Source organism: Morus notabilis, unplaced genomic scaffold (genome assembly GCF_000414095.1).
Source record: "Morus notabilis unplaced genomic scaffold, ASM41409v2 Scaffold1103, whole genome shotgun sequence".
In the NCBI taxonomy this organism is placed as follows: domain Eukaryota; kingdom Viridiplantae; phylum Streptophyta; class Magnoliopsida; order Rosales; family Moraceae; genus Morus; species Morus notabilis.
The window spans coordinates 1-52,087 of record NW_010366098.1 but is presented as its reverse complement, the minus strand read 5'-3'; the positions used below and the strand labels follow the sequence as shown (position 1 = coordinate 52,087).

General features: G+C 34.7%; 4 protein-coding genes across 11 annotated transcripts; 3 read left to right on the top strand and 1 right to left on the bottom strand.

The window, feature by feature from the left end:
* The first annotated feature begins 4,183 nt into the window (after positions 1–4,183).
* Positions 4,184–17,665, top strand: LOC21391091 (MADS-box protein SVP). 2 transcript variants are annotated; one of them, XM_024173048.1, is made up of 8 exons: positions 4,184–4,274; positions 4,444–4,649; positions 9,845–9,914; positions 10,826–10,890; positions 11,024–11,123; positions 11,248–11,289; positions 11,862–12,028; positions 17,435–17,665. In XM_024173048.1, the coding sequence occupies exons 2-8, from the start codon at positions 4,468–4,470 to the stop codon at positions 17,454–17,456; spliced, it is 648 nt and encodes a 215-aa protein (XP_024028816.1). In that variant the 5' UTR covers positions 4,184–4,274; positions 4,444–4,467; the 3' UTR covers positions 17,457–17,665. The 2 variants fall into 2 exon arrangements, with proteins under 2 accessions (XP_024028816.1, XP_024028815.1); XM_024173047.1 differs by lacking the exon at positions 4,184–4,274 and having other exon boundaries at positions 4,417–4,649.
* A 4,925-nt stretch (positions 17,666–22,590) lies between these two features.
* Positions 22,591–33,840, top strand: LOC21391089 (probable ubiquitin-like-specific protease 2B). Of its 3 annotated transcripts, none has more exons than XM_024173033.1 (16): positions 22,591–22,973; positions 23,512–23,837; positions 23,931–24,021; positions 24,120–24,169; positions 24,654–24,851; positions 24,946–25,021; positions 25,358–25,466; positions 26,048–26,107; positions 26,323–26,454; positions 26,841–27,041; positions 27,130–27,185; positions 27,266–27,359; positions 30,711–30,801; positions 31,318–31,437; positions 31,960–32,379; positions 32,770–33,840. In XM_024173033.1, exons 1-16 carry the CDS (start codon positions 22,823–22,825, stop codon positions 33,625–33,627), a joined length of 3,033 nt encoding a protein of 1,010 aa, XP_024028801.1. In that variant the 5' UTR covers positions 22,591–22,822; the 3' UTR covers positions 33,628–33,840. The 3 variants fall into 3 exon arrangements, with proteins under 3 accessions (XP_024028801.1, XP_010107677.2, XP_024028802.1); XM_010109375.2 differs by having other exon boundaries at positions 26,045–26,107; XM_024173034.1 differs by lacking the exon at positions 22,591–22,973 and having other exon boundaries at positions 23,761–23,837; positions 23,920–24,021; positions 26,045–26,107.
* A 529-nt stretch (positions 33,841–34,369) lies between these two features.
* On the top strand, positions 34,370–38,976 carry LOC21391087 (O-fucosyltransferase 31). The gene is made up of 10 exons (XM_024173049.1): positions 34,370–34,632; positions 34,738–34,800; positions 34,913–35,003; positions 35,138–35,208; positions 35,407–35,495; positions 35,612–35,815; positions 36,675–36,945; positions 37,662–37,889; positions 38,003–38,200; positions 38,338–38,976. Exons 1-10 carry the CDS (start codon positions 34,492–34,494, stop codon positions 38,545–38,547), a joined length of 1,566 nt encoding a protein of 521 aa, XP_024028817.1. The 5' UTR covers positions 34,370–34,491; the 3' UTR covers positions 38,548–38,976.
* A 177-nt stretch (positions 38,977–39,153) lies between these two features.
* On the bottom strand, positions 39,154–48,800 carry LOC21391085 (mechanosensitive ion channel protein 3, chloroplastic). 5 transcript variants are annotated; one of them, XM_024173042.1, is made up of 15 exons: positions 48,339–48,800; positions 47,610–47,774; positions 47,452–47,511; positions 47,028–47,185; positions 46,662–46,785; positions 46,470–46,567; positions 46,252–46,365; positions 45,910–45,970; positions 45,408–45,557; positions 44,841–44,951; positions 44,455–44,622; positions 44,247–44,360; positions 43,760–43,816; positions 39,990–40,331; positions 39,154–39,881 (listed from the first exon to the last, which is right to left on the bottom strand). In XM_024173042.1, the coding sequence occupies exons 2-15, from the start codon at positions 47,703–47,705 to the stop codon at positions 39,498–39,500; spliced, it is 2,037 nt and encodes a 678-aa protein (XP_024028810.1). In that variant the 5' UTR covers positions 47,706–47,774; positions 48,339–48,800; the 3' UTR covers positions 39,154–39,497. The 5 variants fall into 5 exon arrangements, with proteins under 5 accessions (XP_024028810.1, XP_024028806.1, XP_024028807.1 ...); XM_024173038.1 differs by having other exon boundaries at positions 39,157–40,331; XM_024173039.1 differs by having other exon boundaries at positions 39,157–40,331; positions 47,610–47,711.
* Between the last annotated feature and the right edge of the window lie 3,287 nt (positions 48,801–52,087).

Genomic DNA, 52,087 nt, shown 5'->3' with positions numbered 1-52,087 from the left:
TTATTATTATTATTATTATTGTTATTATTATTATTATTATTATAACAATAAAAAAAGTTTTGGGATTCTATAGTCACCATACTCTACTCTTCTCACTCTTTTTTTTTTAAGATAAAGACGGTGATTTCATTCGAACAAAACGAATATTTCACCTTTATATATAGTAAAAATATTGAGATTGATATGCAACCATAAAGAAAACAGTCAAATTATTGTTTTAACTAAAAAATATGTAGGATTTCACTGCCTACATATTTTAATTGGTGCGCACGTCATTCTAATTTTTGGCTCATTCAAAATACTCTCGGTTTGATCTAGTGTAGATTCTTTTGCATCGTATGATAATGAAGCCTTAGTTGATATCAATTTTGACAGATTCGTCTTTTATAAGCTTCACATATGATAAAATACCCTAAAAAAGAGCACGAAAAAACGTAAAAACAAAATACATGATCATAACCAGATCATCAAAAAATTCGAGTGTAACAAACTCATCACCATTATAAATTGAGATTTCACTAAATTGGGTTTCCTTATGTCATAATATAAAGATTAAAACTACTAAACATATATTCTAAAAAAAAAAAAAAAAAAAACTACGAAACATATCAAAAGAAAATTAAAAAAAAAAAGTATTACTACCAGCTAGGAAGAAGAGTGCCGGAGTTTGATATGAAAATTAAAAGAGAGAAAAGGAAAGGTTATATAAAGGCAACATCCCATTATGCCAAAAATCAAAATTAGCGATCTGAACGTAATGAACTAATTACACGTTATATATATGTTGACTGGATGATCAGTTCATAGTTGCTAATAGTTATCTATTTTTTCTTCACGTGATGTTATGAATAAAATATCATGGATCATACATTTTTTTGCTAGATATATGATTGGCGCAAATTTTTTTTTTTTCAGACACTCTCTTTTTCAATTTTGTGGTAGCTAGAAGATATATATCCGCTTTAAACATATTGTGTGGCAACTAACAATAGTGGACGTTTGGTTCATGGATTTAGAATCATGATTCAAAATAATTTTCAGTTTACGTGTGTTTTATGAGAGAAAATACTGCAGCGAACCACGAACCATGATTCGAATCATAGCACAAATTCACTAACTAAATGCTTATTAAAAGCATGTTTGATGAGAGGGAGAGCCCAACTATTATTTGGTGAGAGAGAGAGAAAAGGTGAAGGGGATTACTTCCGTTTGGACGTATCATTTTATAAATGAAAGTATTCATAGAATTCACCAACTAAAAATTGAAAAAAACTCCTTTATTTTTTTTTAAAAAATTTATATAAAATGATAAAAATGACAATATAGTAATTAAATAGATATACATTCTTCTATCCTACTAATTCTCCATCTCTCGTAATTTAAATGACATGAAAAATTACCCTAATTTTCTCTCTCTCACATTCTATCCACTTCGCTAGCTCTATCCATGCCTTCCAACAAACGGATCCTAAGAGAGTGGAGCAAAACGAAGACAAAAGTAGATAAGGCAATTGCCAATTGGGTATCCGTTAAGTGATGGCGGCAAAGATAGAATGTACGGAAAGCAATTTGTTCCCATAAAACAATTGCAACAATATTCATCGTATTTCCGGAAAAAGTATTGCATGAAAAAATAAATTATGCTAGAGATATTTCTTAACTTCTCCAGACAAACAACAAAAACAATTGTATATACATTCTATCTATTTATAAATTTGTTTTTAACACAATTGCATAGTAAATTACTCTCTAAACTTTTAATTTTAACAATCAATCTCTTAAATTTATAAAATTATTCCAATGTGTCTTGTTTCACTATATTTGCTCAAATTTTTTTATTAGGTTTAAATGATTAAAAGCAAGGAATTTAAATATTTGTGTTATATTTAAATTAGATGTCATTAAAATTTTTCATCGAATGTATTTTTTTCGACACTAATTAACATAATTATCGTTAAAAAAAATAGATAAAGACGGTGATTTCATTCGAACAAAACGAATATTTCACCTTTATATATAGTAAAAATATTGAGATTGATATGCAACCATAAAGAAAACAGTCAAATTATTGTTTTAACTAAAAAATATGTAGGATTTCACTGCCTACATATTTTAATTGGTGCGCACGTCATTCTAATTTTGGCTCATTCAAAATACTCTCGGTTTGATCTAGTTTGCATCGTATGATAATGAAGCCTTAGTTGATATCAATTTTGACAGATTCGTCTTTTATAAGCTTCACATATGATAAAATACCCTAAAAAAGAGCACGAAAAAACGTAAAAACAAAATACATGATCATAACCAGATCATCAAAAAATTCGAGTGTAACAAACTCATCACCATTATAAATTGAGATTCCACTAAATTGGGGTTCCTTATGTCATAATATAAAGATTAAAACTACTAAACATATATTCTCAAAAAAAAAAAAAAAAACTACGAAACATATCAAAAGAAAATTAAAAAAAAAAAGTATTACTACCAGCTAGGAAGAAGAGTGCCGGAGTTTGATATGAAAATTAAAAGAGAGAAAAGGAAAGGTTATATAAAGGCAACATCCCATTATGCCAAAAATCAAAATTAGCGATCTGAACGTAATGAACTAATTACACGTTATATATATGTTGACTGGATGATCAGTTCATAGTTGCTAATAGTTATCTATTTTTTCTTCACGTGATGTTATGAATAAAATATCATGGATCATACATTTTTTTGCTAGATATATGATTGGCACAAATTTTTTTTTTTCAGACACTCTCTCTCTCTTTTTCAATTTTGTGGTAGCTAGAAGATATATCGACTTTAAACATATTGTGTGGCAACTGACAATAGTGGACGTTTAGTTCATGGATTTAGAATCATTATTCAAAATAATTTTCAGTTTACGTGTGTTTTTTATGAGAAAAAATACTGTAACGAACCACGAACTATAATTCGAATCATGGCACGAATCCACTAACCAAATGTTTATTAAAAGTATGTTTGATGAGAGGGAGAGCCCAACTATTATTTGGTGAGAGGGAGAGAAAAAGTGAAGGGGGATTACTTCCGTTTGGACGTATCATTTTATAAATGAAAGTATTCATAGAATTCACCAATTAAAAATCGGAAAAAAACTCCTTTATTTTTTTTTTAAAATTTATATAAAATGATAAAAATGACAATATAGTAATTAAATAGATATACATTCTTCTATCCTACTAATTCTCCCTCTCTCGTAATTCAAATGACATCAAAAATTACCCTAATTTTCTCTCTCTCACATTCTATCCACTTCGCTAGCTCTATCCATGCCTTCCAACAAACGGATCCTAAGAGAGTGGAGCAAAACGAAGACAAAAGTAGATAAGGCAATTGCCAATTGGGTATCCGTTAAGTGATGGCGGCAAAGATAGAATGTACGGAAAGCAATTTGTTCCCATAAAACAATTGCAACAATATTCATCGTATTTCCGGAAAAAGTATTGCATGAAAAAATAAATTATGCTAGAGATATTTCTTAACTTCTCCAGACAAACAACAAAAACAATTGTATATACATTCTATCTATTTATAAATTTGTTTTTAACACAATTGCATAGTAAATTACTCTCTAAACTTTTAATTTTAACAATCAATCTCTTAAATTTATAAAATTATTCCAATGTGTCTTGTTTCACTATATTTGCTCAAATTTTTTTATTAGGTTTAAATGATTAAAAGCAAGGAATTTAAATATTTGTGTTATATTTAAATTAGATGTTATTAAAATTTTTCATCGAATGTATTTTTTTCGACACTAATTAACATAATTATCGTTAAAAAAATACATTATAATAATTTTATAAATTAAATGGATAACTTACTAAAATTAAAAATTTATAAAGTAAATTACCAAAACTATACAAATTCAGAAAATAAAAGTGTAAAATCCCTTTATAAATCTATAAATACAAATCGCTAGCCCTATCCATTCCTCCCAACAAACGGATCGTAAGAGAGTGGAGCCAAAAAAGACAAAAGTAGAATGATCTAATCTAAAAATCTAACAAAATAGAAAAACGCGAGAGATACTTGGATTAGATAACAAGGAAAGAAGAGTACTCATTTTTTTTTTCTTTTAATTTGAAAGAGTACTCTTTAGCTATAAAAGGGGAAGAACACTTTCCTTTCTCGAACACCAGACAATTAGGTCCACTCTTTAATTCCTTTCTTTAATTGGTGGCTTCTCTTCCCATAACCAGACCTAATACTGACAAGCTCCTGAACCACTTTCATCTCCAGAAAAGGTAAATAAAAAAAACCGGAAAAAGAGAAACCCTAAATTTTCTTTCTTTTTATTGTGTGCATGATCATGATTTTTTCTGGGTTTTCATCACTTAGATCTGATTTATCTTATCTGCCAGATTCTTCTCTAAATTTTGAACAAAACCCATTTTTTTCTCTCTTTTTCTTGAGTTTCTTGGGGGAAAAAAAAAAGATATGGCGAGAGAGAAGATAAAGATCAAGAAGATCGACAACGTGACGGCGAGGCAGGTGACATTCTCAAAGAGGAGACGAGGGCTTTTCAAGAAAGCTCAAGAGCTTTCTGTTCTCTGCGATGCTGAGGTTGCCCTTGTCGTCTTTTCTTCAACCGGCAAGCTCTTTGAGTACTCTAGCTCAAGGTATATATATAGATATAAATATATATACACACACACACACACACACATTTATATATAAATATAACTACTAATAAAGTTGTACTGCATTTCTCATCTCTATGTCTGTATCATTTTTTATTTATTTATTTATATATTTATACTTTAATTTGTTGGTGTGTTTGTCCCAATTACTTTGACTTTTCTTCGTAATATTATTGGGAACTAATATAATTGTGTGCGTAGGACTGATGTACTATGCTACATATTGGATCGGAGAGAATATAAAGAGTACCACTTTGAAATGATCTGTCATATGAGAGAAATAGGATCCTTTAAAGGGGAGTTTTATAGATTTTTATATATAGCGCAAAATAGTATTCCAGGGTTTTCCATGGGAGCAAGAAACCTAGCTAGTGTCTGTCACTGAATACACACACACACATATATGTATGTATAAGCACACAAACACACATGTTTTATACACACACACACACACACACATGTTTCTTATCACAAACACATGATTAAGGAAAACGAGCATTTCCTAATTATAAGTTTTGCAAGATTTCCTAACCAGATATATTTTTAATTTACGTATCTCTTTCTCTTTAGTTTCTTGAAGGATTGTATTTTCAACTCTCTTCGTCGGAATAGTTAGCATCCATATACGAATGTATTAATATATATACATGTGTGCCTGAATACATACGTATTTGTGTGCGGTGCAGCAGTTAGAAGAGATATTTATTATCTTTATCGACTGATCAGTAATGATTAATAACTTCCAGATCACCAGTACAATTAATTATTTGCTTTACAAATATCTCATAATCGTCCTTATAGACGTATTGGAATAATGACGGGTGATCGACTCAAATCTCAATTTTTATGTGTATTTATGTGATATGTGAGTTGTCATTTTTATATTAATAGGTATTTAAAACATTATCACGTCAATTAATAAAAAAGATTACATCTATCAATAAAATGATAATAACTCACATGACACATCAGTTGATACACAAAAAATAAGATTTGAGTTGGTGTTCCTAATATTTTTCTAGTACTGTCTTAATTGTTTGGTTTTTTTAGGAAGTTTTCATGATATATATACACACATATAGGCCTTATTTTTTTCACAAATCAAGTTTTTTTGCTATAATGTTTTCTTTTATAAAAATTTAAATACAACATTTTTATTATAATGTTTTTTTTCACATAAAAAAATTTTGAGTTGTAACTAGTTGTGAAAAAAAACACCCATAACGATCTGTTTGTCGCTAAGTCGTTCTTTTTGTCTCTTTGAGATTTCCTCCTCTTTCTCTAAAGAATATCTGGTATTCTGGTTATCATGTATTCTGCACCAAACACGTGCCATATATATTCAAACATTGTGTGTATAAGCATCATATACATAATACAACCGAACTAGTATGTCAATGGTTTAATGCCTTTATACTTAGTGTTTTTCAGCTATCTTTCCCCCCCCCAATAGATGCAGTACAATTGATTTTAGAAAAATAGAAACAAATCAGTCATTATTTTTTCAGTAAATGATGAGAGAAGATAACTGATATATTAACGTAGACTAAAACATCCCAATTAGATTTGCTCCTACTAGCCAACTCATCATCTATCAAACCCTCCACTCAAATTTTATTAAAAAAAAGAGAGAAAATTACAAAAATAAAGGATGGATCTCGCCTGCATGCAACAAGTAGGAAAAAAAAAAAAAACTTGACAAGGAGAAAAAAAAATCAACATTTATACCTCACAGGAGAACTTAGAAGGGTTGAGCAATAGATCAAGCCAAAATTATTACGTACCAAGCCAAAGTCCTACACATATATTGATCCTCCTTAATTAGAACTTTCCAACTAAAACCCAATGGGAAAAATCAAGGTAGAAAAAGGAATACTCAACCACCTACAATGTCTCTAGAGACCAAAGAAAGACAAAACTCAGTTAAACCATCAATTTGATCTAGTTAAGAACATGGAGGATTTTTCTATATGCACTCTTTCTTTCTATAGTTGATGCGCATAACTCTAAAAGGGAGACAAATTCAAGCTCCATATGAAATAAATCTCCAGCTCTTTCAAAATGCCATCCACCTACAGCGTAAGCTCTTCCAATTAATGCGACAACAAATATATTGTCAATGTCCATCTCTGTCCACCTTAAATCTTCCAGATTTGATACTTACAAAGCTTTAGATTTAACAAGAAAACGCATAAAAAAACACAAAAAACAATTTAAAAAATTAACTATTTGATACGAAAAATAAATGCAAAAAAAAAGAAGAAGACAAATCTTTTACAAGAGAATGAGATCCATTTAAGAGGACTCCTCGCTCACTGATGTGGATAGAGTGCCGAGGTACTAGAATCAGTGTTGTAGAGATTAGAATAAGGAAATTGTTTTAGATCGCGTTCATTTCATTAGTTCAAATCATAACTCAAGTTTTTATTATAGGATTTTCTCTCACAAAAATTCACATTTCAACTATTTCTACTACAGTGTTTCTCTGACATGAATTAATTTTTTAACTCAAGTTCTTAACTCGAACGAGCGAAACAAACGAGGTATTAATTTCTCCACCTTAAACTGAAATGCATTATAAAACATGTTATTAAATTTAATCAGGATCAAGACTTGCAAACTGATGAGCTAAGGCTCATGAAAGTTTCCTGATTTACATGAACAAGTGATCAATTTGTTTGCAGATTATAATAATAGCGTTTTTTTTTACACACACATATATAATATTTTGATAACCAGTTCATGATCATAACGTATCACTTCAAAAAAAATAAAAGGACTTTTAGTAGCAACATTTTCTTGTAATATCCTTAGTTAGAACATTTTTGTCCGACTACTTCTAGTCACAACTATGCGACTAATGTGCATTTAGTCACAAATTTGTATTGTGATTAAAACATTCAGTTACAGTTTTTTAGTCACTGAAACTTTTTAGTAATTTTTTTCCACGACTAAAAATCATATGACTAAATGTTTTAGTCTCACTAAAAGTTGTGACTAAATGCACATTAATCACAAGGTTGTGATTAAAAGTGATATTTAATAACACAAAAATGTTGTGACTAAAAGTTCATTTTTATTTTCGTAATGATAAAACGATAGGTTGTAAATGCTTAGAAAGTCATTAATCATGCGTCTAGGAAAAATATGCTTGATTGATAAGGCAATGTTTGGGTGTTCATCTATGTAACCTTTAGTAATGGTTCCCAAAAGTCCTTTGAGCATTTAAAATTAAGAAAAAGATAGAAGGAGTACTTGAATATTTAATTAACCAATTAAAGAAAAAAAGGAAACAAAATGAGTAGTTGATGGTCGCCATACAGTTTTAAAATGCAAGATAATGTTTATCAAACTGTAATGAAATATAACGGGCCATTTGGATTTGGAAATGAAAGAAAAAGAGCATGAATATAGGGATCATTTATTTACTTTCTAGTATTTACTCATTTATTAAGAAGTAGAATTAGAAACAATTCAATTCCCCTTCTAGTATATAAGAATCTTATCATAGTTAGTAAAATGTGATTGCGCATATATAATAAAATAATCATTGTGTTTAATGAGGGAATAAAACAGTAATGTCGGTATTTATTTCAGTTAGCTGGCAAATAATATGAAGTATGAGTTAGGATTCCCTTTTATTTCTAACACTAATCATATCATTCATATCTTTAAAAAAAAAATCATACAAGTAATAATTTTGTAAGTAAACATGGATGAAATGGTGAAACAATTCCTCCCTTTCTCTCCCTTATTCATATCAATTAGTAAACATGCAAAATATCCTAGTCAATCGTTTAAACCCATCATACTTATGGTGTGTTTCCCTTTCCCATATTCATGCATTGTTTATAATTTACAAAATAAGTTATCTATATAAATTAAATTGTTAGCCAAGAACTATGCGCTATTTATGCACGACGACTTTTTAGTAATTAAGGACCTGTTTGGTTCATAGGTTTAAACATAAATGTTTAAGTAGAAATTTAAATTCTATGAGAAAAAACACTATTAACAAAAACATTTAAATAGTAGTTCAAATTAATGAAACAAACGCGCGGTAAGTTATCAATGATTTATTCCGGAAATAATAGAATCAGTTACTTTACTTTCCTAATAACTAATTAAAAATAGAAAGGAAGTATGAAATAGCAAGCATACTTTCGTTTTCTTTTCTTTTAAGTTCTAATTCTTCTTTTTTTAATTTTTCCATTTTGCATTACACTCTTTTACAAGATTAGTTAATACGTATATTAATTAATCATGCTTGATAATACTATTTGGTTCATATAAAATAACTATTCTCAAAGTAAAGCAGGTTAAGGGTAATTAACCGTTCTTGAATGCGTAGGCGATATGTTTCACCATGCAGATATAACTCTAAGCATATAAGCAGATATATATTGTATGTGGATATTGATCTTATCAAGAATATTCTTGGCAAACAATTAAGAAAATCTAGGATACTTACTTCTAATGAAGCACTGCCTTAATCTAAAAAAATTTAGGTGAATACGATCATACTTTTTGTTTTTGGCCGAGACAGAAAAGGTTGTCACTAAGTGCATAAATTTTTGTAATGTAATCAGTTCTTAACGGCCTCTTGAGATCATTCATATCTTTCAAAACTATCTTATTTATACTTTTTTTAAAAAAAAAAAAAAAAGAAATTGTATAACACGTTGTATTTCCCAAATCTTAACTCAATTTACTCTATTACGTTGATATTTGCTCCTAAACTTTGATCATGTGAATAATATGAATCCCTGAGCCGTGATGAATGTGACAGCTAGGCTTTCTGTCGACAACTTTCCTAGAATATTCTACAATATTAGCATACATGTCCTAAATCGTATGCGTATTAATTATAAAAACTACACCTTCATGACCTTTCTACAACTTTATTGTCAACAGAGAGAAGTCATTACATTTTGTCATCGGAACCTAATTATGTATGTCATACAAAGAAAACCCGGTTAAATTCCCTAGTTTATGATTAGCTTGGAATACGTGCGTGTGTATATATACACATACATACATACACACACACATATACATATCTGAAACAAGATGATTGATTTGTTTTTACACTTTTACTTCATCGCCATATATATCCATGTACGCATATATAACTCATGTACTTTGATATTCCATGTATAATTGTCTCTGTGAAGTATGAGTGATCTTATTGAAAGGCGGAATATACAGCACAATAACCCGCAGCAATTGGACCTTGAATTGCAGGTAACTGATAGTTAATTTGTATATGAGCTTTATAAATGTTGAAATTAATTAATTAAATAAATGCATTTTGGTAGTGCCAAATACTTTACATATCACCTTTACTTGAGTTTATCTTAAAATTTAGTTTATCTTAAAATTTCGACTCAGCATTGTAATGTAACACCAATGTCTATATATGCACCTTATTATCGTTTTTCTTATATTTTCCATTGCCTACGCTGAGCAATATTAATTCTATGCTCGGGTGAGGTCCGTGTGTTCTTTTTCCCTTCTTGAGATTTTTCTCTTTGGGTTTAATTTTGCTCGAAAATGAGAGGCACGAATATTTATAAATTGTGAACGAAATTAAGAATTGTTTAAGGCTGAATCCGTGAACCAAACAACCCCTCAAAGCATTTAAGCTCTAACTTCTGGTTGTGAGTTGTCTCGTTGGTTTATGGTTTCTCTATCTTTTTCCTTATTGGATAGTTTTGTGTTTGTTTTCTTGCCTTGGGTTGGGTCTCTGTATTTCTTTTTCTTTCATTTTAATTTAATTTTGAGTATACGGCGCTTAGTGTGGGATAGAGGTTGGGTTGTAGCAGCTACCAACCTAGCTAGTTGATGTGCTAATTCTTCTTGATGCATTTTTTTTTTCAAAGTGGTACTAAACCCCGTTTTTTAATGCCATAAATATATCGAGCATCTGAAAAATTCTCCCGCTCAGCCAGTTATATATACCATTTGGGTTACTTACTAGTTAATTAATGTTTTTTCAAGCTTTGTGGGGTACTTACTAGTTAATTAATGTTTTTTCAAGCTTTGTGGGGTACTTACTAGTTAATTAATGTTTTTTCAAGCTTTGTGGGGCTTATAATAACACTTAACTATTATTACTTATTATAGTAACTAGTTTTCCTTTTTCTTCATCTTAGCTACATTATAATATGAATCGCTTCAGGTTGAGTAAGGAAGTTGAAGATAAGAGCCTCAAGCTAAGGTAATATTATATATATTTTAATGCGTTTATATATATATATATATATATATATATCTCTGCTTAACTTTGTATAGTATGTAGATATATGTATATGTATATGTTATAAATGATCTAGCTCTTGACGACTATATAGGCAGATGATGGGAGTGGATCTTCAAGGGTTAACCCTAGATGAATTGCAACAATTGGAGAAAAAGCTCGAAGCTGGACTTACCCGTGTGCATGAGATTAAAGTATGTACGAATTTGTAACTAATTAATTAATCTTCTTTTTCCCACCTTGAAAGTTAATTTCTACTTTCAAGTTTCCAAGTTTAATTTGTTTGCATTACTGTATGTCTTACCAATTCACTTTCAGGAAAACCGGTTTATGAGTGACATTGCCGCACTTGAAAAGGAGGTTAGCAATCACGCATGTCTAGATATTGATTAACCAATAGCAAAAATATTAGCATTTAAAAGTCACAATTGTGTATGTAATATAATAACCATCCATCAATATTCTGAAAGTGATCATTGTTAAAGCTTTCAAATATTCAGCACAGGATTCATTTCCGTATGATTAATGTACTTATATTCATATCATTTATTAGTTTAATGCACTTATAATATTCATATCATTTATTAGTTTAATGTACTTATATTCATATCATATACTCATATATATCGTATGGTTATGTTGATCATAAGGAACATTCAAAGCTCTCCCTAGCTCTGATATTCCTTTCCTTTTTTTATAAAAAAAATGCATGTTATATCTATTCCGAGGTATAAATAGAACAAGCGACTATGCCAAAAGGTAATAAGCATATATACACACACATATACACACACACACACACACACACATAGATATATATATATATATATCACTCACAAATGAATATAGCACTACTTCTTCTTTGTCCATGTTAATTAGTTTGATTTTAAAATATTTTGATCGTATACGCTTTTTATAAAATGATGTTGCAGGTGATGGTGTTGCATTCTAAAGGCAAAACCTTGGAGTCAGATAATAACGTGAACAATATTGCAAAGGAATTAGATCAGAGAATGTCATCATCAGATCAGTCTGCGACCACCATCAGTAACACTCCTTCACTCGAGAATGACTGCTCTGATACATCTCTCCGATTAGGGTAACAAGCTATTTTAAAAAAAATTTCGATTTCTTTTTTGCTATTTTTTTCCTTGTCTGAATTTCCAGAACATAGAAATATGCATGTATATACCTTCATCTTCATTGTAGTGAATAATGTTCCAATATTCTAGTAAGAATAGAATTACAAGTTAGGAAATATCCAAATTGTTACTTAGTTTGCCAGATGGCATAATCTGAGTGGTGAGCAATTTGTAATTTGGGGGCATTTTGTAAAACTAATAAAAGGGATTCATTTAGATTCGTTTTTAACTTAAGAGTCTGTATTTTCTGTTTTAGAGAGTGAAACACAAAGAGATAGAGAGAGAGAGAGTGAATTGAGTCTGTAATTCTTGTTGTGATTCTTGTATCTGTGAATTGCTTATGCAAGTAATAAAATCCTCGAGGTTTCTATGGAATTTGGTGTGTGATTCTGGAGATTTGTGAGATTTAGAGGGAGCTGTTTTCTTAACAACTGATAGCAGAGCTTAGGGCTCAAGAAGATGGCTATGGCGAAACTCGAAGTGGAGAAATTCACAGGGACAAACGACTTCAGTTTGTGGAGATTGAAGATGAAGGCACTATTGGTCCATTAAGGATTGGACACGGCCTTGTCCTCGGAGGCTATCGCGAAGGTAGGCGAGAAGCTTCGCGTAGATCTTCTGAACAAGGCACACAGTGCGATTCTTCTGAGTCTTGGAGATGAAGTGCTTCGAGAGGTCGCAGAGGAATCAACAGCCATTGGGATCTGGGGAAGACTAGAAGTTCTCTACATAGGAAATCACTCGCAAATCGGCTCTATCTCAAGAAGAGACTGTACACTTTGCATATGGATGAGGGGAAGCTCTTGAAGAAACAGATGGACGATTTTAATAAAATTGACCTGGATTTGAAGAGCATCGATGTCAAGATAGATGACGAAGACCAGGCAATCATTCTTCTGAGTTCTTTGCCGAAGATATACGAGCATTTTGTGGACACAATGCTGCATGGGAAGGAGTCCTTGACAATGGCTGAAGTTAAAGCGGCTTTCAATTCAAAGGAACCTCAGAAAAATGGAGAAGCAAAGGAGAAAGGCCCAGCCGACGAGAGGAAGACCAGAAAAACGAGATTACAAGAACAGACAACAGACAAGATCAAAGTCAAGAACTAAAAGAAAGTGCTTTCACTGTCACAAGGAGGGTCACTTCAAAAAGGATTGCCCAGATAGGAAGAAGAAGCCTGCCGACAAAGGGAAAGACACAAGGGATGCTGCTCTTGTGGAAGAAGGGTATGAAAGCGCTGAGATTCTCTTGGTGTCAGATCGAGATCCAAGTAAAGAATGGATTATTGATTCTGGCTACTCCTATCATATTTGTCCAAACAAGAGTTGGTTCGAGACAATTACGATGAGTAACAATGGTGTAGTCTTGCTTGGAAACAACAAAGAATGCAAAGTACAAGGCATTGGAACTGTAAGAATCAAGATGTTCGATGGGGTAGAAAGGATTCTACAGGATGTAAGGTATGTCCCTGAAATTAAGGGAAATTTAATCTCCCTGGGAATGTTGGACCTTGGAGGGTACAGTTTCAAATGTGAAAATGGCATTTTGAGAATCAGTAGAGGATCTTTAACTGAAATGAAAGGGAAAAGAATAAATGGGTCGTATTCTTTATTGGGCAAAACTGTTACTGGGGGGTTCTTCAAATGCTACCGGTGAACAGATAGATAAAACTAAGATGTGGCATCAAAGGTTAGGCCATGTTAGTCTTAAAGCATTGGAGGATTTGTACAAACAAGGATTGCTATGTGGTGATAGGATAGAATCCTTGGAGTGTTGTGACCACTGTGTACATGGTAAGGTGAAAAGACTAAGGTCTCGTTCATTTCACCGATTCGAGTTTAGAATTCAAGTTTTGCTACCGTAAAAAACTCTCAGAAACAATCATATTAATTTTTTTACTACAGTAAAAAGCTCTCACATAAAGTCACATCTCAATTCGAATCAGCGAACTAAACGGGCTCTAAAATTCACTGCTGCACAACACACTACTGAAGGAATCTTAGCATGTGTACTCGGATTTGTGGGGGGCTTCAAGAACAATATCTCATGGTGGTTTGAGGTATTTTCTGTTCATAGTGGATGATTTCTCGAGGAAGGTATGGGTATTCATAGTGAGAAACGAGAATGATGCTTTCCAGCGTTTCAAGGAATGGAAGGCTCTTGTTGAGACTCAAACAGGGAAGAAAGTGAAGAAACTCAGGATTGACAATGGCCTAGAGTATGGCCTAGAGTTTTGTACATACCTGTTCACTCAATATTGCAAGGAAGCTGGCATAGCAAGGCACTTCACAGTGAGGAAGACACTTCAGTAGAATGGACTCACAGAGAGGTACAATGGAACTTTATTTGGAAGGGTGAGATGCATACTCAGTAATGCTAGATTACCTAAGACGTTTTGGGGAGAGGCAATGTCAATTGCTGCCTATTTGATGAATAGGTGCCCCTCTACAGCATTAGGATTCAAGACCCCTTAATAAATTTAGAGTGGAAAACCTGCAGATTACAGTAGGTAAAGAGCTTTTAGGTGCATTGCATATGGACACATCAGGCAGGATAAGCTGGAGCCTAGGGCACTAAAGTGTGTTTTTATTGGCTACCTCGAGGGAGCGAAAGGGTACAAGCTGTGGTGTTTAGAGCCAAATCAAAAGAAATGCCTGATGAGTAGGGACGTTGTGTTTAATGAGCAACATATGGCAAACCTGGTGAAAGCAGATAGAGTTGCAAGTCAATCAAGCTCACAGAAACAGGTTATAGAGCTTGAGGTGGAGCTTGAAGGGAACCCCAGAAATGAAACTAATTAGAGACATGACCAAGGTCAATTGGGAGAAGAAGATCAGGAGGTGTACACAAGAAGAAACTGTAACTGAAGACTATAGATTGACCATAGACAGGGTTAGGAGACAACACAAAGCACCACAGAGATATGGTCAATCAAACCTTATTTCTTTTGCATTGACAGTAGGTCTGGAGTTGGATCTTGAAGAAGAGCCCATGAGCTACATTGAAGCTGTGACAGGTAAGAACAACAATCATTGGCAAGATGCTATGTAGGAGGAAATGGACTCTTTAAAGAAGAATGAAGCTTGGATTCTAGTGAACAAGCCCCAAAATCAGAAAATAGTTGGCAGTAAGTGGATTTTTAAGAAGACAAGTGGAATACCTTGGGTTGAAAAGGCTAGGTATAAAGTAAGGTTGGTGGCTCAGGGGTTTACTCAAGGCAAGGTGTAGATTTTACTGAAATATTCTCACCTGTAGTAAAACATAACTTAATAAGGATCTTGCTGGCTTTGGTGACACATTTTAACATGGAATTAGAGCAAATGGATGTAAAAACGACCTTCTTACATGGGGAACTGGAAGAAACCATTTTCATGAAGCTGCCTGAAGGATTCATAGCAGCTGGAACTGAAAATCAAGTATGCCTCCTTAAGAAATCTTTGTTATGGTTTGAAGTAGCCTCCGAGAATGTGGTATAGGAAGTTTGATAAGTTTATGCTCAAGATAGGTTTTACCAGGAGTAGATACGACTGCTGTGTTTATTACAAAGGTCATGAAGTAGTGAAACCTATTTACTTGCTCTTGTATGTGGATGACATGTTAATAGTAAGTGAAAATTCTAATGAGATTGTAAATCTGAAGAGTCTTTTGAGATCAGAATTTGAGATGAAGGATCTAGGGCGCCTGCTAAAAGAATTCTTGGGATGGAAATTCTCAGGAATAGAAAAGGGAATGAATTGTTTTTGTTTCAAGGGACTTATGTAAAAAGAGTCTAGGAAAGGTTTGGTACGAGTATGGCCAAATCAGTGAATAGTCCACTAGCACAGCATTTTAAGCTAAGTAAACAGTAGAGTTCTGATACAGAAGAGGAGAAAAAATACATGGAGAAATTCCATTATTCTAATGTTGTAGGAAGTATAATGTACTCAATGGTGTGTTGTAGACCAGACTTAGCCTATGCTTTAAGTGTGATAAGTAGGTTCATGGCTAATCCTGGTAAGGATCATTGGGAAGCTGCAAAATGGGTGATGAGATATCTACATGGTAAAGCAGATTATGGACTCAGATTTTGCAGGAAGTTTAGACACAAGAAAGTCTCTGACAGGGTATGTGTTCAAAGTCTATGGGACTACTGTAAGTTGGAAGTCTAATTTACAACCTGTTGTAGCTTTGTCATCAACTGAGGCCGAATATATAGCAGCAACCAAAGCAGTGAAGGAAGTAATTTGGCTTAAAGGTCTGGTTTCTGAGTTTCTAATTCAGAAGGAGATTGGAATAGTACTATGTTTTGCGATAATCAAAGTGCTATATGTTTGACAAGGAACCAAGTTCATCATAAAAGAACAAAACATGTTGATGTCAGATACCATTTCATCAAGGATGTTGTAGCAAAAGGCTCAGTGATAGTCCAGAAAATTGCAACTGAGGAAAATCCTGCAGACATGTTGACAAAAGCACTTTGTGGAACAAAGTTCAATCATTGTTTGGAATTGCTTGGAATGGTGAAGGTTAGAGAATCAATGCTTGAGAAGAAGCAATGCCGAGATACGAAGAAGAATATTGAACCAAGGTGAAGATTGCTGTAAATAATGGTTCCAATATTCTGGTAAGAATATAATTACAAGTTAGTTAGGAAATATCCAAGTTGTTATTTAGTGTGATCTGGCATGATCTGAGTGGTGAGTAATTTGGGGGCATTTTGTAAAATTAATAAAAGAGATTCGTTTAGATTCGTTTTTATCTTAGAGTCTGTATTTTCTGTTTTAGAGAGAGAAACACAAAGGGATAGAGAGAGAAGTGAATTCAGTCTGTAATTCTTATTGTGATTCTTGTATCTGTGAATTGCTTATGTAAGTAATAAAATCCTCGAGGTTTCTGTGGAATTTGGTGTGTGATTTCTGGAGATTTGTGAGATTTAAAGGGAGTTGTTTTCTTAACATTTATGTAGCTATATGAATGCGTGTAATAATATGTGTGTATGTATATATGCAGGATCTCTACCTATATAGCCAACTTTACATGGGTTATCTAACAACTATGACAATTACCTTTCTGATCACATACTTTTTTTTTTATACAACATAAGATTGAACCCGCAATCTCACTCAAATCCTCCAGTGCCACTAGATCAAAAGATCTTAAGCATCACATATTGTTTTTTGAGTGACGAACAAAAAATTAAGTAAATAAAGCTCAAAAGTAAAATAAATATATGTCGAGGTGCATATATACAGTCTGCGTGAATTATTGCAAATTCATATTTTTCAATTCTGAATACTACATATGCATGTGTTGTTAGAAATTCTGGTTAATTAATCATCGATCATTCTTCTTTTCCGATAATATATATTTCCTACTTTTGGCAGGCTTCCTTTCTCGGCTCTATAGCTAAAAATGGGGAAGATTGAACTAAGGAAGATGTTTATATAACGTAGTGATATTCTAATATACTAGTATTTGCACCATGAATAAGGTAGTGATGTTGGAATTGGAAGATCATGTATGGGGTTCCTGTACTACGTAAGTTTTAATTAATATTTGTTGGTAATGAAAAATTTGTTGGGAAGGATATCACTCTGGCTAAGAGAACTTGATCTTGTGAATGTCCTTTTGTCTTAACTTAATTTGTGGTTCTAAGTTGTAACTAATAATTAATTAAGCAAGATTACATTAAACATAAAGGGATGTTTGAGAGACCTCTCAATATTGAAGACTGAAGTTCAAGTGCACGCAAAATTAGTACTTTCCTCTTGTATAAGTGAGAAATAGATCTTATCTTACAGCTATAGAGAAGTTCACGAACATACATACTGATTTATTTGGTGAAGCACATTAATTATTGACAAGGGAGAAATAGATCTCGTGAAACACATTTTACCGATTCGAGTTTTCAATTTTAGATTTTTACAGTTAAAAATTTTTAGAAAATGTCACATCTAACTTTTTTTGTTACAGTTAAAAGTTCTCAGAAAATGTCACATCTCAGCTCGAATTGAAAATTCAAATCCAAGAATCAAACGCGACAATATGTGGATAATCTGAGTAAGCTTTTTTTACCAATAAAAATATCATCGCCTAAAATTAGGTCTAAAATTTAATAGAAGCTGAGATGAATGCTTATTTTGGATCTTTGGTAAAATTTGAACTTGACATTTTGTTTTTTTTGCCTTGAAAATAATTTCCTTTACCTTTATGTCCACTTTAGAAGGGATTCTTTCTCATTCTCTAAAAGAGTACTAGTAGTAAGAGGTTGTACTTCTTTCGTATAATTAATACCTTGTGTGAGCTGTGATTGTCACTTGAATTTGATTGTGAACTTTTGTATTAATAACCCTAACAAACAAATAATCACCATTTTCTCTCGTTTGACTTTTGTGTTCTTCTCTTTTCCACCTCTCTTTATTTCTCTCAAACCACCATTGCATGATCATCTTTAATTCATGGCCCCCCAAAAAAAAAATGCAAGGCAGGAATTGGAAACAACAAATCCCAATTACAAAAGCTTTGCATAACAGTAAACCAAACAAGGAATACAGCCAAGTTATAACTAATAGGTGCGTTTGAAACTCGTTTTAAAATGATTTTATTTTTAGATGAAAATAAAAATGTAAACGTTTTCAATCTCAGACATAAATTATTTTTGAAAATGTGTTTGATAGTTTTATCAAGAGATTATTTTCAGTATAAAAAAATGCATTAATGTCTCTCTCTGCTCGAGAGAGGAGAAAACAGAAACAAAAAATGAAAAACGACTAAAAATCGTTTTTCATTTCTCTCCCATTTTACATTAAACTAAAAAATTATTTTTATTTCTGTTTTTTATTTTTAATTGTGTCAAACACTGTTTTTATTCCGTTTTCTTTTTTTTTTTTCTTAAAAACCGTAAAATATAAAAACAAAAATAACTCCAAACACATTTAATAAGTCACCAATAAAATTTAACTAAGAATGTTCGGAACAACAATAACGGCACGTTTGGTAAGGGGATTCATACCATGATTTGAATCATGGTTCTTGGTTCGCTACAGTATTTTCTCTCATAAAAATTACACGTAAATTGAAAATGGTTCTAATCTCATGATTCTAATCCATGAACTAAACGTAAGTAAGCTATATGGACCCATATATACGAGGGTTAGTAAACAGTGACAGTAACAGGTGTAAAGCTAATATTAGCCCCTGTATCAGGAAGTTTCCTAATCTCATCTTATCCAATCCAATATACATATTGTGTCTATAAATATATGCACATCTATGTCACTATATATTAAAGAATTATTTTTATAAATTCTTTGAATTATGTACTATATTTTAAAATGCTTTTTAATTTTTTAAAATGATCCATTATGCCTCATGATATATAAATGTTAAATCCTATATTATCAAAATAGTAAATGCTCAATATAAAAAGAGTTGGTGAAAACTGTACTGTTCATTTTTTGTAACTATTTACACACTATTTTAATTTTTTTTTTCTCTCTCTCTTTTCTTTGCTTGTTTTATCTTTTATTTTAACTCTTTTATTTTTCCTTTTGTTTTCCATAACATTTGTGGTGCTTTTTTTTTTTTACTTTTTATTTATTTCTTTTGCCTTGCATAAGTGTTAAATCCTAATCCTAATCCTTAATATATAAAAAGTAGATATTTAATTGTTGCGCATCTTATGGTAATTCTAAACAGTAAGTTTTAGATACTTTATTTTTTCCTTCCATTTTTAAGTTTTAACTCTTTTATATTTTTCTTTTGTTATTTTATAATTTATGTTCATCCTACGGTGGTTTTCAAAATGTTAAGTTTTTAGGTGTTTTACTTTTTTTTTCTTCTATTTTTTAGTTGGCATGGGAAATTAGTTGTTGTATTATTGAATTTTATATTTTATTTTAGGATTAATCTTATTGGTGTCTTTGAATTTTGGGGTCATTCCCACTTTGCCTACTAAACTTTAAAAATTCTCATTTTACCCCATAAACTTTGAATTGTTTGCACTTAATCCCTTTTGTTGTCATTTCTTTTAAAAACATATAAAGAGAGTAATGCAATCACATGGTCTTTTTGTTTGAATTTTTGTTAAAAATAAACAGATAAAAACCATATAATCACACTTACCATTTTTTCTATATGTTTTTAACATAAATTGCAATAGAAGGGGCTAAGTGAGAACAATTCAAAGTCTAAGATGTAAAGTGAAAGTTTTTTAAGTTTAAAGATAAACTCACGATGATTTTAAAATTCAGAGGGCATCAATATTAATAATCTCTTATTTAATGAAATTTGTTTTAAATTTTAATAATGTTACAATCACTCGTTCTTAGTTATTGATTGATAGATAGGTGTTGGATATGGGAATGCAAATAAGGGGTTGTCTCAGTTCAACTCTGTTTCGTTGGCTCGTTCACTTCGCTGATTCGAGTTTGTAATTCGAGTTGAGATGTGATTTTATGTGAGAGCTTTTTACTGTAGCAAAAAAGTTAGATGTGATTGTTTGTGAGAGCTTTTTACTGTAGCAAAACTCGAATTGCTGAAGTGAACGGGGGGTCCTAAGTGTGTATAGGACAAATTTAGGATCAAAGAGGGGTTGACCAGTACGAGAGTTGGGAAAGTATACTTATAAGAATTCATAGGTACGATGGCTTGTTCTTTTAGAGTTTAATTTGAGTATCATGGTTTAAGTGTCCATGACTAGTCTAAGGGCTCGTTCACTTCGCTGATTCGAGTTTGTAATTCGAGTTGAGATGTGATTTTATGTGAGAGCTTTTTACTGTAGCAAAAAAGTTAGATGTGATTGTTTGTGAGAGCTTTTTACTGTAGCAAAACTCGAATTCTAAACTCGAATTGCTGAAGTGAACGGGGGGTCCTAAGTGTGTATAGGACAAATTTAGGATCAAAGAGGGGTTGACCAGTACAAGAGTTGGGAAAGTATACTTATAAGAATTCATAGGTACGATGGCTTGTTCTTTTAGAGTTTAATTTGAGTATAATTATTGAATTGAATTTGAGTTATAACTTGAGTTGAACTTATAATTTGAGTTTGTGTTTAGTTGTATACATTTGAGTTGTGGTTTGAAATAAGAATATTTTTGAGTTTGTGTTTAGATGGGTCAAAACTTAAATTTACATTTATGTAATATTTTAATAAAAACTCAATGGTGATGAAGAATTTTAATAAGGTATATGGGTGAAGTTTTATTCGTCTTTTCGCTGTGAATGCATAGAAAAAAAATCATATCATTCATAATTAAAACAAAAAAAGTTATGACATTTTTAAGAATAGAAAAAATACTGTTTATTAACTTGAGTTCGAGTTTATAAACTCGAGTTGAAGGAAAAACTTGAACTCGAGTTTAGCCCCAAACTCGAGTTCAAACTCAAATTTTATAAAAGAACATGAATTTAAATAAAATTATAACTCGAATTTAAATTTTTTATGAATTTTGTTGCAAAATAATAATCTTTCAGTATGATTTGTAACGATCCCCACTTTTAATTGATATTATATGGTCCCTTTTAGTTCTAAACCCGCATAATTTTACTTTTGGATCATATCCCAAAATTCCTTATACTATTGGGAAATATAATCCTTACTTAAAAAAAAAAGTTACTCAAAATCTTCTTTAAGCAATGTAAGAATGTATAGTTTACTTGATTTTAACCATTTTACTTTTCGATGATGATTGCCACATGCCGTACCCCATCCAGTCCTAATGTCATCCTTTAGTCTCACAGATGACTAACGTTATTGCAATTTTTTTTTTTTTAAATTTCGCATAATTAAATATGGACAAATTAAGATTCTTGATTTGTAAAAATATCATAAATAATATTCATGTCTCGAAAGGACTCCAAAATACTTGGAATGTATTTTAAAGTATTGAGCATCTTTTTAATATTATTCAAAGTGTCTTACTCATTTCACAATTCAAATTTTATAATTATCAAATTTTTCATGTAGACAACTTAAATTATAATTTGAGTTGTGAAATAAACGTACCTCAAACATTAATACAAAAATCCAATAATTTGATAAACTAAAAGTGACTGTGTGTACTATTCTTTTATAAATTAAAATTAAAATAATTATTTTATCTGTGTCCCTAAATTTTAAATTTATTTTTATTTTACTATTTAAACTTTAAAAATTCTCATTTTATTCTTCAATTTAGATCCAGTTCCACTTAATTCTTTGGGTTGGAATTTCTATTACAAGTAGAAAAAAAAACAAGGTTAAATATGGTAAATTTACATGGTCTTTTTTTTGTTTATTTTCAACAAAAGAATTTTTATAAATTTAGAAAAATAAAAAAATAATCTTAAAATGCAGGGCATGAGTGAAAATTGATCTAAATTAGAGAAGGGACAAATTCCTAAATACCATGAGGATGCATCATAGAGGGGAAGCGCGTAAACCTGTGTTCGGACGAAGAAAGTTCCGTTGTACGAAAAGCGTGCCTGGGCAGAGAAAGAAGCCATAAATATTTTTTAAGAAAATAAAACTCATAAATATATGCTTTTTTTTTTCTTTCCTTTTTAATATAATTTTCTTCATACTCGGAGAAATTGGAAGACTGGAACAACTGGTTCTCTCCAATTGGCTCTTTCATTACAGTAGAAATTAGGGCACGCTTCTCCCTCTTCTCCCTCTTCTCCACCCCCAAATTCCCTTCAGCTTCCACACATTTTCTCTCTCTTAATCCCCTTTCTCACTGCTTTCTCGTCGATTTCTCTCTCTCTCTCACCGGTTCCGATCGGAGGCGGTGATGAAGAGCTCTCCGCACCGAGGTATGGAGGTGTTCGATTTCAAGGAGCCGGAGGAGAACTCGGAATCGGCTGTTGACAAATATGACGGGAAATTGAAAAACCCTAGCTCCGACGACGACGATGCTTTGAAGTACGAGTTTCTCGGATTTGGTACGTCTTTGTCTCCTGGTGACTTGCGCTGTTCTCTGCTTCTCCGTTTGGTTGCCTGGAAAATTCGTGAATGAAGATGAATTTGATTATTTTGAGTGTTCTTGTAGCTCAATCACTTTGTTATGCTAATGTTAAGTTAGAAAAGATAATTTTTTTTTTGGATGTTGCTTGCTTTATGTGAGTGCTAATCTTCATGGAAATTTGATCTCAGTTCGGCAGTTTTTGCCCTGTTTTGGCGCCGGTAGATATGGTTTTGGAAATCTAGTTTTTTGGAATTGTTTTGGAAAGCAAGATTTTTTCTTTAGCTATACATTTAGATCAGGAGGTTTCTAGTTGGCTGTAGCGTCTTCCAAATTCAAAGTGAATCGTTTCCCTGTTTAAATCAGTCGTGTGTGGTCAACTTGGTTTTGATATAACTTGCTCAATCTTGTTTGTCTATTATTTTTGGCTTTTAAGCTTGGTTTACATGAAAATAACAGTTAGATATCTTCAGTCTCACTTTCTAAACGTCTTTTAATTCATATGGACGTGCTTTTAGCTGCCCAGGAGACCCCAACAAAAGAAACTGGGAGTGCACCTTGTGTAGATGTTGATGCAGTCGACTGTGAGCTTAGTTGTGGTAATGCTACTTCATATGTCCCTCTGGATAAAGCTGAAGAGAAGATTGATTCTGGGACCGAGTGTTTCAATGCTGCCCCACAATTGCAATCCTCGAGTCATGAAGAATGCCCTGAGTTCAGACCTTTAGATAATCATGGATCCAGAAGTTTTCTTTCTGAAGCGGAGAAAAGATGTTCGGACCTTGAAGCCCCTTCCCCTGGGAAAAGCCAGTTGAACTGTGATCGTTTAGATTCTCCATCCAATGTATTTTCTTTAATTTTACCGGAGTACATGATCAATTCATTCGTCAGTAATTTAGCATGTAAAGTTAATCTTAAAGTATTAGAATTTGTGCAGAACGAACCTGTTGATATGACATCAGATGTTGATCAAAGCATGAATGAGAGTTCTCCCTCAAGTCCTGCTTCTGGAATGGCAGAGGATGATGGTAAATTCTTATTAATTGAATGTTGATACTTTCCACCCCATCATGTGTTTCTGCTCACATTTATTTGTTGAAAATTGGCGTTCTTTTTCAATTTTCAGATTTGTTGAATAATCATGCAATTGATCATTGCTCCGGTGATACAGAAATGGTAATTGTCTTTCTTACTCCTGATAATATGCGTAATAGCAATCATGAGTTATTGACATTGTGAGAGGAAAAAGTTTTTAAGTCTCTATTTTATTCTTTGTAGTTCTTTCAAACTCATCCGCATGTGCTGTCACTCACCATTATGTGAACCGTGTTATATCTTTATTAAGTTTGTTTCTAAATCACTTGGGGGGCCCCTCATTGTTGTGCAACACCCTCCTGTATCATCTGATTCAAGTCGCCTACCTAAAACATGATCTTTTTATCGGTGTTAATCCTGATTGTTTTCTTTGATATTATGATGATACCCACTTCCTCTGCCTGGACGTTAGCATTTTTCCCCCCTTTAATCATTTTATGTATGAAAAAATGCATAATTTTGTGAACGTATTGGGAAATACTTGATTTCTAATGAAGTCATCTTTAGTGTTTATTTTGATATCTGACATCTACCCTGTTTTTTTTTTTTTTTTCAAAATCTGCAGGACGACATGAATACGACCGTTGTTCTTTATCCTGATTACGTTATATATCGGGATAGTTATTGTACAGGACCCAAATTAACCTTTTCCAACAGTTACATCAAACTCACTGGCTCAACTGGGTTTGAAAGCCGAGAAGCCTTTGACTTTGAATGGGGAATTGATGACCTTGTCAATATTCAGTGTCAGTGGTTCGAAAGGGTGAGTCTTCAACTATCCTGTGAAAGAGTTAGTTTTTACTGATCTTTATAATGCATGGTATGAAATACGTACAGTTCATGTGGACATTGTTCAGGCTGAAACTGTGATGATAAAATTAGAGGTGATATCGAGGGATGCATTTCAAGAAGATGGTGGACATGGTCCTTCAGGTCAGTATACAACTACTTGTACGAACCGGTGCTTGTTTGTTTTTCTTTCTTGCTTTCAACAATGTCTTTTTGTTAATAAGAAATTGTTGGTGATATTGTATTGGGTAAGTTATTCTACTTGGTTTTTAGAATTATTGGTGACCTCCCCACAGCATTAGAATCTTCTTCAAATTTCATGCAAACGTGACACTAATGTTTTGGCCTAGAAAATCTTAAAAACAGATAGTATTGTATGTATTTGTTTGAATTTGAAATAGTAGTTGCGTCTTTGTATTGGGGAAAAAAAGGAAGTGACTCTGTGTTTGTGATTTTATGACGTGCCAAAACTTCTCTCAGGTGTTGAGGAATTGAAGATTGTAGCTGTTGAATCCAACTGGTCACAGAAGCAGGATGACATAGCATCTTTGCATCAGAGATATATTGCTGTGTGGCAATTTGTGCAAGAGTACGATGTTCTGCAGCCAACCTCCCCCCTCTCCCTCTTCCCCCAACACCCTTCTCACACACGCACACACATTTTGTAATTTCTTTTTAGCAAGAATGAAAACGTAGAGATTTAGCATCTGAAATTTGACACTGAATTCAGGTCAAAATAACATTTGATCCAATTTCAAATGGATGATACACTAAGGTATAGATCTGAATTGGTTGTTCTTGTTCTTTTCAGTGTCATGTGTTATACTGTGTTTTAATTGGTTATTGGCCTAATAAGTGGGTGTAGCTATGAAATGATATTAGTTACTGACTTGTCTAAAAGTTCACTAAGCTTCGAAAGAGAACTGTGGCATCCCCTAGTCTACAGAATGATAAAAGCGTCTTCTAGGGTCGATAGTCATAGAAATAATTTGAAAAGTTAAAATTAAGAAATCTCGTAGTTGTCACCAACTAGTGCTCATCAAATGAACCTGATTTGAATTGAAATTTAACATTGTTGATCCTTCACGGCTATTATTGCTAATTTATTTTTTCAACTTCCTTATGTTGAATGGCTCTAAGCATTAATCCTCGACTTCATTTTTTCAGTAGTTGTATGGACATGGGAACATATGGGGATGATTCGCCTTGCCGGGGGCGTTATTTTCCAGTGTGAGTTATACTTGTCCTTTACACCTTTTTTTTTTTTCAATGGAATTATGAAGATGTCAATGTTGCTCGACACTTGACAGTTTGTTATTTTGTTTACTTCACTTGATAGTACTTCATTTATACTTTCAAAGTTACAACAAGATGGTTATTTTGGTCCATGGTTTCTGTTCAAGTATGTAATTTACCTTGAGTACATGTGAGCATTTTTTATACAGTTTTGATGAGTCTTTCGAAGAAGTTATCTATCCAAAAGGGGATACGGATGCTGTTTCCATTAGTAAGAGAGACGTTGATTTGTTACAGCCAGAGACATTCATCAATGATACAATAGTTGACTTCTATATCAAGTGAGTTGATATGCATATATTTGTGTCCTTTTTCTATTGTATGATGTAGCCATTTCTTTTTGGGTACAAAGTTTGCCTCAGTTTTTCTTCCCCCCTTTTGACTCCGTATTGAGATGCAAGTGAAGTTCTGTTTACATATCTGTTACTTATTGTGCTCATAACGTTTTGTTCTTATGCATCATCTTGCATTTTTTATTTATATGGATTAACTTACTGGAAAGGAATGGAATTTTCATAGCTAAATGATTAATGGAGCTGTAATACAATATGGGCAGCCAAAAATATATTCTTACTGTTTTTGGGGGTAATGCTAGGTTTTCTGAGTGTAACTTATTTTAGTTACTTCATCTTCAGATGTTCCTTTTAGAACCTCAATTTATTTGCAGGTACTTGAAAAATCAGATTCAACCCGAGGAAAGACAAAGGTTCCACTTTTTCAATAGTTTTTTCTTTCGAAAGTTGGCTGACTTGGACAAAGATCCTTCAAGTGCTGCTGATGGCAAGGCTGCTTTTCAACGAGTTCGTAAATGGACGAGAAAAGTTGATTTATTTGAAAAGGAATTCATCTTTATTCCCATAAACTTTAGGTAAGACGAATTGTATGAAGCTTTTGCCTTTTGCGGTAGGCTCTAATACTTGCGTGCTGATCTATTTGTTTATTCATTGTAATGCCAGTCTACACTGGAGTCTAGTAGTCATATGTCATCCTGGTGAAGTGGCTACATTTCAGGGTGAGCCTTTGTTGGATTGTGAAATTGCTTCCTTTTTTATCCAAATCCTCCCTTATTCATGAACTTGTGTTATGTGCCAGATGAAGATCTAGACAAGTCACTTAAAGTGCCTTGTATATTGCACATGGATTCTATAAAAGGAAACCATTCAGGTCTCAAAAATCTGATTCAAAGGTATCTTTAAGATTCTGAATTTCATATTGCTTTTAGTTTTATATGTGTTTGTTGATATGGATCTCTGTTTGTTTCTTGTCTTATTTTCCTTTTATATCCCTTTTCTTTTCTCTCTCTTTGTAACCAGTATTTGGCTATGATAGGACTCAGAGAAGAATCAATTGAGATTAGGTCTGAATTAGGACTTATTATTATTAATCAAGTAAATTGAAAGACAAATCCTGACCTACAATTCGAGAGGTAGGTCGATCTCTCCAAAACTCCTAACTATTCCTAATAACTTGACAAAACTCCATATAAACCAAATTACTTGCTAATGCCCTCTTTATACTAAAGCCCTAAATCCATAAAACACCCAAAAGACTAAACTGCCCCTGCCCTCTTATTCCCACGTCTAACATAAGTAATTATGGGCCTAACATTACTCCCCTCCCAAAAAGACACCTTGTCCCCAAGGTGGAATTCAGGAAATTGCTGTGGAATTACTTCAAATGGCTCCCATGTTGCCTCGTAATCTGGCAAGTTCTTCCATCTAATCAGCACCTCCTTATGACCTGTTGCTCCCCGACGCACGCCTTCTAAAGCGGACGGTTCCATCACCACTTCCATATCCTCTGTCAATGTTGGTGGTAACGAAGAAGATGATGTGTGTTCGCCGATTGCCCGACGCAAACTGGGTTGTATAATGCCTGTGTCCAACATCTCCCTCACCCTCTCTATTTCATCCTTCTGAATCTGTGGGTACTTGCACGGCCTGACACTGATAGGAAGAGTTTCCTCTTTCAAGACTATAGCGTGTTCATGGCCCCATTGTGGAGGAAGACCCTGTGGCATTTGAAACACCCCCTCAAATTGGTCTAGGAGCTCCTGTATCGGTTCCGGTACCTCCTCAACCGTCTCTGGCTGCCTTCCCTCAAGACTTTGCAACTCCACCAAGAATCCTCCCCCCTCATCCTTAATCGCCTTCACCATGGTTTTCAGTGACACCAAGGTTCGGCACAGACTTGGATCGCCTCTCAGAATTACTGGTTGGTTTCCTACCTGAAACTCCATACTTAACAGCCTCCAATTCACCTTCATCGCTCCCAACGTTTGAAGCCACTTCATCCCCAAAATCACGTCCGTGCTTCCCAAATCCAGGGGTAGGAAATCGTCTAACACTTGAATTCCCTGGAGCGACAAAGTCACCCCCTTGCAGATTCCTCGGTTCGTTTCTAACACTCCGGTTACCAAGGTCACCCCAAAACTCCCAGTGTCAGTCAACTGGAGCCCCATCTTTTCCACCACGCGGTTGGAAATGAAATTGTGTGTGGCCCCACTGTCAACTAACACTACCACATCCTGCTCTCCAATCCTACCCTTAATCTTCATGGAATGGCTTGGTGGGAACCCCGCCACTGAATTGAGCGACACCTCAGCCACATCTAAATGCAGGTGTTCTTCCTCCATCAACTCTTCTTCTTCAGCTGCTTCCCCGCCTTCCTTGTCATCACACACAGTCAGGACTTGTAGTGATCGGTCCTTACATCGGTGCCCTGGGGAAAATTTCTCATCGCATCGAAAGCACAACCCCTTTGCCCTCTTGTCTTGAATCTCTGTCTCAGTGAGGTGCTTGAAAGTCACTCCCGGACGTACCCCACTATCCCGATCCTTTTGGGTCTCTCTTTGAAATCCCAACGTCTGAGTTTTCTGCCCTCCTGGTGGTGCGCTGTTTTGGTATGAAAAGCCGACTGTGTTGCTCCTATTGACTCGCACCGTTGCATTCTTATCCTCAATCATCTGTGCCAACTCCATCGTCTCTCCTAACCCTCTCGGTCTCAGCAAACGTAGCGCCGCTCGGATCTCCGGCTTCAGTCCCTTCATAAAATTCCCTTCCAACACCGCTTCTGAGATTTCCCCTAAGCGACCCGATAGCAGCTTGAACTTCTCCCTATACTCCATGGCTGTCTTATCCTGGATTAGGGGAAAAAACTGTTCATGTAGATCTCCCTCTTGAGTGGCTCGAAATCGCTGCAGCAGCCGGTCCTTAAATTCACCCCAAGTCCTTAATGGTTGCCGTTGTTCTCGCCATTGAAACCACGCAAGGGCCTTTCCCTCCAAACATAAAGCCGCCGCCATCAGTTTTTCCCTCTCTGAGAGTCCATTGATGGCGAAATAGCGTTCTACCCTATACACCCATCCATAGGCATCCTCGCCCTCAAAAATGGGCATTTTCAGCTTCTGTACCCTAGAATCCACCCCAAATTGGGTATGCCCGGTCCAATTTCACGCCATTGGAGGCCTCCATCCTCCCGATTCTCCTCCATTCTCCATAAATCCGGCAGACCCAGCCCCAATTCCACCTTGCCCAGCCGCGATTCCGTCATACCCGCTCCCCCTCTCGCCGGGAATTCCTCCTCCCGGCCGTACGCCCCCAAATCCACCCTACCCGGGTCCGGATCCGCCCGGCCTTGCCCCAAATCCGGCTTGCCCAGCGTGCCCAACCCCATATCTGACCTGCCCAGGTCCCGGATCTCCCCACCACGGCGCTGACACACCGTGCCCAGCCATCTCCAGCCCTGGCGCGCCCCATGGCGGCGCCAAAACACCAAATCCTGTCGCCCCAAACCCTAGGCCGCCTCCTCCTGCCAGCAAATCGGCCGCGTCCCGCCGCCTCTGGCGGCGCCAAACGGCCGGATTCCAACCCTCCTCCCTCTGCGCCGTCGCCGACCTCGGGTTTCGTACCACCGGACCCTTCTCCCGCCGCGCCGCCGTGGCTCGCCGCTGCTACCGGTGGTGGGTTGAGGTGGAGCTCTGTTAATTTCAGCAAAACATGGCTTCAAGGGACGAAAATTGTTGTTGGACGGTGTTGAATCGCTCGTCGATGGTGGTCTTGAGCGATCCACCCTCCGTTTCTCCTTTCTCTTCTAGCGCGTCCACCTTCCTCGCTGCCATTGTCCCAGGAATTCGCTCTGATACCAATTTGATAGGACTCAGAGAAGAATCAATTGAGATTAGGGCTGAATTAGGACTTATTATTATTAATCAAGTAAATTGAAAGACAAATCCTGACCTACAATTCGAGAGGTAGGTCGATCTCTCCAAAACTCCTAACTATTCCTAATAACTTGACAAAACTCCATATAAACCTAATTACTTGCTAATGCCCTCTTTATACTAAAGCCCTAAATCCATAAAACACCCAAAAGACTAAACTGCCCCTGCCCTCTTATTCCCACGTCTAACATAAGTAATTTATGGGCCTAACAGGCTACTACCACGTATCTGGATAATTGTTTCTTTATTATGTAATATGTTTTCTAATTTATATCTCGTGGATTCTGAGACATCATCTATAACCGTGAATTATAGTTATTTGTGGGAAGAGTGGAAAGAGAGGCGCAAGGAGACATCTGAAGAAATGTCATCAAGATTTCACAACCTACGGTTTGTCTCCCTTGAGGTACTTCCTCTTCTCTGGTTTATAAGGTTTTAAATACTGTAGGGAGTAAATATTTAACTAATGTGGAAATTTGGCATTAAGTGAATAGTCCATGGATGAACTAAGCAATTCGCGGGGGAATATTGAAAATTTTGTTATCCTGCCTTGTTTTCTTTTCCTCAAGTGTCGGTATTGTACTTTCTCTACTGGAACGCTTCTGTGAGCTGAAATATTAAAACCTGGATCTATAGCTCCATTATCAAAACGCAGATAAAAAAAAATGGTAATGCTCACTGTCAAAGTTGAGTTATTGGAGTTGTTTCTGGTCTTCCTATAGTAGTAACTTTAAACATTATGTCACTTTTTGGGGGTCGTTGATTTTGTTGTCGCTGCTTTTTGTGCTTTACAAGAAAGGAATTCAAAGACATTCCTGTTTTTTGTGCTTCTGAGTTGGAGATACGTCTTTTTAATTTTTATTTTTTTGCATTTCATTTTTTAATTGAATCTCCTCCATTTTTGTTGGTTTGCATATTCCAGCTGCCACAACAGGAAAATTCATTCGATTGTGGCCTGTTCTTACTTCACTACCTGGAGCTTTTTCTGGCTGAAGTTCCTTCTAATTTTAGTCCATTCAAGATAACGAAGTCTTCCAACTTTGTAAGTTTATTTAGTTCTTCTCTGACCTGATTTTATTTTATTGTTTAGATCTCTTTTTCCTTCTAGTTTGTAGAATTTCATAAAGATGGCATGTAAAACTTTTTGAACGTCAATTATGACATGTTCAAGTTCCAATTTTGTACATAATTCAAATTTATCTTGTACATTTTAGTTTGCAAGTGGATGCTCACTTGGAGGGCGAGGTCTGTAACATTTCATGCATGGAGTGGAGAATTGGATTTATGTGATAATATGTAAACAAACGCATAACTATTATGTTTCTATTCTGCAATTGTGTTGTCATTTTTCTTGCTTGTTCTTTATGGACTGTGGGCATGACAGTTGATACTTGCCTCAAATTGAGGTGTGAATTTGTGTACCGGGTGTCATTGGTGACTAAAAACCACAATCTTTTCCCATTTATGTATTTTGTTAAATTATAGAGCATGTACAAAGCTTATCTTATTTAGTCCTCATTGATTCAATACTTCTGGTTTTTAACATCGTTACTTCTTTTAACAGCTGAATATCAATTGGTTTCCACCCTCTGAGGCGTCACTCAAGCGAACTTTAATTCAGAGGTTAATTTTTGACCTCCTTGAAAAACGTTCTCGAGAAGTCTCTTCATCGCCCAGCAGTGATGAGGATCCCCTTCCATATAGTAATAGAAACGACGTTGCTATGGAGTTTCTTTCAACAAGATGCAATCCTGGTCTAAGCTGTCAAGACAATCTATCAAGTTCCCAAGCTGGGCAGGGGATTGAGATGACTCTTTTATCTTCATCTTCCATGAGGCCTTCACAGTGTGTTAACGATTCTGGCTTGGTTCTCAAGGACCTTTTTGATCCAGGAGCCTCTGCTGGATCTTTAATGGGACAATGCCAATCGTTTGACCAGAAATCATCATATTATCGTCTAAATGGAGCCATATCACAATTGGAGGTATTGACATTTCTTTTTTGTTATCCCTGGGTTGTTATATACTTTTAAGCATGAGATAAATGGACTTTGAATGGGAAGTCCATGGTCCATTATTTATGCTTTTTTTTTTTAATGCGAAATGTTATTCACGGCAATATGATATACGGTATTCTATCAGGTGTTTTTTTTTCATTTTGGTTTAAAATTCAAATTCAAATGATGAGGTTTGGCAACTTATCCTTCCTTCTTACCTCCCTTTCCCTATTACTTTGTGACTCGTGACCCCATTGCAAACAATGTTTGCATCAAGGACATAGAAAACATACACGTCCTTTCGTTTGAAGATTCTAGTCGTTCAATGTTAGAATTCTTCTTGCATTTCTAACGTGATATTCATCTGATTGATAATAGGAGGATACGGAAACTGGTGAACAGTTCATGTTTTTACCTTCAGGAGAGTCTGGATGTCAACTGGCGGGAATTACATCTCAAACTTGTGGCATTCCTTATCCACCAAAAAATTATGGTGGTGATACATATGACATTGGGATCTCCTTACAAGCAGAACACAGGGATATGGAGTCATCCAGTGATTGTGTGTCAGATGATTCTTCAGATGTAGCGATCACCGAGACTTTCCCAGTTGTGGAGCGCTCAAGTCCAAAACAAGAGGAGAAAACTGATGAACAAAGTTCTCAACCAGTTGAAAATATTGCAATTGTTACAGAAGGCCTTGTTTCTGCCTCACATGTGTTGCCAGAGGGGCCTGCTGCCGAAGCTTCTCATAAGCAGGTTGGCAATGAAGTGTTGCCAGACGAGCCTGATGGCCAAGTTTCTCAAAACGATGATGTGATGCTGGTTGGCAATGGAGTGTTGCCAGACGTGCTTGATGCCCAAGCTGCTCAAAACCATGATATGATGCCAGTTGGAAATGAAAGTGGACTGCCAATTCCCTCCTTCCTGGAATATCCTGATATGACGATGCCTCAGGACTCAATTAGGGAAGACAACGGGGTAGGTTCAAACGATGGTCTGCAGGTGATTGAGAATGACCTGGTGGATCCAGACTTGCCCAGACAGCAACCTGCGAAAAAGCCGAGGCTTGCACCTTCCTCAGAAGATTCATGTCATGGTGTGCAGATGATTGACAATGGCTTGGTGATTCCAGGCTCACTTGGACAGCAACCTGCTGAAAAGCTGCGGCTTTCACCTTCTATGGAGGTTAAAACTAGGGTGGTGGAAAGCCTCGACGAGGATTCCCATTTGTAGTCGAGGCAGAAGGGTCATGTTCTCTCTCTTTTTGGGAAAAGAAGAAAGGATGCATATTTGTAAATGAAATGTAGGTACTAGGTGCCAATTTGAGATGCTGTGAATAGTTGTAGGGATTATACAGAACCGTGGTTGTTGGATGGCTGAGTTGAAAAACTTGGTTAAATTCTTTAGTTCTACGTCTCGTAATTTAAGCTATGGTAAATTACCTTACATTATTTATTTTTATTTTTATTTAAATACCGTGGCGACCCTAATCAAGTCAATACCATGCCAAATATAATATCTAATCTAATACATGTAAAAGGACAAAACGTCAATAAGAAATAACGTTTACAAAAATGGTCAAACTAGAAATGACAACGTCATGTAATGGTCATCGTTTGAAACTAGAAAACGACATTTACCAAAAGGGCACAGCATTCATGTTCGAAGAAAACTAGCATTTTTTTTTTTTAATTGCAGTGTGTTTTGTTACAAAAATAACTGTTGTCGAAGCTGGAAAAAAAAATGGCATCTTGGTTCTTGTTTTAGCAAACAACCGTCAGTGTTGAACAAAAGAGTTCGTTAAGATGAGATTCAAGAGTGTCTCCATTCATCAGGGAAGACGGTAGAAAACGACGTGTCATTTATCACTTTCAAGATAGCATGTCGTTTTCGTCAGAAATAACAAAATAACATGTCGTTTGTGCTGTCTTAAAATCAGTTTCATAACCCAAAACAAAAAACAAAAAACAAAAAACAAAAATAAAAATGGAGAATGGCAAGGAAGCAACGAACGAAAAACGAATTTCCGATTCCGTTTGTCGGATCGAAACCAAAACGACGTAAAAAATTGATGAGAGTTACAACAGAGTTCCAACAATGAAGCTCCAATACGACAACTTCCACAGCCACTCTCAGCCGCAGAGATTGGCTTTGGCTTCCGCTTTTCTTCTTCTGTTGTCCGCTCTCTCCCCCAATCTCTTCGGCCCTCTTAGCGGAGCCTTCCCTTCCCTCTTCTCCGTAAGATTCCTTTTCTCTCTTCATTCAATTCTTTTCCATTTAATAATGTTCATGAAATGTTTGATCCGATTCATTCGAAGATCAAAATTGTTGTGAAAATCGCAGGAATGGAATGCTCCGAAGCCCATGCACTTGCATCTCTTGAACGGAGCTTTAGAACGCCACACTGTCAGTAGCTCTCCAGAACCACCAGTTTTTTTTTTTTTTTTTTGGTCTGCGTTAAATGGGTTTCGTTTGATTTTGGTGAAACTTTTTTTACGTTTTTTTTTTCGTGATTTAGTCTGTTCAGCAACAGAAGAACCTCTGGTCTCCTTTGGCCAACCAAGGATGGAGACCCTGTCTTGATTTTGAAGGGCCCAGAGATGTACCACGTGAGTCACTGATGCACATGGAAGCTTTTAATATTGTTTTGTTCTGTTAACTCTGCGAAGAGATTTTATTGGATGTTTTCTGTAAACTGTTGGTTAAACTTCAAATTCTTGAACTCTTTTTTTTTTTTTTGCAGTGTCATTGAAGAAGTCTAATGGGTATATTCAGGTGTTCCTTGATGGAGGTCTGAACCAACAAAAAATGGGGGTATGTGACGTTACTAATGAAGAAGTAAAAAGTACTTTACTGAGACAAATTAGAGTCTCTCTAATGTATGGAAATTTGATCATAAGATGATGCAAGATTACCCATTTGTTTGATTTCGTAATTTGTTCTTGAGATGCAATTTTGCTACTAGATGGTCTAATCAACTCTATTTTGTTTAATTTTTTGGGGGAAAAATAGATTTGTGATGCAGTTGCTGTTGCGAAAATCTTAAATGCAACACTAGTCATCCCACATCTTGATGTGAATCCTGTGTGGCAAGATTCAAGGTATCTCGCTGAGTAACCTTTTCCCGCAACCTTTCTAACACATTACTATTCCTGTAAAATGAAATTTTTTAAGTTAAAAGACAGCCGCTGATGCTCAGACCTGTATGCTCTTGTAGTTCTTTTGCTGAAATTTTTGATGTGGATCACTTTATCGATGTACTACGTAATGAGATTTCCGTAGTTAAAGAGCTTCCTAGTTATTTTTCTTGGAGTACAAGAGAGTATTATGCGACTGGCATAAGAGCAACTAGAATCAAGACGGCACCTGTACATGCTTCGGCTGACTGGTATCTTGAAAATGTCTTGCCTCTATTGCAGAGGTTGGTGAATATCATGATCCTTGCCTATGTCGGACTGTTAAGTCCTTGCTCATATACATGTTTCGGTACCTACACATATATCATTTTTTTTTGTGGTTTTTGTTAGAATATGAATCACTATTTTCCATATACTTGACAAACCATTATAGCTAGATTCAAACTCGTGATATTGTTTTGGTTGACTAAATGTAATGGAGTCTTTAGAACTAATGTGTTTTTCTCCATCTAGAGGACTTCCTTTCAAAATAAACATCGCGGAGTGATCTTGTCTATGTGAAAGTCTTCACCTTACAAAAATTATGGTAGAGTTCTTCCTGTCTCATAAAAGTTAAGGATCTGCGTATAAACATGTTGCATAAGAGAATAGTTAAATGGGGAGAGAGAATACAAGTTAATTAACTGTGTCATATACAGAAAAAAGACACCAGATAGCAGGCTGTGACAAGTAGCCTGTGAAGTGTGAAGATCCTTATATGTTTCAACTATAATTGACTTCTAAAAGCCCAGAATCTAAAGTTGCAGAACACACAAGTGAATGTGTATGTGTAGGTGAATTACATGGATTTAATTCTCTATGATCTTTACTGGCTTTGATCTATGGCCCCATTCGTTTCGTTTGTTCGAGTTAAGAACGTGAGTTAAAAAGTGAATTCATGTGAGAGAAAACACTGGAGCAGAAAAAGAATTTGAATTTTGTGAGAGAAAACACTGTAATAAAACTTGAGTTGTGATTCGAACTAGTGAAATGAACGGGGCCTTATATAATCTTTTGATCATTGAAAGTTGGCTTTTAGGAACTAGTAATAACTACATGTTCAACAAATGATTTGCTAACTCGAGTTGCTTTTCATTTATACAGTTACGGGATTGTTGCCATTGCACCATTCTCACATCGCTTGACTTTCAATGACTTGCCTGTAAACATCCAGCGTCTTCGTTGTAAAGTCAACTTTAAAGCTTTAGACTTTGTTCCTCATATTAAGGAATTGGGAGAAACTCTTGTTCAGCGGCTTCGTCACCCTCCTACCAAGAACCAAGTTTCTGGGACTGAGTATCTGCAGGAGGGAAATAATGAGATCAAAAAACAGGGAGATGGGAAGTACGTTGTATTGCATCTTCGCTTTGATAAAGTATGACACCATCTGTTGTTAGAACCATTGAAATTTTAAATTTGAGCTTATCCTAGATTTATCCCAGAAGGTGAAATTGGAGACTCCAGGCTGCGACCTTCAATTCGGAAACATAGGCAGCCTAAAGTAACTTTCACTAAAGAATCATGTAGAGTCTTGATGGGAACCGGGAATTGTTGGTGTATAGTAGGAGAATGAAGCGTTAGATAATTAGTGATGCTGACGTGGACTTGAATAAGTAAGGCTGGTTGTTTGAGAGTCTTGTGGAGGAAGTTTTTGGCATTCTTGTAATAACTGAATTTAGTTAGAGTTGTAGTTTGTTAGCAGAGTCTATAAATAAGCAAGGGTTCCTAGAGATTGGGACTTTTGGATTGTGTAGAATTGTGAGGAGAGACGGTAATTCTCTCGAATAATCACCCGAGTGTGTAATTTGTCCTTCAATAATCTAGAAGTTTCCATCAAGTCTCAATTGGTGAATACAATCTAAATCCCGATTTTGGAGTATGGTTTTCTAATCTTTAGTCCTTATTTCTAGACCTTGGAGGATTGTCTTCCTGATTCTTTTTCAGATAACAAATACCCATGACGTTCATGGCCTTTCAGATATTCAGAGTATACATTGAAGTTATATTTCAAAATTTTGTCTTGCTTTTGAAGGGTCTTTTCCTAATTATCAATTTACCAATGTTAGTTTTCCATGATATTACTTTATGCAGGATATGGCTGCTCATTCAGCCTGTGATTTTGGTGGTGGTAAAGCGGAGAAATTGGCTCTTGCAAAATACCGGCAGGTGATTTGGCAAGGAAGGGTTTTAAATTCTCAATTCACGGATGAGGAGTTAAGAAACAAAGGTCGTTGCCCATTGACACCCGAAGAAATTGGATTACTACTAGCAGCTCTCGGCTTTAGCAATAGAACTCGCCTCTATCTGGCTTCCCACAAGGTCTTTCTTAAAGAGAGCAAAATTCTGTCATTACATAGAGCCTGATAGTTTGAATATTTGTCTTTATCTCTAAAATCTGGTGAATAATTTTCTTCTTTTATTGTGTTGTCTAGGTTTATGGTGGAGAAGCAAGGATCTCAACTTTGTGCAAATTGTTTCCACTCATGGAAGACAAGAAGAGTCTTTCCTCCGCTGACGAACGGTCTAAGGTCGAAGGGAAAGCTTCTTTATTAGCTGCAGTTGATTATTATGTGAGCATGCACAGTGACATATTCATTTCTGCTTCTCCCGGAAACATGCACAATGCTCTGGTAAGCATGCACAATAATCTTATTGCGTGTCTATGTATAATACAAGTCTTAAAAAAACTGTTTTCAAATCTTGAAGGGATAAAAGTGATTTCTTCAACAAAAAAAAAATCCTGATTTAAGTTTCTGTTGAACCTCAGGTGGGGCATAGAGCTCTTCTGAACATGAAGACTATAAGGCCAAACATGGGATTGTTAGGGCAGCTTTTCTTGAACAAGACCATGGAGTGGCCGGAGTTCCAACAGGCAGTTGTGGATGGGCACAAAAATAGACAAGGACAGATCAGGCTAAGAAAAGAGAAGCAATCTATATATACATATCCTGCTCCTGATTGCATGTGTTCAGCTTAAGTGAATAGAGGGATCTAGTTTTGTTTTCTGTAATATTATCTTCTTTGGTAGTATAACTAATCTCTTGAATCTCGCACGTACTGTATAGACATTGCTTTTTTGAGCACATTATTATTGAAAGATAACAGATTTGATGAAATGGTACTGAGAAGGGAAAAAAAGCTTTTTTTGTCTTTTTTTTTCTTTTTCTTTTTTTTTTTGATAGAAAAAGATGTCAATGCACTTGTTAACAGTTTGGTTGGTTATAAGCTTGGGAAGTCTCACGAATCTGATGCCAGTAACCCCAAGTTACATTCATATGGTTGAACACAATTGTTTCATGCAATAATTCGCCAATGGAAGCTCATTTTATGTCGGAAAGTAAAAACTTATCCTCTGATGCTTTTATGTCAAAAGGTTCAGTTTTTATGTCATGCATAATACGTCAATCTCGGAAACCATTTCGTTTACCAAGAACATTTCCATATGCTAGGCAGAGCCGAACAGGCGAACTCTAGTCGAACAGGTTAAAAGTATCCTCAAATCATCTATAAAGCATTTTTTTAGTTTAGTTTTGATCTTCAGAGCCCAAAAAAAAAGTTTTGTTCACTAACCACAAATGATTACGTGGCAATTGTGAGAATAAAGGACGCGAGAAACTTTTTTTGCAGATCACCAAGGTAAGTTCTCCCTTGAGCAGAATCTGCCAGAACAGAGCAACAGGGACAGTTCATACCAAAAAATAATAGAATAGAAGAATTGCTTCTTTTTCTTTTTTTTTTTTCTTTTTGTTTTTACATTAAGGCTCATAAATTCTTCATGTACCTACTTGGATACTTATTTACAATCAAATATAATGTAATGGCAGCTTCAAAAACTCAGCTGCATTCATTTCGGTATAACTACAATCATTAATGGCGCAGGTTACAACTACAGCAATCAACGAACGGTCACCTTATTTGTTCTACCAGTCATGGCCCAGCGCTAGGAAAGCCGCCATCTTTCATATCCTTGGTAATCGAAGACAAACCGCCACTGTTGTGAGCAGCTAGTTCTTTTGTTTCAGCAGGAGGCGCTCCTATCATGTCTTCCTCAATGGGAAGTGTCCGCTTTGAGCCATCTAGAGCAACACCAAGAACAAGATTCTCCTCCAATGGAGGCCTAGCAATCGATGACAGTGCATTAGGTCTCTCAACATATTGCTTTGCCTGTAAGTTGGCCAAAGGCGCATCCGTTTTTCCACTGTCAGATTCAGCCGAAGTGGATGGAGAGTTCTTCGGTGTGTCCACTGGTAGAGATGCATCTTTAGAATTACTCATAACGGTCTCTTTCCCAGCATATTCTGTACTCTTGTGCTGGGGAGACAAACCATCGGATGATAAATTTCGGATTTGCGGTTCAGATGTAGGAACTTCAGAATTCTTAGATTCTATACTAGAGTTAGAGTCTGATGTTACTTTAACCTGATCATCATTTTTGGAGCCAATACTCGACGATGATCGAGCCTTGGCATCTGCCTTGGAGCCGAATGTTAATTCTGCTTCAGTCTGAGCTTCCTTGTCTTCATTTGTCAAGGCAGAACGACTTGAAGTTTTTGTTCTATCATCACCGTTAATTTTATAAGATGGTTCAATCAGTAAATATGGACGGTTGGCAGTCCCCCTGGAACGAGAGAAAATGCTGTCTGCAAATGGCACGTTTTCCAGTTCAGCCTCACTGTGTATGTTCTGAACTGTGCGGATGGGTGTGGCAAGCCTGGCCCGGTGATGGCTGACAACTCTAAGAAGATCCATGAGTATTGCTTCCTGTTTCATTTCATCCATTAATTTTTGAACGACAGATTTCCAACAGAATATAGCTCATAAAATGCTCAAATCTAATATTAAGAAAGTAAAATTTGGCAAATAGCTGGACATCTGGATTAGAACCCTTAATTCTACCAAATAATACACTATATGACAAACAATTATGTTCTGGCGGAAAGAAAAGGAAAGGAAAAAAAAAAGAGGTAGAATTCTTAATCAGTTCCTTGTAAAGCCCGCTCAGATTTTGTGAGTGATCTAAAGACAGTCTTCGAGCTCAAGCATGAATCAGAACACGGGCGCGTTTGAAACTCGTTTCAAAATGATTTTGTTTTCTGTATGAAAATGAAAACGTTTTCATTTTCAGGCAGGAATCATTTCTGAAAATGCGTTTAGTAGTTTTTTTTCAGAAATTGTTTTCAGTCTAAAAAAACTGAAACTGCGTTTGGTAGTTTCATTTTTAAAAACATCTAATCGTATTTAAAATAATTAATAATTGAATCCTAAATAGAAACACTAATAATTAATATAATAATTTAAATTACATTACAAATAAATAGTAAATAATTTTTAAAAAATAACTTAGTATATAAAAAAAACAAAAAACAAAAAAACAAAAACAAAAACTGTTTACTTAGTGAATAATCTTAGCTTATATTACTGCCGTATATACGAATCTCACATTTGATCAACTAGATAATTCCTAAAATTAACCATGTGATTACGTTGTCACCAACTACTCATTTCGGATGTTTCTAGCTTATATTACTGCCGTATATACGAATCTCACATTTGATCAACTAGATGATTCCTAAAATTAACCATGTGATTACGTTGTCACCAACTACTCATTTCGGATGTTTTTGCTTCTTGTGTGTCCATACCTTGTTGCCCTTCTTGTTCTCCCTCGATATCTTCTAAGGGCAAATCGACATCATATTGTCTAAATAGAGGATCATCTCGCGCGTGCATCTTAATTAAATTGTGGATCACACAACAAGCAATTGTCTTGGCATCTAATAATTGGTCAGAAGCTTAAGAATTTTAAACCTTGCTTTCAAGACCCAAAGCACCTCTATATGCAATTATGCAGTAAAGAGTGATAATAATTGAATAACTCTTGTGGTCTTGTTGGTTGGCCACCGTTTCTCAACTGTTGAATATGGTACCTCTGACCACGAAATAGTGCTAAAAAGCCTTGCGTGTTGCTGTAACCAAAATCCACAACGTAATATTTTGAGTTGGGTGGCACTAAGAATTGGTTCTGTGGATCTCTCATAGTCTCATTTAACACTCTAGAATCAACAGCTGATCTTTCTTATCCGTATTGACGTAAGTGAATAACATATCAAAATTACACGCCGCCATTACATTTTAAGTACACGAATGTCTTCTTCCTCTATAGACTGTCTGTTGATGTGCAGGTGGGATAACCATTATATGTGTACCGTCTATTGCATCAATACAATCCTATTAATTGTTTGATTAGTTAATGTTATATGGATGTTTGATTAGTTCTAGTCATGTTTCTTTTTTAGGTTAATATGGATTCTGATGTCACAAATAGTGAGGATGATGTCACAATTGTGGACTTTCTTCACTCATCAGATGATGATGCAGAGCCAAACATTTCTGACCAATTGCTAAAGTCGCTTACAAACAGACTTAATAGGCAACCTCGTCGTAATTTTGCGTTAACAGGACGAGAATATGCTTTAAAACAATTGTATAGGTATCCTGAAAATATGTTCGAAATGTGTCGTATGCACCGAGACACATTCGAAGCAATTGTTAGGTTAATTCAAATTCGCTACCTACTACATTCTTCAAGTATATCAACTAAAGAATCACTAATGATGTTCTTAAGAACGATTGCTCACTCCGACTGCAATAGAGAGATACAAGATAGATTTGTTCATTCTAGAGAGACAAAACACCGGTATTTTGCTAATGTGCTTACCGCATTGTCTGCATTAGCACCTGAAGTTATAAAACCACCAAATATAAACACCGCCCCCCCCCCCCCCCCCCCCCCCCCCCAAGAGATTCGATACAACCATAAATACTGGCCATGGTTTAAGGTACAATTTGACTCTGCTCATAAACTAATAATATGACAAATAATTTTAAATTAATCTTAACTCACGCCTTATGTATTTTAATAGGATTGTATTGGTGCAATAGACGGTATACACATAATGGTTGTCCCACATGCACATCAAGAGACAGTCTATAGAGGAAGAAGACATTCGTGTACTCAAAATGTAATGGCGGTGTGTGGTTTCAATATATTATTCACTTATGTCAATCCCGGATGCGAAGAATCAGCTGTTGATTCTAAAGTGTTAACTGAGACTATGAGAAATCCACAAAACCAATTCTTGGTGCCACCCAACCCAAAATATTACGTTGTGGATTCTGGTTACAGCAACACGCAAGGCTTTTAGCACTATTTCATGGTCAGAGGTACCATATTCAACAGTTTAAAAATGGTGACCAACCAACGGAACCACAAGAGTTATTCAATTATTATCACTCTTCACTGCGAAATTGCATAGGGAGGTGCTTTGGGGTCTTGAAAGCAAAGTTTAAAATTCTTAAGCTTATGACCAATTATTGGATGCCAAGACAATCACTTATACTAATTGTTTGTTGTGTGATCCACAATTTAATTGAGATGCACGCGCGAGATGATCCTCTATTTAGACAATATGATGTCGATTTGCCCTTAGAAGATATCGAGGGAGAACAAGAAGAGCAACAGGGACAACAATAAGGTATGGACACACAAGAAACAGAAACAGTCAAAATGGGTAGTCGGCGACAACGTAATCACATGGTTAGTTTTAGGGATCATCTAGCTGATCAAATGTGGAATTCGTATATACGGCAGTAATATAAGCTAAGATTATTCACTAAGTAAATAGTTTTTTTTTTAATTATCATTCACTAAGTTATTTTATTTTAAATTATTTACTATTTATTTGTAATGTAATTTAAATTATTATATTAATTATTAGTGTTTCTATTTAGGATTTAATTATTAATTATTTAATATATTATTATTTTAAATACTATTATATGTTTTTAAAAATGAAACTACCAAACGCAATTTCAATTTTTTTAGACTGAAAACAATTTATAAAAAAAAACTACCAAATGCATTTTTAAAAATGATTTCTGTCTGAAAATGAAAACGTTTTCATTTTCATTTCCATACAGAAAACAAAATCATTTTGAAACGAGTTCCAAACGCGTCCGATAAACTGCATTCCTGAAATCCAACAGACTTGCACAACCGTGGTTTTTTCATTTATAATTATACCAAAGAACAGAAGCTTTTACACATTTCTTTATTTTTTGCTGGAAAATCATTTTCCATTTATTATAGAAGATTTCTAAAATTTCTCCCAATATAAAGATATATTTACCTTGACACAGAGATACTCTTCAAAATGTGGGGTTTTTACGAAGCAAGATACCAAAATCTGCAATATAAAAACAACAAATAAATAAGAAAACTAAATATGAAGAAATAAGTCAATGTTATGTAGCAGATGATGCAATTCAACGTCCAAAAAAAAATACTTAAGATGGCAAACTATACGCCTTGAGTAAACTAACACTCTTATCTGTTTTAAATCCAAAGAGAGAGACAATACATATTCTTTTATCTTGTGAATTAAAAGATCTAGTGACCAAAAAAAGAGAAGCGTTGTTAGTCATATAACAAAAATTAAAACCCACTAAAAACCTTGAGACACCATAATAACTCTTTTAGCATGTACATTGGAACCTAATCTCCTAAGGACTGCCCATTTTTTTCTGTCAAGTGTTCGTACTTTATTCTGAATTTCAGGATATTATAATCAGATAATAACAAGTTAAAACTAACAGGAGGCAGCCAAAAACTCCTACCCTAAGAGCCTGATTTTCTTGACTGATATCTTCCAGAAAAACCCTTCTATGCAACTTTTGCTGCTCTACTTGAGGATTTTTTGCTAAAACCTTGCGCATATCAGCTACAATATTCTGCAAAACAAAAGGAATAACTCAAGTTCTTGAATCAAATGTGAAACCTTGAAACGCAAGTTTAACGAGCTGGTGAACTGAATTTGCTTCTCACATTAATCTTATTGACATCCAAGTGACTGATGGCTACGTGAGTCTTGATGCGCCAATGAGTCTTCTGGCTAAGATTCCTCACAACATTTACAGTGAACTTGTGATTTGGAATGTGAACTGCTTCACGATCATCACCTCTTATAATAGTTGGAGACCACCAACCCACGTGCTGGAATGATGCAACAGATTAGTAAAGCAGAAAAACAACCCAGCGCAAGTGAAAAAAGTTAGGTTCCCCCATTCGTGGAAGGAATCAAATTGTTAAATCCCACTGATGCTAAGGAGAAGATAATCAAAGGAGGAATGTCCATAAATAGGCATATTATTTTCCGTTTTGGCTTCATTCTATTTTCTGAGCTGTAGATGAAGGTCTGAATAAAGACAAACCTCGACAGTACCAGAAACTTCATAGCCTTCAATCTTAGTTTGGATCCACTCGTTCACAACAAATGGACGTGTAGCATGTATCATTACACTTGAAAGGAAGTTCGTAAATATCTGCATCAAGAAAAAGAAAACTAATATAAACTTCATCTAGAAAGTCCTAAAGAACCTATAAGCTTGCAAAACATGAACACACGCACGCACACACACACACGGGGTTGCAGAAATAAAGAAATAGAAGTATTAAACAAGCAAATTGAAATTTAAAGGCGAAGAAAAAGATATAAAGTCATCTGGAAAGTCCTACAAGAACCTATAATCTTGCAAAACACGAACACACACACACACACACACACACACACGGTTGCAGAAATAAAGAAATAGAAGTATTAAACAAGAAAATTGAAATTTAAAGGTGGGGAAAAAGATATAAACTTCATCTAGAAAGCCCTACAAGAACCTATAATCTTGCAAAACATGAACACGCACACACACACGGTTGCAGAAATAAAGAAATAGAAGGATTAAACAAGAAAATTGAAATTTAAAGGTGGGGAAAAAGAATTGTACCTCGCGACCAGCAAGAGTGAGCAATACTGTACCAAGACCTCCAGCAGTTACCCACTTCTGGGTAGAGAATCCCAGCAGTTCCATAAACAATGATGCCGCAGCAACCCATACCGCAGTATAAACAGCTTTCCCAGCAAAATCAAAACCCATCTGCCAAAGCAAGAAACAAATAGTGGTATTTGAAATACGCTCTGATGCTTTATCAGGACACTTCAAAACTAGTTATTGTATTGTAACTCTACGTTCCATTTGAGGAAGAAGTGGAAGATGCCCCAATGGCAAATGCTTCTTCTAAAGAGGTGAGAATATACACAGAATGTATTCTTAAATCTGCATGATTTCCGGCAACATTTTATTGTAAATGCAGCCAAGATGGAAAATAAAGAACAAAAGACAGAAGAAAAAAAATGCAACACAAGTCTAGCACCGAATTGTAAATGCTTCATTAGAGATAATTCAAGATTCAGAAAGCAGCGTAATGACAAAAGGCAAAGAAACATACATTTCTTGCACCACTTGAGTCATGTGTCTCCATAAAGACCTTTTGAACTTGTTGAATCAAGCTGCAAATAAAACAACATGGCCGCTTAAAACCAAATTTCCAACACCTGAACCATTGTACTAAATAACAGACAACCAACAAGAGGAGAAGCATAAATTATTATGGTGGTACTCTAGACACTTGATAAGAACAGGAAAATATTGGCAGCACAGTTTCCAACCCTACATCCATGCTAACGAAAAATAAGCAGAAATGGCGTGCATAATTTATGCCAGAAAACTAAAAGAATTCAATACTAATAGATTTAAGAAGATGGATAAGAAGAATTGCAACTGCATTCACCTTGACCAACAATAAGCAAACGCTAGCACTGTCGACAATGACCGTACAAAATTTAAAAGCCGCTGCTTGACAGCCTGGCTCACGTCGGTAGGTAAGCCTACAGAATCCAATGCTCTGAAATACACATTCATAAAGTTAATAGCAAAATGGCTGAAGAACTGCTGTAAAGCAATTAAGCTCTATTCAACTTCAAAATTTCATTGAAGCATAAGTTAAACCTGCAGATAAGTGTTGTTCCAGTCCAAAGCAGCAAGGGCTGAATATATGATGTCATAACGTAGTGTGAAGTACTCTTCTTCCAATTACTATCACTCCTCTGTCGAAAATAATCAATAAAAGTTAACCAAGAATTAAAAAATGGAACCATTGTTAAAAATTAACACATGGGAAGAGAATAGTATCGTCCATACATTAAAAAATATGACCCTTCCCAAACGTACAAGTGGCCCAAGACCCCAAGCAGCAAAAGCAATAATACCAACTGCTGAAATCAACTTAAGTACAAGAGGGCTTCCTCGTAAAGCAATGTATGATCTGCGCGATGTTAGAATAAAATTATCTTTAGATGCCTTATATTTAGAAATTTTAGATACAGAAAGTGAAGGAAAGAATCAGGTTAAAGACTATGGCAAATTGCAAACTGTATAATGATAAAGAAAAACTATGTCGTCTAGTTGGTCTAATGAGGAAGAAAACTCATGCACTTGGACTATTTAGTCTTCCCCACATATTCTGTTAGAATCATTTCTGTTAAGCGGATCAATATCAAAGAATACCTTGACAAAAGTATAGCAGCAGATTTCAGAACAGGAACCTCAGTTCCTCCACCAGGGACTAAAACAGATCTGCATAATAGAACATTACACTTGGAAGACACTGGACCTATTGGACCACGTATGCAGCCTAAAAGATGAAGACTCCAAGAATCCTGTCTCTGAGAACCAAACAGATAAAATTCAATTGCTTCAGATTCTCTTAATATCCCTCGACTTTTACCACACCAACATACAATACAGGAAAGCATTGTAATTTTTTTTGCAGAAAATAAGCACAAATGCTGTCTCGTACAATGATAAAGGACGTTGATCATTACAATGGTACAAAGAATATCTAAATCAGGGACATTCATGCAAAACATCATTGGAATGGGCGATAGCAAAACGAAAATGCAAAAAGACTCTGAATTCATAAAGCCAATACCAAACTATGTGAAGAAAGATTGATGCCAGAAAAATTCGTTCGACTATTTCCCAACACATACTGCAAAAAAAGAAAAGAATTAGCCTTGGTGCACCTGAGAAAACTAGAGCCACAAGAATGAGCACGAAATGAAAAGGATAATTGTACATATGACATACAGTGTGTTGGTTACAGCGTCCATGAGTATAGTGAATTCCGCAGTCACGAGACAACCGCATCGAACCAGCATGAGCCATGGTGAGATCAAGGTGCATATACCACTACCAGCACAATGTCGTTATTGTGGTTAAAAGTTACACTTAAACCCAATAATAGTCGTAATACTGTAGTAACAAAAAAAAAAATCACCACTTGTAACACCAAAACTTCAACTTTCAAAACATTTAACTCAAAGTCGCACTTTTTTTGTCAAACGGGAAAATGTTACTTTAAGCATGACAATTAACTGTTTAGTTACAGAAAATAAGTAAAAAGTGGGAAAATCAACTTAAACCAGCCAAATAGTAGGGCATATTTCCTTGTCATTTTCAGCCCCAAAATAAAAAATCCCCAATTTGTAGAATAACTGCGGCTTCAATCTCTCTCCACCTAAATCTGAACAGCCTAAGGAATTTAAAACGAAACAACAAGCAAAAGAGAGAAAATTGAAAACAGAACAAGCCTAGAACTAGCTAAAATTAGCGATTCACGTTAATCTCGTATAGCTTCAGTCCAATCTGAAACCCTAGTTTCAAAATGCCTAATTACTAGCAGCAATTATGACCAAAATATCTTCCAAAAGCACCCAAAAAAAAATTTTGAAGAAAGCTAAGTGTTTGAATTCCATAATTATAAACATCAAAATTACCAGAAACAATAACACAATAGCAATGAAAATGTTATAAAACCTGCAATATTAATCCAAACGGCTCTGAAAATCGAGCAAGGCCAAGAATTTCCGAACAATATGAGGATCAAAAGACCTCCCGAAGAAGAGGAAGAAGAAGAAACAAATAGAACAATGACAACTTCTCCGAAATTCAATGGCGTAGCGGCTAATTGTCACCTTAGGAAGCGAAATTGCGCAAGCAAAATTCTCCAATTTCTCAGAATTTTCCTCTAATAGAAACTGGTTTTATGAGAGAGAGACTGGTTTTATGAGAGAGAGAGAGAGAGAGAGAGAGCGCAAAATTCTCCAATTGCTCAGAATTTTCCTTCTCCAATTTCTCAGAATTTTCCTCTAATAGAAACTGGTTTTATGAGAGAGAGAGAGAGAGGAGAGGAGAAGACTGGTGGCAAGTGGCGAAGCCCAAGAAGATTGGGACAGCGCTAACGTGCGCCGGGTGGCGTAAGACTTGGCTGCTACGCGCCCTAAGCCAACGTGGTCAAACAATAATTGTAAGATTTTGGATGTATATATTCAGGCCTCCTCCTTCCTTTCCTTACATCCAGTTTAAAATTTAAATTTTATTATGATAAATTTTTTTAATAATTATTATATTTAAATTTTTTTATTATAATAAAAATTTTTATATAAAATTATATTTCCACTTAAATGAAAAAATTAAATTAAACTAAACGAATCTTAATATAAGTTTTTTTGACTTTTTCATTCGTATAAATTTTTATGTGGCGAAGCGGAAGCTTTGAGTGGGCTCCATGCGCTGATGATATTTATAAAATATATGTCTAATCGTTACGTGGATAATGTTTGGATGAATAACAGATTTCCCTTTTACCAATGTACACACTTATTTTAATTTAATTATTTACATCACATAAGGTACTTTTGTAACTGTACTTATTACATTCTTATTTTATCAACTCTTTTAGCTAAGTGTAAACCACATAATAATAGAATTTAATTCTTCTTTATTTAAATCTCAAAAAAAAATAGTAAACACAATAATTGAAATCTATAATTAGAGAACGTTTAGTTGATGGATTCAGAATCATGATTCATAATTATTCTTAATTTACGTGTGTTTTTTTATGAAAAAATAAAGCCACGAATCATAATTCGAATCATATCACGAATCATACGAAATTTCGTGGAACTTGATTCACTTTTTTGATAATTTATTTCCCATTTTTTAATTACGTTTAGTTGGAAAGACAGTATAGGATCGGTGTTGACATCACGTCAGTAGGCAAAAAACGATGTCGAGATTGGGTCGAAACTACCATTGAGGTTAGGCTAAGACAAGATCGGTATTAGAATTACACCAACGAACCAAGATCGCTGCAAAGGTTTGGGCAATGAGATAAAATTATTGTTAGGAGTAGTTCAGGACATGCAAATGGGTCAAGCCAACAGGCGAAACCCCGCCATTGAGGTCGGGCCGACGAGGCGAAACTACCATTGAAGCCGAAAAAGCCTGAGACGTATATATGGGCGATGTTGATGGGCAAAAGTCAATATGCTATAACATACTTTGAGATTTTAAATGGGGATTGTGAGTTTGATCCCACTTATAATATTTACATCTTATTTACATGATGAAACGTGCTATAACAAGTGCTTTTCTCATAAATAAATGAAAAAGTTTTTGATCTTTTCTTATTATATAACTAATAATTTTGATCTTCTAATTTTAGACTATAGTGTTATATCGTGACTCAACTATAAAGTTTTTTTAAGAGAGTGTAAGTAAACTCAAAATTTTTTGGTGTAATCAAAACATTTTAAGAAATCTCATATAGATTCATAATTATAAAATTCGACAGGGGAGAATAAGGGAAATGGATTAAAAAAAAAAGATTGCAGTAAAATTAGTAACCACCTTGTGCAAGAGGGGGGCTGGCTCCAGTGCTTAAAATAGTACCTTATAACAATGCACATAGATAGATATATAGATATATATATATATATATTTGCTTTGAATGCCCATAGATATATGATGGTGAAGAGATGTTCATTATGCATTGCAATGACTACTAGTCATTATATCTTAATTGTGTTTACCTAGTTAAATGTATAATAAGAATTAGAATTAATATCACTGCCATGCACAATTTATATATATATATATATATATATATATCACTGCTATCCCAGTTCTTACATCTTGTGTTATCTCGCGTTATTGAAAAGAGGCAATAAAGTGAGGATGAGATGCAAATACCACCTATTATCACCCTTTTCCTTTAAAAAAATACTTTGATATCAACGTCAATGACTAAATTTGATAATTAGATCCGCCTTTTGTACAACGTCAATTTTAAACTTTGTTAAACACCGACAGAAGTTTATTTAGATTTGACTGTTCTGTGGCATTTGGACAGAATCAAGAGGGGCTTTCTTTTGCAAAGGATTGTGGGCTTAAAATTATTAATATTATTATTAGAAGAAAATTACGTATGTAATCGTCGTTTTTTTGCTATTTTTATATTTACACCACTCCAAATATAAATTGTGCCACTTAAAATTATTTTTTATTGATTTAATAACATGCCACGTTTATACCACTCAAAATATAAGATTGTGCCACTTAAAATTATTTTTTATTGATTTAATAAAAGACATAATTTTATTATATTATTTTGATGACATAAATATTAGTATCATTATCACTGGTATTATTGGCTTTTTCCCTTACGTTCTCTAAATATTCAAATTGTTGCTGTTATTAACAGTGACAAACCAACTTATTTCTCTGATGGCCCTATTCTTGAAGAGATAGCAGATTTTCTACATATTGTTGGGTGTGGAATTTGCTTATCAATGAACTTCGTTAAAATTTGATGACAAAATGAAATTGAGTTGGATAAGTGTTAGGTCAAAAAATTAACATGTTTAATTTACCAACGGATACTACACTTGTGCCAGATTAAAGATTAAAAAATAAAAAATTAAAAATGAGTTTTTTTAGTTGACTAATACTATTAGTAGTGTTAGTTTTTAACCGTTAAATAATGTTAAAATTATATCAATTAAAAAAATATATAAAATAAATAATGTCTAAAAAAATTATGAGGACTACAATTAGAAAACTATCAGTAGGTAAAAGATAGTTTACATTTATGTGATCTTTGATAAAGAAATTCATATCCTGATTTGAATCATGGTTCATAATTCGTTATAATATTTTATCTCATAAAAAATACACATAAATTAAAAATAATTCTAATCTCATAATTCTAATTTATGAACTAACGTCTTATATTAGAAATATTTCACTTTTTTTTTGTGAGGAAAAGCTCAGCACGGCATCCTTTCGTGTGAAATTGTGAATAGTATTTAGAACACGTGTATGGTGTGTATGAGGTGTTTGGAAAGCGTCAACGTTACCATAGTCTTGATCGTGTCCCGAGGACTGAGTAGACCTAGTCCAGCCCTACATTTTTAACATAATAATAATAATAACAATAATAAATAATAATAATAAAATTAAAAAAAAAACATCATAATAAATAAACAATGTCTAGTGTCACAAAAATTCACGTGTAAATCTATTTTTAAAGTAAAAATATTTAAAAACACTACAAGTGTTATGAGTAACTCTAATAATACTAATTATTTCACGTTTTTAATTAAAATAGTTAATGATTCTTTTTTTTTATTTTTTTATCTTTTTTTTCAATCCAACTATTAGCTAAATAGTTAGTTATTTTAACTAAAATATTTTTCACTAGTTAAATATAACTAGTAAAAAAT

Coding starts and splice junctions, on each gene's coding strand:
- LOC21391087 (XM_024173049.1), top strand. CDS start 34,492: ATGAAGCTCCAATACGACAACTTCCACAGCCACTCTCAGCCGCAGAGA. Junction 35,004..35,137: donor AGGGCCCAGAGATGTACCAC/GTGAGTCACTGA, acceptor TTTTTTTTGCAG/TGTCATTGAAGAAGTCTAAT. Junction 35,496..35,611: donor CCTGTGTGGCAAGATTCAAG/GTATCTCGCTGA, acceptor ATGCTCTTGTAG/TTCTTTTGCTGAAATTTTTG.
- LOC21391089 (XM_010109375.2), top strand. CDS start 22,823: ATGAAGAGCTCTCCGCACCGAGGTATGGAGGTGTTCGATTTCAAGGAG. Junction 25,467..26,044: donor GTGTGGCAATTTGTGCAAGA/GTACGATGTTCT, acceptor TCATTTTTTCAG/TAGTTGTATGGACATGGGAA. Junction 27,186..27,265: donor TGAAGTGGCTACATTTCAGG/GTGAGCCTTTGT, acceptor GTTATGTGCCAG/ATGAAGATCTAGACAAGTCA.
- LOC21391085 (XM_024173038.1), bottom strand. CDS start 47,705: ATGCACCTTGATCTCACCATGGCTCATGCTGGTTCGATGCGGTTGTCT. Junction 45,558..45,909: donor ACTCAAGTGGTGCAAGAAAT/GTATGTTTCTTT, acceptor TTGCTTTGGCAG/ATGGGTTTTGATTTTGCTGG. Junction 40,332..43,759: donor AAGAGTATCTCTGTGTCAAG/GTAAATATATCT, acceptor GAAATGAAACAG/GAAGCAATACTCATGGATCT.
- LOC21391091 (XM_024173048.1), top strand. CDS start 4,468: ATGGCGAGAGAGAAGATAAAGATCAAGAAGATCGACAACGTGACGGCG. Junction 10,891..11,023: donor GATAAGAGCCTCAAGCTAAG/GTAATATTATAT, acceptor ACGACTATATAG/GCAGATGATGGGAGTGGATC. Junction 11,124..11,247: donor CCCGTGTGCATGAGATTAAA/GTATGTACGAAT, acceptor ATTCACTTTCAG/GAAAACCGGTTTATGAGTGA.